This window comes from Cervus elaphus, chromosome X, assembly GCF_910594005.1.
Source record: "Cervus elaphus chromosome X, mCerEla1.1, whole genome shotgun sequence".
Taxonomy (NCBI): Eukaryota; Metazoa; Chordata; class Mammalia; order Artiodactyla; family Cervidae; genus Cervus; species Cervus elaphus.
This window is the reverse complement of record NC_057848.1, coordinates 81619697-81691785: the sequence shown is the minus strand read 5'-3', so window position 1 is coordinate 81691785 and position 72089 is coordinate 81619697. Positions and strand designations below refer to the sequence as shown.

General features: G+C 40.2%; 2 protein-coding genes and 1 pseudogene across 2 annotated transcripts in view; all 3 read right to left on the bottom strand.

Annotated features, from left to right (window-relative positions):
- Positions 1 to 19648: 19648 nt before the first annotated feature.
- LOC122690392 lies at positions 19649 to 39489 on the bottom strand (annotated as a pseudogene).
- Positions 39490 to 39696: 207 nt separating this feature from the next.
- ARL13A (ADP ribosylation factor like GTPase 13A) lies at positions 39697 to 50149 on the bottom strand. The gene is made up of 8 exons (XM_043897404.1): positions 50091 to 50149; positions 49650 to 49720; positions 45607 to 45862; positions 44648 to 44753; positions 43960 to 44147; positions 43264 to 43354; positions 42882 to 43170; positions 39697 to 39716 (listed from the first exon to the last, which is right to left on the bottom strand). Exons 1-8 carry the CDS (start codon positions 50147 to 50149, stop codon positions 39697 to 39699), a joined length of 1080 nt encoding a protein of 359 aa, XP_043753339.1.
- Positions 50150 to 70365: 20216 nt separating this feature from the next.
- LOC122690389 (serine/threonine-protein kinase 4-like) overlaps positions 70366 to 72089 on the bottom strand; it is a 5087-nt gene continuing 3363 nt past the window's right edge. The window contains exon 2 of the mRNA XM_043897403.1: positions 70366 to 72089. This exon is cut by the window's right edge and continues 3279 nt beyond it. The gene's annotated coding sequence lies outside the window, so the exon portion shown is untranslated.

Here is a 72089-nt window from a genome sequence, read left to right as displayed (position 1 = left end):
GAACAGGAAGTGAGGAATGGGAGGCAGTGAGTATAGACAATTCTTTTGAGAGTTTTGATACAAAGAGGAGCAGAGAGATGGAACAGTGGCTGGCGGGGAAAGTGGGGTCGAAAAGGTTACTTTTCTTTTTAAAGGTAGGAGAGTAAGAAAGGCATGCTTATATATTGATGGGAATGATCCAGTAGTGAGGGATGAAAATGATGCAGGAGAGAAAGAAGGGAGAATTGGTGGAGCAATGAGTTTAAATAAGTTTATGTTTTTTATTTTTCTATTTCATTTTAGTGGGATTTTTAAGAGGAATAGTCTGTTATTTTAACCAGAAGGCCCTTTCACTCTCAAAAAAATTATTGAGGTATAATTGACATGCAGCATTGCCTAAGTTTAGGGTGTACAGTGTGTTGATTTGATGCATTTATGCAGTTGATCCTTGAACAATACAGGGATTGGGCACTGACATTCTGCAGTTGAAAATCCACCTATAACTTTATAGTCAGCCCTCCATAGCCTTGGTTTTCCCATATCTGTGGTTCTATATCTCGAGTTCAACTAACCCCAGATTAAAATAACCACAGATAGTGTAGTACTTCTTTATTGAAAAAAATCTACATGTAAGTGGACTCACATAGTTCAAACCCATGTTGTTCAAGGGTCAGCTGTATATTGTAATATGAAACTTGGCATTCCCATGTAAGAATAGGAGTTTCAGCCTCTATTTTGTAAATAAATAAACCAAGGCCTTGGCTCATACAGTGGAGAAGCTGTATTTCATATTTACTTACCCATTATCTTCTAGGTCAGATTGAGTTTTTCAGTTTCCATCCTTCTAGGACCTCAGTGACATTTGAATTTTGCCTCCAGAAAACATTAATTTCCAACCAGCAAGTAAACAACAGTTGAACCAGTCTTTTAATTTTTTTAACAATTTAAAAAAATATTTTTTGACTGCATTGGATCTTAGTTGCAATTCGTGGGCTCTTCATTGCATCATGCAGGCTCAGTAGTTGTGGCGCTTGGGCTTAGTTGCCATGTGGCATGTGGGACACTAGTTCCCCGACCAGGGATCGAACCCATGTCCCCTTAATTGAAAGGTGCATGAGGCTACCAGGGAAGTCCCTGAACCAGTCTTTCTTTAAATCACCAACTTCAAAATTTGGGAAAATATGTTCAGTATAATTAAGCATCTTATGCTGCATTTATATGAAATTATAGCAAAAGTGATCAAGTGCACCCTTAATTGATTTTTACCCTTTCAGGCAGTACTGGCTTTTGGTATAACTCTCCCTTCCATGCACAATTTTGGGTTTGTTTGAAAATAGGGTGGACCCTGAACACATGTATTATGAAAACAAGAGGACCTAGTAAATCAGATAATGTGTCCTGTTGTCTTAGCAACTGGCTTTTGTTTGAAGGTTGGCTTTAAGGATTTTTGATATCTCAACAACTCAATCAGGATTGCTCTTGACCTGTGTTTACCAGGACAAGATGAAGGATCTGACTAAGCTATGGTATAGTTGGCACCTGGTTACATGAAGAAATATAGAAACAATGGGCTTACATTAGGAGGTTATAATAAAAATGGAATTATAGCAGCTTAGTATATTAGGAATTGCTGCCAGGAGGAATTCACAGAAATGGAATATTATTGTATGCCACATTATGCATACAATAAGCTGAGATTCTACATATAAATACCTTTCCTGTTCTTTCATACCTTCTCTCAATAATAATTATTGAGCACCCGTTGTATGCTAGACTCAGGGTACAATTCTGTGTCTTCATGGAGCATACAGTTTGAGCTACAATGGGTAGGATCCCTCTGTAAGGTCATAGGCAGGAATCATATTTCTTTTTTTTTTTTTTTTTTAGGAATCATATTTCTTATATCACTGCATTAGTTTGCTAGGGGTGCCATAACAAAATACTGCACAGACTGGGTGGCCTAAACAACATAAACTTGTTTTTTCAAAGTTCTGGAGGCTGGAAGTCCCAAGATCAGTGTGTCAGCAGGTTTGGTTTCTTTGGAGGCCTCTTTCCTTGGCTTTCAGATGGCTGCCTTTTGCTGTGTTATGTGGTCTTTCCTCTGTGCACATGTGCATCCCCAATGTCTCTGTGTATCCAAATTTCCTTGAGAGAACAGTCAGATTGGATTAGGGCCCACCCTAATTGCCTCATTTTAATTTAATTACGTCTTTAAAGGCCCTATTTCCAAACATAGTCACATTCTGATGTACTCGCCGTTAGGACTTCAATGTATGAATCCTAGGGAGACAGTTTAGCTCATAATACTCTATCCTCTGGACCCTCAAAATTCATGTTCTTCTCATATGCAAATACAATCATGCCCATCCCAGCAGCCCAAAATTCTTAACCCATTCCAGCATCAATTCTTAAGTCTTAAATCTTATCTAAATGAAGTATGGATGAGAGATACCAATCAAGGTATAAGTCATCCTGGGCTTCCCAGGTGGCTAGACAGAGTAGCCTGGCAGGCTATAGTATAGTCCATGGGGTCACAAAGAGTCAGACGCAACTGAGCAACTGAGCATGCATGTGCAGCCCAGGAAGCCCTCACTCACATTGGGCTTCCCAGCTGGCGTAGTGGTAAAGAATCTGCCTGCAATGCAGGAGATGGGGATTTGATCCCTGGGTCGGGAAGATCCCCTGGAGTAAGAAATAGCAACCCTGTCCAGTTTTCTTGCCTGGAAAATTCCATGGACAGAGGAGCCTGGCAGGCGGCAGTCCATGTGGTCGAAAAGAGTTAGACATGACTGAGTGAGTGCATACACACATAATTCATCCTAAGACAGAATTTCTCTTTAGCTGTGAACCTGTGAAATGGAACAAGTTAACTGCTTCCCAAGTATGGGAAACAGAGGATAGTCATTCCCATTCCAAAAGGAACAAATTGGAAATAAGAAAGGGGTCACAGGTCCCAAGCAAATTTGAAATCTAGAAGGAAAATTCCATTTGATTTTAAAGCTCAAGAATAATCCTCTTTGGGTTAATACTGTCCTCCAGGCCCACTGGTGTGGTGGGCCCACTCAGGTGGCAGCCTTGCCTACTGAAACCACCCTAATGGCCTCATTTTAACTTAATCACCTCTTTAAATACCTTATCTTCAAATCTAGTCACATTCTGAGGTATTGAGGGTTCAACATTTGAATTAAGGGTGGGGGGGAATGTATTTTAGCCCATAACAGTCACTCAGCATGAGTAATCAGCTGTCAAACTTTGTTAGTTTTGCCTGTGTTAATAATACTGTTTTCTTCCAGTACTATGAAGTATTCCTTTGACAGTCCCCATTGGAGCCCTGCCTTCTGTTTCATGAAGGTGGGTACTGGCATGAGCTCATAGTCCGCACCAACAGCCAAGGGCACACAATGGCCATCATCATTTTTCATTCCCAGGAATTAACGCAGAGACTCAAGGAATGACAAGGGGCAGCTTCTATAGTAATCCTTACTATCAGTATGCTGTAGTTGGTGTTGAGAGGTTTCAGAGTAAATAGCAGATACAAAGCATCCATGGGACGTTTGTATGTATTAGAAAGAAGGGTTAGGGATGATGAGGAGAACGAGATGGCCAGGATTCTCTTAACCATGCTGCTGGCATAATCAAACTAAAGGGACAGGCTCCATTACCAAGTTAGTTATCACAGAAGGACTCCCTAAGGTTTTTCACAAGAACTTTGCCCACGGAAGTTATTAGGTGCTCTACCAACTTCAAAAAGGCAATTTAATAGAGACTAGAATATAGAGCTTCTCCAGTGGCTCAGATGGTAAAGAAGCCACCTGCAATGCAGGAGACCTGGGTTTGATCCCTAAGTCTAGAAACCCCTGGAGAAGGAAATGGCAACGCACTCCAATATTCTTGCCTGGAGAATTCCATGGACAGAGGAGCCTGGAGGGCTACAGTCCATGGGGTCATAAAGAGTCAGATGTGACTGAGAGACTAATACTTTCACTTTCTTTTTTCAGAATGTGGTCAGAATTTCATAATCCACATAATACTTTTACATTTGTAATATACTTAGAACTTTCAAACATTCCAACATTAAAATATTCTTGTATTTACGTGATCATGTCAAGTAATTTGTGAAGTAGACTAGAGAAGGAGAGGGTGGCATAGAGGTACCCAAGGTTACAGGGCCAGTAAATAAATGCCAAGAGCCGACTCATTGGAAAAGACCCTGATGCTGGGAAAGATTGAGGGCAGGAAGAGAAGGGGGTGACAGAGGATGAGATGGTTGGATAGCATCATCAAATCAATGGACATGAGTTAGAGCAAGCTCTGGGAGATGGTGAAGAACAGGGAAGACTGGCATGCTGCAGACCATGGGGTTGCAAAGAGTCAGACACAACTTAAGAGATTAACAACAACAACAGAATAGCAAGGCTAAGGCTTGAACCTACATCATTGATTCCTGGCCTTTTAACTCTATAGCTCCAACATTGTTTATTGTTATATGTCCTTGTGTCAAGCTAATGGATAGGGCTGTCTGTAGTGATACAAGAATTTTAAAATATTTGGGACTCAAAGAAAGGATTTAGTTATTATGGTCATTCTCTTCCATGCCCTTTCTTTCCTTTCTCCTAGGATGCATGTCTTCTGAGGTGGTATTTGGATGGGTGGGTGGGATATTTGAAGCAGAGAAGTATGAAGCGAATTGAAAGGTCATTGTTGCTTTGTGATGGAACAAAAGCTTAGTTTAGCTCCTTGGTTACAACAAGAATAAGTGTCACAGTTTCTTTAGAGACTTATTAAAGATGATCAAACCAGAGAAAGTGCCATGTCTATGCCACTTTAGGATTTGTCAAAACCTAATAAGCAAAGCAATGCTTTGCTGAAATGTGAAAATAATATTTTTTTGGTTCTACAGATCATTGCTTTATGTTAAGTGTTATTTATAATAGGATTTGAGAAATGTACCTTCTTGTCTGACTGCTGCAGGGCTGATTACCATAGAGCTTGGAGAGAACATTGTGAGAGATGAGTTTTTGCTTGACTCCTGATTTTGTGCTCTGGGCATGAGGAGCTCTGTGTTCAGAAGGAAGCTGTAAAGGAGTTTTTCACCAAAGGGCCAGGAGCAGTCTGTGACTTAACATCACTTTACTTCCAGGATAGGTAAACCTGGGACAGCCCCACAGCAAGCCATAGGCTGATGGCTTGCTATATCCTGGGTTGTGGATTAGTGAGGCAGAACTACTGATGGCTGAGTGACTGCATGTACTCCATCCCCTGAGAGGGGAACACCAGCAGAGCTCACAGGGCCATGCCATGGAGGCTTTGTCTCCTAGCTGAGATGCTGGGGGCTTCTCCTCCAGCCAACCACAGAGATAGGTTGGCCTGCCATTCCAAAGGGCTGTCTTCTTTTATTCTTTTGTAGCACAATGACCCATTGCAGCCATCAGCAGTCCCCCTACCAGCTCCTCTTTGGGGACCCCTGCATCTTTGAAGATCTCCTAGGCTTGAAGATCTGCATGTCTCCGGATGTCTTTTTCCAGGTCAACACTGCTGGTGCAGAGATGCTGTACTGAACTGTGGGCGAGCTGAGTGGAGTGAACTCTAATACCATCCTCCTTGACATCTGCTGTGGAACCGACAAGTGGCAGCCCAGGGCAGAATCTGCATGCAGCTTATCTCCCTAACACCATCCACCCTGCACCCAGGGCCCTTGTAGACTGGGAGGTTGTGGTAGTGGTATTGGCATAACCTCATTTTAGGTAGGTAGTGGTATTGGCATAACCCTCATTTTAGGGTCTCATACCCTAAAATACCCTCCTCTTATTCTCTCCTACTTCTTCAGGTGTGATCAGCCTCTCTCTGGCCCAGTATACCTACTAGGTCCTTGGGATTGAGTTGGTGGAGCAGGCGGTAGAGGATGCCTGGTGGACAGCAGCCTTCAAAGGTACACTGCTTACCTTCTGGGGAGTTGTTGTTCCTCTGCCATGGGAAAGGTTGTGTGGGAAAGAGCATGCACTGTATCCACAACTGTGGGGAGGAAGGGAAAGTATTCTGGAGTGGTCAGAGTTGGATCCTGATGGTTTTCCAAAAGAGGTCCCCATAACTAATCTCCCCCCCCTTTTTTAAATTGAAGTATAGTTGATTTATGTCAGGTGAGTGAAAGTCGCTCAGTCGTGTCCGACTCTTTGCGACCCAATGGGCTGCAGCCTGCCAGGTTCCTCTGTCCATGGAATTCTCCAGGCAAGAATACTGGAGTGGGTTGCCATTTCCTTCCCTAATAGTTGATTTATAGTGTTGTGTTAATTTCAGGTGTACCATTTCCTTCCCTAATAGTTGATTTATAGTGTTGTGTTAATTTCAGGTGTACAGCAAAATTATTCATGTGTATATATATATACATATATATATATATATATATGTATATATATATAAAGATATATTCTTTTTCAGATTATTTTCCCTTATAAGTTGTTACAAAATATTAAGTGTAGTTCCCTGTCCTAAACAATAGGTCCTTGTTGGTTACCTATTTTACATATAGTAGTATGTATCTGTTAATTTATCCCACCTGAATTTATCCCAAACTCCTAATTATCCCGAATAATTCTTTTTTTCTATCCAGAAAAAGCCTAAAGAAAGGAATAAGCCTAGCTGATAGAAAGGGAACTTGGCAAAGCTTTAATATAAAAGAGCCTTCTTGACATTAGACTTAGGAGGCATCATAACATAATACATTCGGTTTCAAACTATTTTTAGCAATAGGATCTTTTCTTTGAACAAAATCTTCTGCCAAATGCAACATAGAAAAAAGATTTTCTCTCCCCCTCTACCTCAACCTCCAGACAGTTCCTGAGGCTCTGTGTGAAAGCCTCCAATATAGCAGAAGGAGCACTTGAGTTATAGTCAAGGTTCTCTTCTTGGTATAGGTCCTTAAGTACTGTGTGAGTTGCTGAGTTGTAAAATAATACATCTAGTCTCTCAAGGTGAAAGTCTCACTGAGATACTGCAAGGGAAGTACATTGGAAAAAATGAAGCAGGTCCAAAGCATTTCTTTCATTGTTAGGCAGAAATATGCTAGATCCAAAGGGAAGATCACTGGCTTCTGCACGTTTCCATAAAGCTGAAGCTCCCCACCCCCAACTGCTGGGCTTGTTCTTTTTTTTCATTTATTTATTTTTATTTGAAGGATAATTGCCTTACAGTATTGTGTTGGTTTCTACCAAACATCAGCATGAATCAGCCATAGGTTTGCCCATGTCCCTCCCCCACTTGAACATCCCTCTCACCTCCCTCCCTGTCCCACCCCTCTAGGTTGTTAACAAGCCCTGGTTATGGCACGCGGGCCTCTCTTTTGCAGGCACCACCAACTGTGAATTCCACCCTGGTCAAGCAGAGAAGATTTTGCCACAGCTACTAAAGTCAAAGGAAGATGGGCAGTTGATTGTTGCTGTGGTGAACCCAGCCCGGGTGGGACTGTGTAAGGATGACTAGCTTTCCTGCTACAGAGCAAGTTAGGTGTTTCCATGATGTCCACCAGCTTTGGTTCCTCATTTCTACACCTTGTTAAGGCTGCTCTCAGTGGGCTGGTTCTGAACCTGCTTCTCCTCTTTATTCCTAACCAGTCCTATGTGCTCACCAGTTGGGAGTTTGTGATAACCTGGACCATGATAGTTTGATTATATTAATAGCAACGTGTTTCCTCCTTCAGACTACTAGGTGGTTCAAGCCATTTGCAACTGTGGGGCCATCCACACTCTAGTTTTTGTTTCCTGCAAGCCCCATGGTGAAACCACAAGGAACATCATTGAGTGAGTCTTGACTTCATTTTCAGATTATCTTTTCCTGATGATCAAAGTAATCCTTATTGTTATGTTTATTGTGCAGAATTTGGAAAGCATAGAGAAGTGAAAAGAAATAAAAAAGTCATTATACTATCATCAAGCGTTAGTTATGGGGCTTGGATCTTGGATGAGGCAAGTAAAGCAACCCACATTGGGTATAAAATTTAAGAGGATACCCCAAAGCTTAGTAATCAAGACACATTTAAAAAATTATTTATGTATTTATTTATTTTTGGCTGCACTGGGTCTTTGTTGCTGTGGAGGGGCCTTCTCTTAACTCATAGCATGGGCTCTAGGTATGAGGGCTCAGCAATTGTGGCACATAGGCCCAGCTGCCTCGAGGTGTGTGGAATTTTCCCAGACAAGGGATCGAACTTTTGTCTCCCTCATTGGCAGACAGATTCTTAACCACTGGACCACCAGGAAATCCTCAAGAACATTTTTAATGCAATATTTTAAAAAATTAAAATTAGTCCAAAATATCTGTGAACAAAATACTAAGTTTTTTAACTAAGTACTTAGGAAGTACTAAGTACATTCCTGTACTTGCTAAACCATGCCTCACTCGTCTTACTCTAGTCCTGGCTGTACTTCCAATAAAACTTTATTTATAAAAGCAGGCAGCCAGTCTGCAGGTCATAGTTTTACAATTTGATTTTCCAGATTATTGCATGAAGATATCATATGTCTTGATTACTGAGTTTGGGGCACCCTTTTACATTTTGCACCCACAGTGAATGCCTCCTGCTTTATTCCCAGTTCTGACCCTGGTAAATTATTTTGATCTTTGAAATGTTCTTTTCTTGTAATCTATCTCTCTCTCTCTTTTTACATAAGTAACATAACTTCTTTGTAATATTCAAACAATATAGGTAGGCATAAAGTACAAATGAGGGAATTCCTTGGCAGTCCAGTGATTAGGACTGTGTGCTCTCACTGTCAAGGGCCCAGCTTCAGTCCCTGGTTGGGGAACTAAGATCCCATTTATGCCACACAAGTATGATGTGGCATAAATAGATAAGTGGACAGATAGATAAATTAAAGCTGATATACCTAGATGAAAGTGCGAATTAAAAGGAAATAAATTGCTTTCAAGTTAGTGAGCTAGAAAAAGAACAGTGATGCTAAAAATAACTAAAGGAAGAAATAAATAACGTTTTAAAATTCTAGAAATTAATGAACTACAAAACAAAAAACCTATAGACTTCAACAAATAAGCCAGAAGGTATTATTGGAAGAAGAAAATGAAATAGATAAGTAAACCTAATCAGGAATATAGTCTTAAATGAGAAAAAAAGAGTATAACTATAGGTATGAAGACATTTTTAAAAATTTAAAGAAGTACTTTGTATAACTCCCTCCTAATACTTTGAAAAACCTAGGTGAAATGGAAGATTTTCGAGAAGAATGCAAATGGCTAATATTAATTCTAGAAGCTATAGTAAACTTTAACATACCATCACCCACAAGAAAAAATTAAGAAAATAGTTAAAGAGCTTCTTCTACCCAAAATAAAGTCATGAAGCCATATATTTTCACACTCTTATTTCCTTCTCTTTTCTCGAATACTCTTCCACTTGTCCTTTATTTTCATTATACAGTTTAAAAATGTTTATCTATATGTTTATGAAGATGGGACCTCAAATCACTGAGGAACAAATGAACTACTTAATAGATTAGATGGTGGTTGACAACTGTGGAGCCAAGGCAAAAAAAAAATGATTAGATCCATATCCCATGCTGCAGACCAGGATAAATTATGGAAGAGTTAAAGATTTAAGTGTAAAAGGAGGAAATCATAAATATACCCTAGGAAATCAGGGAATTTTTAAAAATAATCTTGAAGTGTAGAAACTCTAACTATGAAAATTCAGAAGCCATGTAAAATAAAAAGTTGTTAAGTGTGGCTACATAAAACATAATTTCCTTTGTTACACAATACACAAAAATGATTTCAAAATGGATTTAAAGAACTAAATGTAAGAGCCTGAAACATGGGAGTACATCTCTTTGACCTTGGGTTAGGCAAAGCCTTCTTAGAAATAACATCAAAGACCCAAGGAACAGCTACAAGAATGTGTGTGTGTGTGTGTGTGTGTAATTGAACATCATCAAAGGTAAAAAAAAAAAAACACAACTTTTTGTGCTACAAATGGTACCATCAAGAAAGTGAAAAGAACCCACAGAATAACGGAATAGGAGAAAATATTTGAAAAATCATTTACCTGATAAGGGACTGGTATCCAGAAGCCAGGCACAGAAGGTCACATGGTATATGATTTCATTTATAGGAAATGTCCAGACTAGGCAGATCTCTAGAGACAGAAAGTAGATTTGTTGTTGCCTAGGCCTTAGAGTGGGGCTTCCCTGGTGGCTTAGCAGTAAAGAATCTGTCTGCTAATGCAGGAGACTTGGGTTCGATCCCTTGGTCAGGAAGATCCCCTAGAGAAGGAAATGGCAACCCACTCCAGTATTCTTGCCTGGGAAATCCCGTGGAGAGAGGAGCCTGGTAGGCTACAGTTCATGGGGTCACAAAGAGTCAGACACGACTTAGTGACTGAACAACAAAGGCAGAGGATCGGGGGTTTGAGGAGAAATGGGGAGTGACTGCTACGGAGTTAATGAAAATGTTTCAAAATTTATTTTTGTGATAGATGCATAACCCTGTGAATATACTAAAAACTGAACTGAGTAAAGGATTGTGCTTTATGGTATCTGAATTATATTGCAGTAAAACAGTTTAAAAAAATCAATAACTTGCTTGATAAAAAGCATCAAAAGCAAAGAGAGGAGAAAACATACAAACTGGAAAAAATTTGCAGTTCATATCACAAAGGCTTTTTTCCTTAATTTATGATGAACTCCTGGAAATAGATAAAAAACACAATAGCCTAAAAGGAAAATGAATGCATGATATAAAAAGAAAACAAATGTGTTTATGGCATTGCAAGTTAAAACTACCCTGAGATACCTTTTTTATATCTTAGATTGGCAATTTCATAAATTTGATAATGCACTGTTGGCAATATTGTGGGGAAACACAAATCCTAAAAATTTACCAATCAGAGTGTAAATTAGCACTATCTCTATGGAGGGAAATTTAGCAATATGGATTAAGATTATAAATGTATGTATACCCTTTGACACAGTAATTCCATTCCTGAGGCTTTGTCCTACAAATATACTGACATACATTGATTGATTGATTGCAATATTGTAATAACAAAGGATAAAATAGCCTAAAAGCCCCATCAGTGAGGAACTAAGTTAAATTAAATATGCTACATCCCATACAATGGAATACCATGCTGCTATAAAAAAGAATGAAGATGTTTTCTGTTTACTGATACGGAAAGATCTGTAAGGTATATTATTTTTTGTTAACAACTTTATTGACATATAATTCACATAGCACAAAATTCATCCTTAATTAAAACATACAATTCAAAGATGTTTGGTACATTATCAGACTTATACAATCATCACTACTGTCTAATTGCAAACATTTTCATCACTCCAAAAGAAATCTGCAGCTCTCACCTGTCACCCCATTTTTTCCTAACTTCCTGGCCCTAGGTAATCACTAATCTACTTTGTCTCTATGGATTTGCCTATCCTGCACAGTTCATACAAGTGAAGTTCTTTGCAAATGTAGTCCTTTGTATCTGACTTCTTTCTCTTAGTGTGATATTTGTAAGGTTCATCTGTGTTGTAGCATGTAGCAGTACTTCGTTCCTTTTTGTGGCTGAATAATATTCCATTCTATAGATATACCACATTTTATTTATTCACTCGTGAGTTGATGGGCACTTAGGTTGTTTCCTCATTTGGCTATTATGAGTAGTATTGCCATGACTATTCATGTGCAAATTTTTGTGAGGACATATGTTTTCATTTCTCTTGGGAAGATACCTAGTAGTAGAATTGCTGGGTCATATGATACCTATTTTAACCTTTTGTGGAACTGCCAGACTATTTCCAAAGCAGCTAGCCCATCTTATATTCCCACCAGCAGTATGTGAATGTTTCACTTTCTGTACATCCTTGTCAACTCTACTGTCTGTCTTTTTTATTATATACATCCCAGTGGATGAGAAGTGATATTTCCTTGTGGTTTTGGTTGCATTTCCCCATGGTTAATGATGTTAACCATGCATTTCCCTGTGGTTAATGGTGTTGAGCATTTTTTCCTGTTTGTTGGCCATTTGTATATATTCTTTGGAGATCTGTTTATTTAGATGCTCCGCCCATTTTTCAGTTGGGTCATCTTTTTATTATTGAGTTTTAATAATTATTTTAAAATTATAGATACAGGTTCCTTATCAGATACATGATTTGCAAAAATTCTCTACTATTGTGTGGGTTGTCTGTTCACTTTCTTGACATTATCCTTTGAAGCACACGATTATTTAATTATGATGATGTCCAGTCTGTTTTTTCTTTTGTGGCTTCTGATTTTGGTTATAAGATATGTTACTAAGTGGAAATAGCAAGGTATTCATAATATCTTTGTAAAAAAGGGCAAAAGATGAACAGAATATTGATTTGTATTTGCTGTATATGCATAGAGAAATTGATAAGTTTTATAAGAAACTGATAATTGAAAAAAAATTAAAATGAAAAGGACTTCCCTGGCATTCTAGTGGTTAAGAGGTCTGCCTTTCCACAGCAAGAGGCACAGTTTTGATCCCTGGTCCTGGTCAGAGGACTAAGATTCCAAATGTCATGTCACATGGCCGGAGTGGGGCAGCAAAAAGAAACTGATAATAGTAGTTACTTACTGTGGAGGAAAACTACAGGGATGGGAGTCAGAGGTGGGGAGAAACTTCACTATATATCTTTACATGTTGTTTTACTTTTGAATAGAATGAAAATATTTTGCAAAACATTTTAAAAATGCAATGATTTAGAGTAAGCTAGGATTCTGCTAATGGTCAGACTGCGTAAAACAAGCAACATGGTGTCAAAAAGGCAAAAAAAATTATTTTGAAAAGATGGTATATGCATGTGGTAGAAAAATTCAAATAATATAAAAAAATGCTTGTGCATGCAGTTAATGAGTCTTTTTTATTCCTGGCTTCTAGTGCTTCAGATGTCACTACTCTTACTAGTTTCTTGTGTAGCCTACCAGAGATATTCTGTGTATGTGTGTGTGTGTGTGTGTGTGTGTGTGTGTGTGTGTGTGTGTGTACACATCCTTCTTTATCTCTTTTTTAAACAAGTAGAAACAGACTATAAACACTGTTCTAAAGGACCTAGAGATTATCATATTAAGTGAAGTAAGTCATGCAGAGAAGGACAAATACCATATGATATCCCTTACTTCAGTCAGTTCAGCTGCTTAGTTGTGTCCAACTCTTTGCAACCCTATGGACTATAGCACACCAGGCTTTCCTGTCCATCATCAACTCCCGGAGCTTGCTGTAACTCATATCTATCGAGTTGGTGATGCCATCCAGCCATTTCATCCTCTGTTGTCCCCTTCTCCTTCTGCCTTCAGTCTTTCCCAGCATCAGGGTCTTTTCAAATGAGTCAGTTCTTCGCATCATGTGGCCAAAGTATTGGAATTTCAGCTTCAGCATCAGTCCTTCCAATGAATATTCAGGATTGATTTCCTTTAGGAGTGACTGGTTTGATCTCTTTGCAGTCCAAGGGACTCTCAAGAGTCTTCTCCATCACCACAGTTCAAAAGCATCTTCTTCATTGCTCAGCTTTCTTTATAGTCCAACTCTCACATCCATACATGACTACTGGAAAAACCATAGCTTTGACTAGTCAGACCTTTGTTGGCAAGGTAATGTCTCTGCTTTTTAATATGCTGTTTAGGTTGGTCATGGCTTTTCTTCCAAGGAGCAAATGTCTTTTAATTTCATGGCTGCAATCACCATCTGCAGTGATTTTGGAGCCCAAGAAAATAAAATCTGTCACTGTTTCCATTGTTTCTCCATCTATTTGCCATGAAATGATGGGACCAGATGCCATGATCTTAGTTTTCTGAATGTTGAGTTTTAAGCCAGCTTTTTCACTCTCCTCTTTCACTTTCATCAAGAGTCTCTTTAGTTCTTTGCTTTCTGCCATAAGGGTGGTGTCATCTGCATATCTGAGGTTGTTGGTATTTCTCCCAGCAATCCTGATTCCAGCTTGTGCTTCATCCAGCCCAGCATTTCACATGATGTACTCTGCATATAAGTTAAATAAGCAGGGTGACAATACACAGCCTTGACATACTCCCTTTTCCCAATTTGGAACCAGTTAATTGTTCCATGTCTGGTTTTAACTGTTGCTTCTTGACCTGCTTACAGGTTTCTCAGGAGGCAGGTCAGGTGGTCTGGTATTCTCATCTCTTGAAGAATTTTCATAGTTTGTTGTGATCTACACAGTCAAACTCGGGGGCTTTCCTTGTGGCTCAGCTTGTATAGAATCTGTCTGTAATGTGGAAGACCTGGGTTTGATCCCTGGGTTGGGAAGATCTGCTGGAAAAGGGAAAGGCTACCCACTCCAGTATTCTGGCTTAGAGAATTCCATGGACTGTTTAGTTCATGGGGTTGCAAAGAGTCAGGCACGACTGAGCGACTTTCACACTCACACAGTCAAAAGTTTTGGCATAAATCAATGAAGCAGAAGTAGATGTTTTTCTGGAATTCTCTTGCTTTTTCTATGATCCAACGAAATCACTTATATGCAGAATCTAAAAAGGTGATGTAAACAAACTTATTTGCAAAACAGAAATAGACTCACAGACATAGAAAACAAAATTATGGTTACCAAAAGGGTCAGCAGTGGTTCAGTTCAGTTCAGTTCAGTCTCTCAGTCATGTCCGACTCTTTGTGACCCCATGAATCGCAGCACGCCAGGCCTCCCTGTCCATCACCAACTCCTGGAGTTTACTCAAACTCATGTCCATGGAATCGGTGATGCCATCCAGCCATCTCATCCTCTGTTGTCCCTTTCTCCTCCTGCCCTCAATCTTTCCCAGCATCAGTGTCTTTTTTTTTTTTTTTCCAGTGGGTTTGTCATACATTGATATGAATCAGCCATGGATTTACATGTATTCCCAATCCCGATCCCCCCTCCCACCTCCCTCTCTACCCGATTCCTCTGGGTCTTCCCAGTGCACCAGGCCGGAGCACTTGTCTCATGCATCCCACCTGGGCTGGTGATCTGTTTCACCATAGATAGTATACATGCTGTTCTTTTGAAATATCCCACCCTCACCTTCTCCCACAGAGTTCAAAAGTCTGTTCTGTATTTCTGTGTCTCTTTTTCTGTTTTGCATATAGGGTTATCGTTATCACCTTTCTAAATTCCATATATATGTGTTAGTATGCTGTAATGTTCTTTATCTTTCTGGCTTACTTCACTCTGTATAATGGGCTCCAGCTTCATCCATCTCATTAGGACTGGTTCAAATGAATTCTTACATATACACCATGGAATATTACTCAGCCATATATATATATATATTTTTTTTTTTAAACAACTGTTTAGTCATACATGCCTTAGGGCCTTAAAAACATACAGACTCTTCAACTGAGCAGTTCTACTACATAACTAAAAATGTATGCAAAAATTTTACTGTCAGAGTGTTGATGAAGAGACTTTTTGAAATAGCAAAAGGTTAGAAACAATTTATATTTTCAGTGGCAAGGAATTAGATAAATAAGCTACATTACATTTATTTAATGAAATACCATATAGCCAATAAATATATATCTCTAATATATATATATTAGAGATAAATTCCTGATGTGGAATTTCTGGGTTAAAGGATATATACTGTTAACATTTTCATGTATTTTCTAACAGAGCTCTAGAATCAACTTATCAAAAATATTCTTGGGCTTGTGATTGGAAGTACACTGAAGTGATTAATTCATTTAAGGAGAATTGAAATTTTTACAGTGTTTTTTCTGTTCAGATATGTGACCTGTCTCTTAAATTACTGTAGGCTTATGTGATTTTTGAAATTTTTTCCAATTTAGGTCTTTTTTCTTAAGATTAATATACTGTAAAGTTTTTCTTGCTGTTATGAAAGGGACCTTTTTCATGATATTTGCTGACTGGTTATTGGAGATTTTGGGTCAAGCTACCTATTCTTTTCTTTGCTTTATACATTTTCCAGTTGATTCTCTTGCATATTCTTGGTAGCTGGTCATATGATCACCTTATAAAAACAGTTTTGTCTCTTTCCTTCAAATACTTTTTTCCCCCTTATTATATTGGATAGAAGATGTTCCTGTGTAGGAATGATAGTGCATATCTTGTCTTTTTCCTTATTTTGATAGGGCAGTGCTTGAAACTACTGAGTGTTAGGGAAACGAGAACTCTTCTTCTTTGTTGGTTCGAGTGTAAATTAGTACAACATTTACAATTTTTATTTATTGATTGATTTTGGCTGTGCTGTCTTCATTGCTGTGCAGGCTTTCTCTAGTTGCAGCGAGCAGGGGCTACTCTCTAGTTGTGGTGTGTGGGCTTCTCATTGTGATGGCTTCTCTTGTTGCAGAGCACAAGGCTCTAGGGTGCAGGCTTCTGTAGTTGCATTGTGCAGGCTCAGTAGTTGTGGCACGTGGGCTTAGTTGCTTCAGAGCCTGTGAAATTTTCCCAGACCAGGGATAGAATCCATGTCTCCTGCATTGACAGGCAGATTCTTAACCACTGGACCACCAGGGAAGTCTAATACAACATTTTTAAACAACTGTTTAGTCATACATGTCTTAGGGCCTTAAAAACATACAGACTCTTCAACTGAGCAGTTCTACTACATAACTAAAAATGTATGCAAAAATTTTACTGTCAGAGTGTTGATGAAGAGACTTTTTGAAATAGCAAAAGGTTAGAAACAACTTATATTTCCAGTGGCAAAGAATTAGATAAATAAGCTACATTACATTTATTTAATGAAATACCATATAGCCAATAAATAAGAGGTAACTACATATAATATAGTGGAGATATGCTCATGATACATTATTACTTGAAGAAATTGTGGTAAAGCAATATGTATAATATGTACAGTGTGACTCCACTTTAAGACACCAATTTAAATGTACATACTTGGGAAGATATATCCTAAAAAGTTAGCAGCAGTTATTCTTCACTGAATGATGAGCTTATAGGTGAATTTTTGTTCTAAATTTTCAATAGAGTAAGTCAGTAATATATATTAATTACCTAGTGTTTGCAGATTATACAAAAATATGTGATGCTCCATTTACCATTGAACCCCTACTTTGTGTCACACACCAAGAACACAGAGATGAATAATAAGCAGTTTTGGCCTCATTTCTACCCTTAAAAAGATTATATACTCCCGTGAGGAAGATGGTTTAAAAAAAACAAACAAACAGGTAGTTACATTAAATATGATAAGTGCTATTATACAGAGAAACACGGGGCTGTGGGAACACAGAGAAAGGGCTTAAATTATAAGGAATTAGATTCCTGTAGTTTCTCCTTGGTTTATTAAACTGATACTAGGATTGTTTTCTACAGGTTGTGCTGTCCTCCAAACTCCACTAAGAAGCTCCTCGGCAAGACTTTCATCCTGAGACAAGCTGTGCCTGTGGATCTGTTCCCCCACACCCTGCACTGTGAACTGGAGCTTCTCTTCACTCCATAAGCAGCCTCTTACAAGCCTGTCGGCTCTTTGTTAAGGCTGAAGTGTCAGTAACTTCCAGGTTTGCCATATTGTGACATCACAGACCCTGAAAATATTACTGAGGAAACCAATCTTTGGATCTTGAGCAGGAAGAATAAGTGGGCCTCCTTCCCAAGGCAGATTTATAACCTTAGTTTTCAGGTTCACTGGCTGTCATGCATATTTGCCTGGTTGTGACCATTCTTTGGCTGTGGATCTGAACTATTCCTTCCTTTTGCTATCAGCTTGTCACGGCTCCCTTGATCCTAGTTTATAGCCTGTCTCCTCCATCTGGTTCTGGGGTGACAATTGAGCTTTTCTCTGTATGTGGTCATAATTTCACATTGACTTGGGTATTTGTATTTGCCCAGAGATTTTACTAAATGTGTTCTGCATTCATGAGGTAGCCGTGGATTAAAATTAGAAACAAGTCTGCTGCTGCTGCTAAGTCGCGTCAGTCGTGTCCGACGCTGTGCAACCCCAGAGATGGCAGCCCACCAGGCTCCTCTGTCCCTGGGATTCTCCAGGCAAGAACACTGGAGTGGGTTGCCATTTCCTTCTCCAATGCATGAAAGTGAAAAGTGAAAGTGAAGTTGCTCAGTCGTGTCTGACTCTTCTCGACCCCATGGACTGCAGCCTACCAGGCTCCTCCGTCCATGGGATTTTCCAGGCAAGAGTACTGGAGTAGGGTGCCATTGCCTTCTCCAGAAACAAGTCTAGCTTTTTCAAAAAGCAGAGTAAGCTATGAAGTGATTGCAGAGTGGCTGTGTGATCTCAGTAGAGCTTCATTCCTTTGGGTTTTCTAGGCTAGAACAGCCTTTAAAAGTGTGGTTACCCTTAAGAGCAGTACCCCCAATTACCTCTCACCTGTGGAAGGAGAGGTGATTGTAGTAAAGACCCTATGGGAAAGGAGAACTTCAAAGAAGAAACTGAATACCTATAATTGTGCTGTGTAATATGGAGGCAGAAAGTTCCAGAACCCCCTAATGATCCAGTATATAGTATAACAAACTGGATATTTCTCTAACATTCTCTAGTCATGATTTCTTCAACTCTGGAGTTGTTCTTGGATGTGTGCCCAACAATTTTTTTAAATTTTTAATTGAAGTGTAATTGCTTTACAGAATTTTGTGGTTTTCTGTCATACATCAACAAGAATCAGCCATAGGTACACCCATGTTCCCTCCCTCCAAGGCCTCCCTCCCATCTCCCTCCCTATCCTACCCTTCAGCCTGTTAAAGCCCCTATTTGAGTTCCCTGAGTCATACAGCAAATTCCCATTGGCTATCTATTTTACATAATATTAGTATTAAGTGTTCTTGCCTTAAGTATTAAGTACTTAAGTATTAAGTGTTTTTGCGACCCCATGGACTGTAGCCCACCAGGCTCCTCTGTCCATGGGATTCTCTAGGCAAAAATACTGGAGTGGGTTGCTGTTTCCTCCTCCAGGGGACCTTCCCAACTGTACAGAAAGGAGACTTCATTGATGTGCACTAGAGGATACCCCAGCTTAACCTGTTATAGAAATCTGTCTCTTGAGTCTTTAAATTCTATACCAATTCTACGCCTCTGGTTGGCCGATTGCTTGTTTCTTTATTTAGGTTTAAAGGTGAATGACCTGGGGCTGTTTGTTTCCATCAACCTGATTGTGAATCTAAAGGCACAGTTGAAATGTCTGTTTTTCTTGCTATCCTTAGAAGAGATTGCTGCAAAGCTACTCTATGATTCTCATTCTTTTCAGCTTACAATACAAATAGCTTATTATTTTTTGCAACCTGTGCTTATAATAAAGCAGTGCTGAAAAATTAAATAGAAGAAAGTTCAGTTGCCATATAGGCTATGAAAATGATTTGCTGGTGGTGATTTTTAAGCTTGATTCTAAATAGATTTATGAAGAATGGCACTTGGAAGATGTGGTTCAAATTTTGCTATTTAAGGTATCTTGAAATTATAGGCTCACTCTTCCTAAAATTTCAAGAAGCATAGAGCTTAGGCTCTTAAGGGTATAGCAGTGATAAAAGCTTTCATAGTCATTTCTAGAAAGCAACACTTCATAGTTTTCTCTCTCCAGTGGTTCTCTAATATATCTGTAGAAGGAAGGCAACAGAAAACCAAGAATAAAAATAGCGGAGCTCTCCACAGTTGGGCTTCCTGCTTACTTTCCCTGTTCAAAGAAAAGAGGAGACACCATCTTGCGATAGAGGCTTCATAGACAACTGGGCTTCTCCAGTGACAGTTGTCATTTGATGCCCCATATCTCTTGGTTCTTCTTGTTGCCAATCGTCGGCCTGGCGATGGTGGTGAAATGGGAGCAATTAATCTGTAGATGAGGGAGGGCTTCCTTTAACAGTTGAAGGGTACAGTCTGGCACCATTCCAAAGACTTGTAGTGTTTTTGATGTGGTAATTTCTCCAAGTTCAAGTAAAGTTTCAGGTATTACATCATAGCACCAACTGAGTGATAGGTGTTGGAGGTAGTTGAGTTGGTAAAATTCTGGAAAGCAGTCATTTTTCAGCATGACACTATCACTTAAGTCTAGGTGGACAAGATTGGGACATCTTCCAGCTAAGGTAGAGACATCTGATTTCTGCAGATTCTTTTGGTACCCACTGAGATTTAGCTGGGTGATGGTCTCTGACACATGTGCAACAGCCACCTGTACATGCTTTTCAGTGAAATCATAGCACCAAGAAAGGTTCAGTTCATCCAATCTGGAACAGCTGCTCAGCAAAGTCTTCAGGGCAGATTCAGAGAATCCAGAACACCCAGAAAGGTTTAGTCGCAGTAAATTTGTGTTCAGAGCAAGATTATCGACAATGGGATCTGAAAGTTGGAGGCCTTCCAGGCTGAGATTCTGCAACTTGGAGCAGTGAGACAGAAGACTGTGCAGGGTAGACACAGCGATCACAGAGTTCGACAGGTTCAGGTGCTGTAGATGAAAAGGGCTGAAATGTTCAATTAACGGTTGGTCCATAAATGACCATAAATGACAGCAGAAGGCAACCACCCCTCGGGACAAGAGCTGACCAGCCACGTCTGGGTAGAGGTTTCTGCCTGCGAGGTCTACAGTCTGCCAGAGAGACTCATCAAATGCTGGATGATACCATCTCTTACAAACACTGGAAACTTTCAGGAGTTCAGGGAGGCACAGACAGGAAAAGATTCCTAAGAGCAGCTCGTCTGGAAGGGAGTCCCAAGAAACACCTGAAGAAACATTTTACACCCCAAGAAGCATTTTACATATGGTACTGTAAATTTCTATGTTACTTTCTCCATACATCTCCCCTTCTTCCTCCTCTCTTCCCCCCATGTCCATAGATTTGTTCTCTATGTCTGTTCCTCCATTGCTGCCCTGAGAATAAATTCACTAGTGCTATTGCTTTAGATTCCATATATATGTGTCAGTATACAGTATTTATATTTCTCTTTCTGACTTACTTCACTCTGTATAAAAGGCTCTAGGTTCCTCCACCTCATTGGAACTGGTTCAAATGCATTCCTTTTTATGGCTGAGTATTATTCCATTGTATATATGTACCACTGCTTCTTTATCCATTCATCTGTTGATGGACATCTAGGTTGTTTCCATGTTCTAGCTATTGTAAATAGTGCTGTAGTGAACATTGGGATACATGTGTCTTTTTCAATTTTGGTTTCCTCAGGTTATATGCCTCAGAGTGGGATTGCTGGGTCATATGGTGGTTTTATTCCTAACTTTTTAAGGAATCTCCATACTGTCTTCCATAGTGGCTGTATCAATTTACATTCCTACCAGCAATGCAAGAGTGTTCCCTTTTCTCCACACCCTCTCCAGCATTTATTGTTTGTAGACTTTTTGATGGTGGCCATTCTGACTGATGTGAGGTGGTATCTCATGGTAGTTTTGATTTGCATTTCTCTAATAATGAGTGATGTTGAGCATCTTTTCATGTGCTTGTTAGCCATCTGTCTGTCTTCTTGGGAGAAATGTCTTTTCATGTTCCTTTCCCACTTTTTGATTGGGTTGCTTGCTTTTCTGGCATTGAGTTGTATGAGCTGCTTGTATATTTTGGAAATGAATCCTTTGTCAGTTGTTTCATTTGCTATTATTTTCTCCCATTCTAAGGGTTGTCTTTTCACCTTGTTTGTAGTTTCCTTTGCTATGCAAAAGCTTTTAAGTTTAATTAGGTCCCACTTGTTTATTTTTGTTTTTATTCCCATTACTCTAGGAGGCAGGTCATAGAAGATCTTGCTTTGATTTCTGTCATCGAGTGTTCTGCCTATATTCTCCTGTAAGAGTTTTAATAGTTTCTGGTCTTACATTTAGGTCTTTAATCCATTTTGAATTTATCTTTGTGTATGGTGTTAGGTAGTGATCTAATTTCATTCTTTTGCACGTGGCTGTACAGTTTTCCCAGTACCACTTATTGAAGAGGCTGTCTTTGCCACATTGTATATTCTTACCTCCTTTGTCAAAAATCAGGTACCCATAGGTGTGTGGGTTTATCTCTGGGTTCTCTATCTTGTTCCATTGGTATGTATTTCTGTTTTTGTGCCAGTACCATACTGTCTTGATGACTGTAGCCTTGTGGTATAACCTGAAGTCCAGCTCCATTCTTCTTTCTCAAGACTGCTTTGGCTATTCAGCGTCTTTTGTGTTTCCATATGAATTGTGAAATTTTTTGTTCTAGTTCTGTTAAAAATGCCATTGGTAATTTGATAGGATTCACATTGAATTTGCAGATTGCATTTGGTAGTTTAGTCATTTTCACAATATTGTTTCTTCCTACCCAGGAACATGGAGTATCTCTCCATCTGTTTATGTCGTTTTTTATTTCTTTGATTGGTGTCTTATAGTTTTCCATATACAGGTCTTTTATCTCCTTAGGTAGATTTATTCCTAGATATTTAATTCTTTTTGTTGCAATGGTGAATGGGATTGATTCCTTAATTTCTCTGAGTTTTCATTGTTAGTATATAGGAGTGCAAGTGATTTCTGTGTATTAACCTTGTATCCCATGACTTTGCTATATTCACTGATTAGCTCTAGTAATTTTCTGATAGTCTCTTTTGTGTTTTCTATGTATAGTATCATGTCATCTGCAAACGGTGAGTTTTACTTCTTCTTTTCCAATCTGGATTCCCTTTATTTCTTTTTCTTCTCTAACTGCCATAGCTAGAACTTCCAAAACTATGTTGACTAATAGTGGTGAGAGTGGACACCCTGGTCTTGTCCTTGGTCTTAGAGGGAATGCTTTTAGTTTTTCACCATTGAGAATAATATTTGTGGGCTTTTCGTGTATGACCTTTACTGTGTTGAGGTAGGTTCATTTTATGCCCATTTTTTGAAGCATTTTTATCATAATGGATGCTGAATTTTGTCAAAGTCTCTTTCTGCATCTATTGAGATGATCATATGGTTTTTATCTTTCTGTTTGTTAATATGGTGTATCACATTGATTGATTTGTGTATATTGAAGAATCCTTGCATCCCTGGAGTAAACCCGACTTGATCATGATGTATGAGCTTTTTAATGTGCTGTTGAATTCTGTTTGCTAGAATTTTGTTGAGGAGTTTTGCGTCTATGTTCATCAGTGATATTGGCCTGTAATTTTCTTTTTTCATGTTGTCTTTGCCTGGTTTTGGTATCAGGGTGTTTGTGGCCTCGTAGAATGAGTTTGGAAGTGTTCCTTTCTCTGCAATTTTTTGGAAGAGTTTCAGAAAAACAGGCAAATTATGTTTTGAATCTTAGTAGCCTAATTTAATTAAATTTAATAATTTAAAAATAGTTAAATTATGTTTTGAATCTTAACAGCCTAAGGACTTGTAACTTAGCAAGCACTGTCTGATTTACAAAGTGATATCAGGTCACCTAGTGTTTCTAATTCTTGTCAAGCATAAATACCTCTAGAGAAGCCTCTTTGTCAGAAAAATACGGCTTTTAAAGCTACTGTATGAAAAGAAAAAGCGAAAGTCATTCAGTTGTGTCCAACTCTTTGCGACCCCATGGACTATACAGTCCATGGAATTCTCCAGGCCAGAATACTGGAGTGGGTAGCCTTTCCCTTCTCCAGGGGATCTTCCCAACCCAGGGATCAAACCCAGGTCTCCTGCATTGCAGGCGGGTTCTTTAACAGTTGAGCCACAAGGGAAGCCCCATTGTATGAATATCCATATAAAAATATTAGAAGGAAATAGTCTCAAATGATAAAGAGTGTTGATTAATGGTAGTCAAATAAGTGTTATTTCCATTTCCCTATTTTTCATTTTATGAAAATAATATATGTTTATATATTATAGACATATGTTTCCATTTCTGCATTTTTATTTTATGTAAATAATATTAGTATATTATTTTTATAATGGAAAAATTTTAATATAAAGCATAAATGTAAAATGACTTATTTTCTCCTCCTTTGTTCCCTATCTACTAAATGTAAACTGGAAGTCAGAGTTATCTTTCTCATTCTCATATTCAACTGCCTACAAGGTAGATTCTTCCTGGATATCTTTTAGGTACTCTGAACTCAAAGCATCTAATTTATGTACTTTACATCTTTCCTCCAAACCTGTTCTTGCTTCTGTATTTTCAATCTTGATGAATATAACAATCTACTCAGTCACTCAAGCTAGAAGCCTGGGAATTACATCTGAGTCCTTTTCCTATACCCTCTGCCCACATGCAGCAGATCACCAAGTCTCCATCCTGCAGGTTACATCATCTTGCACCAGGTTATTATTGAAACGGCCATCTTCCCAACTTGTGCAGCTGTATTCATGCTTGCCCCCATCCATTCCATTCTCTGTAGCCAGAGTGAGTTTTCTAAAGTGCCATTCTCATTGTTTCTCCAGTGCTTGAAATCTGTCTGTCATGGGCTTCTTGTTTTTAAAATAAAGTCCTAAATAAAATAAAGACCCTTCTTCATAGAGCCTCACAGCCCTTTCATCATCTGGGTAGCCTCATTTTTCTATATACATTGAGTTCCTTTCCTTGAAAAAGTTAAATTTCTTCCATTCTGGTCCTTTCTACATTCTGTTTCCTCAGCATGGAATGTGTTTTTTTCTTTTGGCTAACTCATTTTTCTATTTTTAATTTAGCTATTCCCTGAGGAATATCTAATGAATAAATATAGGATTAGTTGTAGATAATCAGCTTTGTGGTAACTGTTGTTAGTGTACATTGTGTAAGTAATATGATTTTAGATTTTGTGCTTTCATCATTTTCATAATGGAAACTTTTAAACATACAGGAAAGTTGAAAGAATAAGTATTGGGTTGGCCAAAAAGTTTGTTTGGGTTTTTCTGGAATATCTTATGAAAACACCTGGATGAACTTTTTGGCCAAGCCTGGTGTGCTGTAGTCCATGGGGTCGCAAAGAGACACGACTGAGTGACTGAACTGATCTGAATACAATGAATGGCAGTATACCCACCTCCAGGATTCAACAAATATTAGCATTTTCCTAAGATAAGGAGCTTGCACCAGAGTGTGTATCAGTGCACTACATCCTTCATTGAGGAAGTTTCATTTCCAGAAATATGTCAGGCAGATTAAATCCTGTACTTTATGACATGGTTCATTTACATCTCTGGGCTGCCTGAGTAGTACTGCTCTATATTCAGATTTCCCCAGCTGTCCCCCGAATGTCTTTTATGGTCGGTTCACATGTTGCATTTGAGTATGGTCTCTCTTTAGTGTCTTTTAATGTAAAACAGTTTGCTCACTTTTTGTTAATGGCATGGACTTTTAGAGACCAGGTCTACCCCACTTATGAATCTGTCTGATTGTAGTGTATGTGCCTAACTGTCCTGGTTTGCCTAGGATTCTCCTGGTTTAACACTGACCCTAACATCCTGGAGAGTCCTCAGTCCTGGGCAAACCAGGATGGTTTGTTTTCTTAAGATTGTGTTTAGCTTTCCCTTCCAGCCCCCGAGTTTCCTATAAACTGGAAATTGTTGGGTTTAGAGGCTTGATTAGATCCAGTTTTTTTTTTAATTTATTTTTAAATGGAGGATAATTGCTTTACAATGTTGTGTTTACAATGTTTCTGCTGTGCAACAACGTAAATCAGCCATAATTATATATATATCCCCTCCCTAATGAATCTCCCTCCCCCTTCCCATTCCACTCCTCAAGGTTGTGACAGAGTGCCAGGCTGGGCTCTCTGTGTTATATAGTAGCTTCCCATTAACTATTTTACACCTGATAGTGTGTATATGTCAATTCTAGCTTCTCAATTCATCCTACCCTCTCCTTCCCCTACTGTGTTCACAAGTCTGTTTTCTACATTTGCGTTGCTATTCCTTCCCTGCAAATAGATTCATCAGTATCATTTTCCTAGATTCCATATATATGCATTAATATCTCAGCTGGTAAAGAATCTGCCTACAATGCAGGACATCCCGGTTCAGTTCCTGGGTTGGGAAGATCCCCTGAGAAGGGATAGGCTACCAACTCTAGTATTCTTGGGCTTCCCTGGTGGCTCAAACAGTAAAGAATCTGATTGCAGTGCAAGAGATCTGGATTTGATTCCTGGGTCGGGAAGATCCCCTGGAGGAGGGCATGACAACCCACTCCAGTATTCTTGCCTGGAGAGAATCCCCATGGACAGAGGAGACAGAGGAGACTGTGGGCTACAGTCCATGGTGTCACAAAGAGTCGGACACAACTGAGTGACTAAGCGCAGCACATGATATTTGTTTTTCCCTTTCTGACTTAGTTCACTCCGTATAACAGGATCTAGGTTTATCTACCTCACTAGATTCAATTTTGATAAGAATGCTTCATAAATATTCTGCATACTTCATGTAGCATCCCATTAAGAGGTACACACTGGCAATTGTCCACTCATAGTAAAGATGGTGGTTAAGGTCGTGGCCCTCAGAACTCTCCATGTAATTTTAATTTTCTCTTCCTAATTAACAATAAATCTGGCCTTACTTTGGTACCTTGTGACTGTCCTGTTCCTCAGTTACCTCTTACCTTAAAATTCAGCATCCATCAGTTACTGTTTCCTGACTCAGTAATTTTTTCTTCTAATTTTTAAAATGTATTTCCTGATTTTGTGATTTAATTGGGGTTGCAGAATGGTGATTTTCTAATTCTGTCATCCGGTCTACATTTGTTAGCTGGCATTCTTCTGTAAAGATGAGCTTTTTCTTATCCATAGGATATGACCCAAAAGGGCCAGGTAAAAGCCAGATTCTTTCCCCTCAAATACCAATTTTCAGAGCAAGTTGATATAATAGTTACTTTCAATAGTGGAGAGGTAGATTTATTTATTTTTTTGGATATCACTTAATTCAGTGTTACTTAAATTTAATGTTTTCCATCCAGTTCCATTATTTTCTTTGTAATGCTCAAATTTTCTCCAGTTTTGCCAATAGGAGTCCCTTTAGTCCTTTAGACATGCTTCCATGAGTCTTTGATCACTAACTTAGATTCTGACAGAAGATTCCTGGGTTCGTCATACATTTCTCTGCTTTAGTTCTGAAATCAGCCATTTCCAAGGAGCCCTGATCCCTTTTATTAGAGAATGGTATTTAGAAACCAAGATCTGGATGCTGGATGTTAGAAGCAAAATCTAATAGTACTGTATTCCAGTCTGTGAGCTGCAAAACATAACTGTAATGACCAACTATCCTGATTTACTTTGAATCTGGGACTTTCAGTGCTAAAATCAGGAGCATCCTAGGCAAACCAGGACAAGTTGGTCACCCTAAATTGGTCACGTTGATTTTTATTATTTTTTCTTGAAGTATAGTTGATTTACAGTTCACATAGTTAATACCTAGTGATGATTACGGGAGAATAGTAGAAATTGGGGTTTGTGGACCAGTAGTAGCTAACGTACCTCTAAATTCTCAGGAAATTCAAGGGTTTATACTAAATGATCTTTTGCAACTGTAAAATATCTAGGTCTAGGATAACAAACTTCAGCGCACATTAGTATCACCTTTAAAAATACTGATCACTGGACCTCAGGTATTCCAGTTTAATTAGTTTAGGGAAGAGCTCAGGCATCTGTATTTTTAAAATGCAACCCCCTCCCCCTGGTAATTCTTATGTGCAGCAAAGGCTGAGAACCAGTGGTCCATGTGGGGCTCTGCCTTTCAAGGTGTGGTCCCTAGACCAACAGCATTGGCATCATCTAGGAGCTTGTTTGAAATGCAGACTTCCAGGTTCCACCCTAACTGGATTAGAACCTCTGAGAGTGAGACCCAGCTTTTTGTGTTTTACTGAATGTGTGTGATTGTAATGTACACTCAAGTTTGAGAACCACTGCTTTAGAATGACAGTTCGCAACCTTGGTTGTGTCAACGGAAATAAAAACATACAATCTGCGAGCTGTGAGTTCAGTTTTATTTGGGGACTTACTGAGGGTTGTAGCCCAGGAGATAGCCTCTCAGATAGCTCTGAGGAACTGCTCTGATGAGGTAGCCGGGGAGAAGTCAGCATGTATGTGATTACGGAGGAGGTGGTATGAGCGATCAAGCACACGTCCCAGTAGAAGGTTGCTGCTTGTCACGAGGAACAGGTATCTCAGTTAGTGATTTTAGTGCTTTTCTGGGTATGGGAAGATGCAAAAACCTGAGTACATAAAATTTTTTCCTGAAAATATCTAACTATAGGCCTTTTTTTCCAAGAGCATAGAATGCCTCGTTCCTGACCTTTGCCCTGAATTCCTTTCGGGGTACTTTAGGTAGGAGTGGATGGTGGGCAACATTCTTTGTTTTATGGTTGCAACATTAGAATCATCTGGGGACCTTTTTTTTTTTAAGCACTTTAAAGCAATTTTTACTCTTAAAAGTATTTTTAATCAAACTATGTGTTTTAATTTTTATTTTTATTAGAGTGTAGTTGTATTACAATGTTGGGTTAGTTTCAGGTATAAAGCAAAGTGATTAAGTTACACACATACACACACACACACACACACACACATATATATATATATATATATATATATACATATGTGAAAGTGAAAGTCGCTCAGTTGTGTCCGACTCTGCGACCTCATGTACAATACAGTCCGTGGAATTCTTCAGGCCAGAATACTGGAGAGGCTTGCCTTTTCCTTCTCCAGGGGATCTTTCCAACCCAGGGATCGAACCCAGGTCTCCTGCATTGCAGGTGGATTCTTTACCAGCTGAGCCACAAGGGAAGCCCATATATACATATACATATATATATATATATATATATGTCTATTCTTTTTCAGAATCTTTTCCCATATAGGTTTTTACAGAGTATGGAGTTCCCTCTGCTATACAGTAGGTTTTTGTCGATTATCTATTTTACATATAGTATTAATATATAGTGTGTATATGTTAATCCCAACCTCCTAATTTATCCCTCTCCCTCACCTTTCCACCCGGAGACATTTTAAAACAGATTTCTGGGTGTCATGCCCTCAGAGATTCTGATTTAATTCACTTTGGGTGTGGCCCTAGCATCATTATTTTAAAACCTCCTCAGATGGCTCTAATGTGTAATAAGGATGAGAATCTTGTGCTAGGGCTTTTTTTTCCCCTCCAAACCCAGCATTTGGCTTGATGAGTAAAAATGCACATCAAGTTGCAGATAAAAACTAACTAGTTGAGGTATATGTATAACAGATTCACTTTTTTGTGCAGCAGAAACTAACACAACATTGTAAATCAACTATACTCCAATAAAAGAAATTTGAAAACCTAACTGGTTGGGTAATGTGTAGGCTAAATAACTTGCTTTTGTGGTTTCTCCTTGTCTATATCCATGCAGGGTCTCTGAGCACTGGTTTGCAGTCCTTTGCAAAGGTTTGCATCCCCTTAAAGCACTTTCTTTCCCATTCTCTCTGCAGTTATTTTGGTAGGTGTGGTAGGGAGTCAGGCATAGAACCATCAGTTGCTAGTGGTCCTAAATAAGCCTTAAAGTGGCTCACATACATGGCAAGAAAAGGTGAGCTCATTTTATTGATATTAAAGTAGGACAGTTATTCTAAGGGTTTGTTCTCAGCCTGCTTCCTACCTGGTGTCTAGAACTGGCTTCTCATTAGGCTCATCTTAAGAGTTGCTGAACCTCTGAGTGCAAATTCTACCATCGCCTTTATTACAGGTGTGAAGTTGCACGCACAACCATGCTTCCCAGTCTTGGCTGAACATTGAACTACCTCTGGGAGCTTTTCAGAAAATCCTGGTTTCTGGGACTTGGGCCCTACCCCTAGATCTTCTAATTTAATTGGTCTGGGATGTGGCCCAAGCATCAGGATTTTTAAAATATTCCCTGAACGTGATTCTAACATGAAGTCAGTGTTGCTTGCTTGCTTTCTAAGTTACTTCAGTCATGTCCAACTCTTTGTGACCCTACGGACTGTAGCCTACCAGGATCCTCTGTCCATGGGATTCTCCAGGCAAGAATACTGGTATAGGTTGCCATGCTTTCCTCCAGGAGATCTTCTTGACCCAGGGATCAGACCTGCATCTCTTACATCTCCCACACTGTGGATGGATTCTTTACTGCTGAGCCACAGAGGAAGCCCACAGCCAGGATTGCATGTGTGTGCTAAGTTGCATCAGTCATGTCTGACTATGCGACCCAATGGACTGCAGCCTGTCAGGCTCCTCTGTCCGTGGGATTCTCCAGGCATGAATACTGGAGTGGGTTGCTGTGTCCTCCTCCAGGGGATCTTCCTGACCTAGGAATCGAACCTGTGTCTCTTCTGTCTACCTGCATTGGTATGTGGGTTCTTTACCACTAGCGCCACCTGGGAAGTCCACTGCCAGGGTTATGATCCTCCAATAAGGGCCATAGTTCCCAAATTTGTCTGCACATTAAAATTCCCTGGGTATCTTTTAAAACTTCCAAAACCCAAGCCACACCTCAGATAATTAAATCATTACAATCTCTGGGGATGGGCACAGGCATTAGTAATTTTGAAGTTTCCCCAGTGATTCCCATATGCAGCCAGCATTGAAAACCACTGGGTTAGGGTATTTGATGTTTGGAAGTTGGGAAAGAGGAGAGAATGATTGTCATTTGCTGAGATTTAAGACTTTCATTGATTGATTTGCAGATATTAAAGAATCCTTGCATTCCTGGGATAAAGCCCACTTGGTCATGATGTATGATCTTTTAAATATGTTATTGGATTCTGTTTGCTAGAATTTTGTTAAGGATTTTTGCATCTATGTTCATCAGTGATATTGGCCTGTAGTTTTCTTTTTTTGTGGCATCCTTGTCTGGATTTGGTATTAGGGTGATGGTGGCCTAATAGAATGAGTTTGGAAGTTTGCCTTCTTCTGCAATTTTCTGGAAGAGTTTGAGTAAGATAGGTGTTAGCTCTTCTCTAAATTTTTGGTAGAATTCAGCTGTGAAGCCATCTGGTCCTGGGCTTTTGTTTGCTGGAAGATTTCTGATTACAGTTTCGATTTCTGTGCTTGTGATGGGTCTGTTAAGATCTTCTATTTCTTCCTGTTTCAGTTTTGGAAAGTTAATATTAACAAATTGAAAGATAAAAACCATATGATTATCTCAATAGATGCAGAAAAAGCCTTTGATAAAATTCAACATCTATTTATGATTAAAACTCTCCAGAAAGCAGGCATAGAAGGAACATACCTCAACATAATAAAAGCTATATATGACAAACCCACAGCAAACATTATCCTCAATGGTGAGAAATTGAAAGCATTTCCCTTAAAGTCAGGAACAAGACAAGGGTGTCCACTCTCACCACTACTATTCAACATAGTTTTGGAAGTGTTGGCCACAGCAATCAGAGCAGAAAAAGAAATAAAAAGAAACCAGATAGGAAAAGAAGTAAAGCTCTCACTGTTTGCAGACGACATGATCCTCTACATAGAAAACCCTAAAGACTCTACCAGAAAATTACTGCAGCTAATCAATGAACACAGTAATGTTGCAGGATATAAAATTAACACACAGAAATCCCTTGCATTCCTATATGCTAACAATGAGAAAACAGAAAGAGAAATTAAGGAAACAATACCATTCACCATTGCAACAAAAAGAATAAAATACTTAGGAGTATATCTACCTAAAGAAATGAAAGACCTATATATAGAAAACTATAAACCACTGATGAAAGAAATCAAAGAGGATACAAATAGATGGAGAAATATACCGTGTTCATGGATTGAAAGAATCAATATTGTGAAAATGACTATACTACCCAAAGCAATCTATAGATTCAATGCAATCCCTATCAAGCTACCAATGGTATTTTTCACAGAACTAGAACAAATAATTTCACAATTTGTGTGGAAATACAAAAAAACCTCGAATAGCCAAAGCAATCTTGAGAAAGAAGAATGGAACTGGAGGACTCAACCTGCCTGACTTCAGACTCTACTACAAAGCCACAGTCATCAAGACAGTATGGTACTGGCACAAAGACAGAAATATAGATCAATGGAACAGAATTGAAAGCCCAGAGATAAATCCACGAACCTATGGACACCTTATCTTTGACAAAGGAGGCAAGGATATACAATGGAAAAAAGACAACCTCTTTAACAAGTGGTGCTGGGAAAACTGGTCAACCACTTGTAAAAGAATGAAACTAAAACACTTTCTAGCACCATACACAAAAATAAACTCAAAATGGATTAAAGATCTAAGTGTAAGACCAGAAACTATAAAACTCTTAAGAGGAGAACATAGGCAAAACACTTTCCGACATAAATCACAGCAGGATCCTCTATGACCCACCTCCCAGAATATTGGAAATAAAAGCAAAAATACACAAATGGGACCTAATTAAACTTAAAAGCTTTTGCACAACAAAGGAAACTATAAGCAAGGTGAAAAGACAGCCCTCAGAATGGGAGAAAATAATAGCAAACGAAGCAACAGACAAAGGGTTAATCTCAAAAATACACAAGCAGCTCCTGCAGCTCAATTCCAGAAAAATAAATGACCCAATCAAAAAATGGGCCAAAGAACTAAACAGACATTTCTCCAAAGAAGACTAACAATGGCTAACAAACACATGAAAAGATGCTCAACATCACTCATTATCAGAGAAATGCAAATCAAAACCACAGTGAGGTACTGTTACATGCCAGTCAGGATGGCTGCTATCCAAAAGTCTCCAAGCAATAAATGCTGGAGAGGGTGTGGAGAAAAGGGAACCCTCTTACACTGTTGGTGGGAATGCAAACTAGTACAGCCACTATGGAGAACAGTGTGGAGATTCCTTAAAAAACTGGAAATAGAACTGCCATATGACCCAGCAATCCCACTCCTGGGCAGACACACTGACGAAACCAGATCTGAAAGAGAGATGTGTACCCCAATGTTCATCGTGGCACTGTTTATAATAGCCAGGACATGGAAGCAACCTAGATGCCCATCAGCAGACGAATGGATAAGGAAGCTATGGTACATATACACAATGGAATATTACCCAGCCATTAAAAAGAATTCATTTGAATCAGTTCTAATGAGATGGATGAAACTGGAGCCCATTATACAGAGTGAAGTAAGCCAGAAAGATAAAAGACCAGTACAGCATAGTAATGCATATATATGGAATTTAAAAAGATGGTAACGATAACCCTATATGCAAAACAGAAAAAGAGACACAGATGTACAGAACAGACTTTTGGACTCTGTGGAAGAAGGCGAGGGTGGGATGTTTCGAGAGATCAGCATCGAAACATGTATATTATCTAGGGTGAAACAGACCACCAGCCCCGGCTGGATGCATGAGACAAGTGCTCAGGGCTGGTGCACTGGGAAGACCCAGAGGGATGGGATGGGGAGGGAGGCGGGAGGGGGGATCGGGATGGGGAATACATGTAAATCCATGGCTGATTCATGTCAATGTATGGCAAAAACCACTACAAAATTGTAAAGTAATTAGCCTCCAACTAATAAAAATAAATTTAAAAAAATGACTTTCAGTCCTTCACTTTTCAAATCACATTTCCAGTTTATAATTTACAGGGTCATCATTGTCATTTTTCTGAGAAATATATTTCAAAATGGCATGCCATAAAGTATAGTCATGAACCAATTGAAGCTCCCTTAGAGCTCACCAATTAATGCAAGTTCAAGGACAGCTGAATTGGAGCATAATTATTATGTACCAGACTTAAAAATTTCCATCAGCTGATTTGATTTCATTGTTATATGCATTTTCATATATATTTTTCATCAAAGGAGACTAAGTGGGTGGGGAGGGATGCTGACACCTTGCCCAGAGCCACAAAATGAAAGAATATGTCAATATCCTCTAGTCCATTTCTGTCAGAGATCTTCAGGGTACACGGAGGGAATTTAAATATATAAAGGTGTTGGGATTCACTGTTTGTATTTACTGCTCACCTTGTAACCAATCCAAGGAATACCTAAGGAGAAGAGAGGGCTGTTATTTACCTATTTAAGGGTCTCTGTCCTTCAACTAGAATAAGATTTGAGGGAATAAGGACTGTTCACTATTGTATTTCTGTCCAGCACCCAAGCCAGTGTATGAAATGTAGCAGGTGCTCAGAGCAACAATATAGCATACTGGCCAAGATGACAAGCTGTGGAATCAGGCTGACCTAGTCTTGAATTCTGGCTCCATCACTTTTACATGCCGTGTGAATTTGGGTGAGTTACTTATCCTCTGTTCCCTGCCCCTCTGTCTGTAAAAGAATGGTAATGGTACTTACTTCATGAGATTGTTGTGATTTATTCAGTGAAACAATATTTGTGAAGCACTTTGCAAATTGCCTGGCACCTAGTTTGCTTGGATTAAGGGGGGAATTATTCTTAATAATCCAATTATTTGTTGAAGGAATAAATGGATATCATAGCCTCATTTCCCTTTCCTGTCTTGAGATTCACAAAGAGTCAAAATAACTTATTCAGTTTGGTTTCTGTAAGATTTCAATACTTCATTTCGGGCAAACAAAACAAAATACACGTTGGAGAGAGTCCCTGTGCTGGTGTGGGTGTTCTCAGCATTTATGTTACAGTCAAATATTACAGCTTCTTGTTAGACGTTTAAATACAGTTTGAAGAAAAATGACACATAGGAAACAGATAAGGCCATCCTGCTCATTTTGTCACCCCCATAATATTGGTTGCTAAAATAACCCACTTGTCAAATCCCTTTGTACTACTGTGAGAAGTGCTGATGTAAGACATGTTTTCTGAAAATAACCATGATGAGAGGTGTCACAAATTCAGAGCTTTGGTACAGAAGTGATAGAGTTCCCTCATGAGTAGAATAGCTCAGGATCATAAATTGGCCAGTCACTTACTGGCTTACCTGTTTCACCTCCTAAAAGGAGAATTGTTTCTAGGTTTGTTTGTTTGTTTGTTTTAACTAAACTACTATAGTCACTGCATAGGATCCTGGATTAGACCCTGCACAGAAGAAGGACATTATTGGGAAAACTGGTGAAATCTGAATTAAGTCTATAGTTTAATAAATAGTATTGTGCTAATGTTAATATCATAGTTTTGATCAACCTACCAGAGTTATATGTGTCTTAATGTTAGGGGAAGTTGGGTGAGTGGTATATGGGACCTCTTCGTACTATATTTACAAATCTTCCATAAATCTAAAATTTCAGAATACAAAGTTTTCTATTTTAATAAAGAAAAGACTACACATAGTCTTACTAGATGTACTGATTGAAAGCTAATTCTAAAAAAAAAACCAAGTCTGGGCAGGGCTTGAGGCCAGGGCTCCAGAAAGAGAATAGTGCTTACCCAGACACCCATATATGTGCTAGATGTTTGGCTAAGTGTAATAAGCACTACCAGAGACAAGGGTAGGGCTGGGGGAAAGCATTTAGCAATTCTTCTTCAATAAGGGATTTCTGGAAGCCTATCCAAAAATAGTTCCTTTCTCTCCTTATAAGCTAGCTTAGTTCAAAACACAGCAATCCCACTTAAAAGAGGTCCAAACACATGTTTCCTTAAACTCCCATATTGGAGCTTGGTGGACTAGATGTTTTGAAGGAATTTTTCATTGGAGTGCTAAACCTGAAATGGTGTATATGTGCTCAGTCACGTCTGACTGTTTGCAACTTCATGGACTGTAGCCCACCAGGCTCCTCTGTGGAATTTCCCAGCCAAGAATACTGGAGTGGGTTGCCATTTCCTACTCCAGGGGATCTTCTGAACCCAGGGATCAAACCCATGTCTCTTTTCGTCTCCTGCATTGGCAGGCAGGTTGTTTACCACTGTGCCACCTGGGAAGCCCATTTTAAAGCATCAGCCCCCTTAGCATTCAATTCTTATTTATTCCGTGAATCAAATAATCTGCAGAGTTAACTCTTGTGTCATTTAAAAAGGCAGATGCCTTAGTAACCTAGCATGACCAGCACAACAATTTTAAAAAGTGTATTATAATACAAGGTGTTGTTGGGGGTAGGGGTGGAAACTCAAAGGACTGTGGTGCTCTTCATTCTCTTTGGTACTTTAGGGATGAATTCTTCAACGTGTTTTTTCCATAGTTCTGATCAGCATGTGTACCTATTTCCTATTGTGCTGTTTTCGTGTAACATTATTTCACATTCTGGTTCCCAACTGCACAGTGCACATAATTGGTATCTTTAATGGCTGTGTAATATTCCATTGTATCAAATAGCAGGATAGTCCTTAAGGCTGGGCTCATTTTTTTGAGCAGATAGAAAAGGCCTGCTGTCTCTTAGCACCAGAGGTCTATTTTAATTCCTGGAAGTGGTGACTAGCAGGAGCGTGGGATTGTGTGGGATTCTTGAGTCATCATCACCCAGCACAGTTAACAGAGCGCTTTGTTAACATTGCTTTGCTCACCACCCGACCGCAGAGCCTCCTGGGTTCCTGGGACCTGAGCCAGGCATTCCAGGAGCACTAGAGTGGAAGTACAAGCCCCCTGACTCCCACAACCCTCAGCTGATACTGTCTCCTTCCCAACAGCAGGAAGTTTCTGCTGCTTTCTCTCTCGCCTGGGATATTAACTCCACCTGTGTTTCCCATAGGGCTTGATAAAAGAGAAAAAGCCAGGGGAGTGGGAGGATGGATTATTATAGTTAAAGGAATAGGCATGGGTCAGACGTGCCATGGCTGTATTTCTTTTAGGTGCACCTGTGAAAATGAAGTGGGATGTTGGGATGGTGGGCGATAGAACACCTGTTTTCTGCACCCTTTCCTGTCAGAAATCCCAAGTTTGGGCTATCCAATGAAGAGTTTATAGGGGTGAATGACAAAGCAGTGAATCCCGACTTGAGCCCTATCCCACCCATAGCCAATGGTGTTTTATAGTTAAAAATGCTAGTTGGCAAAATTCTCCTGAGTGGTGTATTTAAGTCTTGCCAGTTGCAACTGCCTTGAAGATGAGTGGTTTTAATAGGATACTGGGAGGAAAGAGTGATATTTGAAACACAACTGGGATGGTTCAAGCACCAAAAGCTCAAATTTCCCAGGGATTTGTGACTAGGTTACCTGTTCTTGGTTTCCATATCCAATCCTAAATCACCGCAGTTCTTCCTTAACTCTTAACAGTGTACTGAATCTCTGACCCATGTTCTGCAGATCCTACTGGATACCAACCCTACTGATTGCACACTAGGATGGGTAGTAACAGTGTATGAAGAGTGGTGACAAGATTTCAGGAGTAAAAACCATTCAGAACACAGCATCTCTACCTATACACATGGAATTCTCTAATCCAAAAGCCCAGGCCTGTCTTGCAAGACGAAATGGACAAGTACCCAGAGCCACATAGGGCTCGTTGAATGATGAGCCAGGGTCATATATTTGAAGTGTCTCTGACAGGAGCTAGACTTTACAAGTCCTGGAGGAGGCAGGCCAAGACCTTGACAATGAAAGGAGAGAAACTCCAAGGCAACCATTTGCCTGAAAGAAAATTTGCCCCCAAGGCTCAAGAAGCTCTCATTAATCTTCGTCCTTGGGCTGACACACTGAGACAGGTTTGTAAGACTTTTTTTTTTTTTTTGCAGATTTTAGGATTCTCAAAGACGAGGCTCTGGGAAGTGGTGGTTATAATCACCCTGTGCTGTCACTCAGTCATGTCTGACTCTTTGTGACCCCATGGACTGTTGCCCATCAGGCTCCTCTGTTCATGGGGATTCTCCAGGCAAGAATGCTGGAGTGACTTGCCATGCCCTTCTCCAGGAGTTCTTCCCAACCCAGGGATCAAACCCAGGTCTTGCAGGTGGATTCTTTACTGTCTGAGCCACCAGGGAAGCCCATGAATATTGGAGTGGATAGCCTATCCTTTCTCCAGGGGGTCTTCCCAACTCAGGAATCAAACCGGGGTCTCCTGCATTGCAGGTGGATTCTTTATCAGCTGTGCCACCAGGGGAGCCCTATAATTACCCTAGATTCTTTCTCTATACTGTTTGTACTTTAGAATCTAAGACACCTCTCCTTGGGTTATTCTTTGCAGAAAGAAGGATACTTCTTCCAGTATGGAAGTATAGCTATCTGATGATCTAAGATCCTCCCCTAATCATAATAATAGTAGGTAACATTTCATGAGCTACTTATTATGTGCCAGGCACCCTGCCTAGCATTTTGGCCCTGGCTTGTCCTCTTTGATCCTCAAAACAAGCCTGTGAGGTATGTGCTCTTCTTCTTGTCTTCACTGGGGGTTATTGCCAGGTCATCCAGCTTGATAAAGGGTTTGGAAAGTATGGTAACACCCTGCAGCAACCAAATTATTCACTCAAAATAAATAAGGTTTTCCTGGCTGTATTGAGGGGATATTCTTTAAATATTTTTGATTAATAGACTTTCTGTAGGAAAATTTGGTTGACACCCAGGAACACGTATATTGTAGAAAGGAAAGTATGCCAATATACTAAAATTCACTTTTGTCAGAGGTTGTTTCAACCTAAATTCTTCACCCTGCTCATATTCATAGATAGCACTCCTAATCCCTTTTAGCCATACTTTCTTCCCCTCTTGGCTGAAAAAGTATGCCTGCCTAAGACATAATGCTGTAAAGAGCAGCGTGAGTGAAGAACCTTGGTTTGTTGAATTATAGTCTCCTGTCTGATAAACTCCTCTTCAGTTGAGACTTTTGCTATATCCCTGGGTTGAAATGATTGTCAGCAGAATTCTCCAGTGATATTTATTGGACAAGTTGGAGGAATGTAGGTGGGGTCAAGAGGGGCTTACCAGGTGGTGCTAGTGGTAAAGAACCCACCTCCCAATTCAGGAGATGGAAGAGTTGTGGGTTCAATACCTGGGTTGGGAAGATCCCCTGGAAGATGGCATGACAACCAACTCCAGTAGTCTTCCCCAGAGAATCCCATGGACAGAGGAGCCTGGTGGGCTATAGTCCATAGTGTCGCACAGAGTTGGACATGACTGAAGCAACTTAGCAACTATGCAAGCACAAGTACAGGTGGGTCAAGAGTGCCCAGAGAAGACCCAGAGAGGGTGTAGTATATTGGAGCAGGGAAGATAGCACACTGGCTCAGGCATATAGGAGATCTGGATTTTAGGAGTATGTCTGTCAGTGATCAGCTCTACAGTCTTCAGCAAGTCATTTAACCTCTCTGTACCAAATACCTAATCTGTATAACAATTAGGATTGGACTAGAGGTTCTTTAAGATTGCTTCCAGTGCCATGACTAATAAGCCGAACCTTAGAATCCTGTCAAAGACCCACAAAGTGCCTGAGGTGGTCCCCTTGGACATAAGGCCATATGCAATGCATAACAGCAAATGATGCAGCCTTAGACAGTGTCTGGTGCTCCAGATGGGGTTGTGAGACTGATGCTTATTATGTGCCAGGTTTCTCTCTCTCAGAAACAATTATAGGCTAGTTGGTTTATACTTCCTGGTGAGACCATATAGGGTAGGAGTTAAGACCGTGAGTTATGGAGTTGGAACTTGGTTTAGTCTGAAGAGCAGTTCTGTCATTTCCTAATGGGTGCCTTGGGACAAATTATTTGACCTCTTTAAACATCAGTTTCTGCCTCTGTAAGATGATGGTAGTAGAACTGACCTCATAGGCTTGTGAAGATGAAAGGCAGTAATGTACGTAAACCACTTAGCCTAGTGTCTGGCAGAATGGAAGTGCTCACTCACCTGGGTTTGCCACTACCATCAGTATGCTTACTGCAGTCAACCTAATTCTTCTAACATGGGCATGATGAAGCTTTAGCATTTTCCCTGGATGTAGCTTTCTCTTCTGGGTAAAGTTTGAGAAAAGCATAAGATCTTTCTGGCCTAAAGTAGCTTTAGAGTCAGATCTGGATTTGGTTCCTTGTTCTGCATCTTACAGCCTCTGGGACCTTGGATAAGTTATTTTTCTCTACCCCTTAATTTCTTCATCTGTAAAACAAAAACAAATATGCTGCCACAACCATGGGTTTTTGTGAATAAAATAATGAACATGAAGAGCTTCGTGCTATGTCTGACAACCAGAAGGCACTCAGGAAATGGGGGCTGTGGTACTGATGGTGAAAGTAGCAGCTGCAATCATAATGAATTCCCACCACTAACACTGCCCTCTCTAGGATGGACAGTTGAATGTTTTTAATCTCGTGCAGTTTTTGCACACCTAACCTAAATGTTAGGAGAGACATCAGTTGCTATTCCTGAAGGGACAGCAAAAGAATTGTTGCCAGGCTTCACAGACAGTGGCTGGGAATTTAAAACCGAGTTGTTTTCGGAGGCGTGACTGAAAATGATTCCGTAGAGCATAATTCTCAGCAGAATAATTTATTTATGCCAGTCCCCTTCCACCCAAGAACACAAGGGGAGAAAATATAGTTCTAAACTGACCCTGTACTTCTAAGACTCAATTGCAGTTGGTTGCCCTTGATATGTTGCTCACAGACTTCATCAGGAGCATCTGGGTACAAAGATCTAATCTTTGCCAAGGTCGTCTTCATTCTTAAACTATTTCAAACTATTCTCAAACTATTCATTCCCCTTAACTATTTTTGAGCCTCTTGGTGGGGATAAGATTCATTTGATGGCTCAAAGGTTGATGTACAGGCACAACGGGAGTTCTAAGGGATATGTTAGAGTAGGTGGAATTATAGGGGGACTGTAGAGGTATTAACAGACAAATTTGAAAACTGAAAAATCTTAATGGTTCTGCAGATGAACCCATTTACTAAAGGAGGGATATGAGATGTTTCTTTTGATGTTCCTTCATTTTTCTCTTTAGCTCTCTGTTAAAAGTCTGCTAAAAAGAGAAAGAAAATAGGCAGTTACTGCAAGCGAAGCTAGGCACCAGGCTTCCTGTCCTTCCAGGTGAGGAGGGTGTTGCCTACTTTCCAAGGGGTGTAGATTGCATCCCACCAGGTGTCCCCCTCTGCCCTGACCTCATACTTGCTCTCCCTCTTGCTCTCTTCCCTTCACCTAAGGAATACTAACCACAGGCTCCAAAGGCTTCATCAGGGATTGTCCAGTAACATCTCCTCTGAGTCCCAGGTGTCCATTCTCCTTTTGGCCCTTGGCTCTGAGGTTATAGAAGTGAAAAATGGGTTTCAATTTTGGACAGAGACTTAGGAGTAGAATCAGACATCTAGAAAGACACTTCTTCCACTCTTCTGCAGGATTCCTGCCACTCAACTTTCATCCTCTTTACCAGAGCAGCGCCTCTGTCCTCAGTGTTCCTGTCCAGGCCCCTCTGTGTAGGTGTAACAACCCAAGGCTCTGAGGTAGCCTGAAGGGCCAGATTCTTTGGAGAGCAAAGGTGACATTATAAAATCGACAGTTTACCGTCATGGAAACTGGGGCCAAGGAACATTTGAGATGGAGTAGCCATTAACAACAATGGGCCTTTAAATCCTCAGAGCTTTCTTTTTTTAGTGCCTTTAGTGTATTGGGAGAAATCATATATGATTATTAAAAAATTTCTGATAATACAAAAATCCTAAGAAAGGTACCTCGGCTCTTCTAAAAATCACCTAGAATCTTACCCTTAGAGAAAACCACTGCTCATGTTTGGTGATTTCCCTCCAGATAGTCTATGCACATTTATACATCATGCTGTACATGCTGTGCTCTGACTTTCTATTTTCTCCAACAAAACATTGGGTTGTGGAAAACTTTCCATGCCAGTCAATTTATTGACATTAGCCCTTTTAAGGTCTGCATAGTATTCCATTGTATTGCTGCACCATAATTTATTTAGCTACTCACCATTGTTAGACCTTTAGCTTGTTTCCAGCTTTTAGCTGTTAGGCACAATGCTGTGATTGAACAACTATGAGCATTCTTTTTTGTGTACTTGTATAATTATCTTTGGCTACAATTCAAGACATAAAATGATTGGCTCATATGGGTTCCACTATATATATATATATATCTCTCTCCCTCTCCCTCTCCCTCCCCCTCTCTCCCTCCCCCTCCCCCTCTCCCGCTCTCCCCCTCCCCCCCCCCCCCCCCCCCCCCCCCCCCTCCCCCCTCCCCCCTCTCCCTCTCTCCCTCTCCCTCTCTCTCTCTCCCTCTCCCCCTCTCCCCCTCTCCCTCCCTCTCCCTCTCCCTCTCCCTCTCTCTCTCTCTCCCTCCCTCTCCCTCCCTCTCTCTCTCCCTCCCTCTCCCTCTCCCTCTCTCTCTCCCTCCCTCCCTCTCCCTCCCTCTCTCTCTCCCTCCCTCTCCCTCTCCCTCTCTCTCTCTCTCCCTCTCCCTCTCTCTCTCTCCCTCTCCCTCTCTCTCTCTCTCCCTCTCTCCCTCTCTCCCTCTCTCTCTCCCTCTCCCCCCCTCTCCCTCTCCCTCTTTCCCTCTCTCTCATATATACACACACACACAAGCTGTTCTTGTTGTTCAGTTGCTAAGTTATGTCCCACTCTTTTGTGATCCCATGGACTGTAGCCCGCCAGGCTCCTTTGTCCATGGAATTTCCCAGGCACGGATACTAGAGTGGGTTGCCATTTCCTTCTCCAAGATATATATATATATATATCAAACTATATATAACTATATATATATATATATATACATACACACATATATATGTGTGTGTCTGTGTGTATGGCACAAGAGACACAGGTTCAATCCTTGGGTCGGGAAAATCCCCTGGAGTAGGAAATGGCTACCCATGCCAGTATTCTTGCCTGGGAAATCCCGTAGACAGAGGAGCCTTGCAGGTTACAGTCCATGGGGTTGCAAAGAGTTGGACATAACTGAGCATGTGCACGTGTACACACACGCGCACACACACACACACACACACACATGTACAGAGAGAGATGGAGAGTAGGAGGGAGACAGACAACCAAACTACTCTAAAGATTGTACCAATTTGTACTTCTATCACTGGAAATCATAACCTTTAAGATAACCCTACAGCCATCCAAACAAAGATCTTGGAGCATCGTACTGGGCTGCCAGATGGTACTCTCCAAGCACTTCATCTGCTTCTCTCCTGATCACCAACCATAGCATGAAAAAAGAGTTTTGGGCTCAAAACTCCCCACTTTAAATTGTGAGGAAAGGCCTTTATATCTTTCCTACCCTAACTAATCAATGATCCAGCCTTACCTTCCAAAAGATCGTCCTCAGTGTATGGGGCTGGGGGCTGAAAGTCATCACTTGGAGCATAGCGAAGCTCGGGCGTGTTACGAGCTCCAGCGGTGATATGAGCCCCAGCGGTGTGACGAGCTCCAGCAGTGTTACCAGCTCCAGCAGTGTTATGAGTTCCAGTGGTGTTATGCATTCCAGCGGTGATATGAGATCCATTTCCCCCAGAATATTCACCTTCCTCCATGGGTTCATCTAAAGCAAAGGTTACTGATACGTTCTTCTTGGGTCTTATTCTGACACCTTCTTTCTGTATAACAGGAAGATGGAAGAGAAAGTCAATTGGTGCTCAAAGAGTTCAGAGATTGGTCCCTGAGGCAATAACATTTAATGAGCCACTTACTAGCAGGATTGACTTCAGAGGCTTAGGTTCCATTGAGTGTTGTCCTACATGCTGTCTATTTTCTTTGGACATTCCCATCTGGGTAGCAAAGCTGGAGAAGATAGAGAGGATAAAGCCATAGTGAAAACAGATGCAGGCTCCTTAATCAAATTCAACTATCCCGCCCCCCATCCCTGCCATGTGTCTTCGGACAATTAGAGGAACAAAAGAGGAATAGGACATTTAGTCTATTTATTCGTCAAAACTTTGATCACCTCCTGTTTCTTTTTCTTTTTCTTTTCTATATTCCTGTTCTCTCCCACCTTGCTATATTATTGAAATGATCAGAGAATGGGAAGTGGAGAATGTGGAGCAGCTCCAGATAGTTATCTATAGAATATTGCCAATAAGCTCCTTAAGGGGCTTATGTTCCTTTTCTCCTCTGTGTAACAAACCAGAGAATAGAAACCCTGTTTTGGAGAAATTCTACTACTGAGGATTTAACTCATCCCACTCAAATTGTGCCTAGGGGAGGATGTACCTAACAGTGTTGGGATGTTTGTGGTCACTGCCTTCACTCCATTTGGGCCAACTGATCTTGAGAGACTTGCTCAGCACCTCACGGAATTCATGCTCCTCCCAGAACTCCCTGCTTATGTTGAAGATTAACTCCTGCATCTATTCTTATCAGTACACCTAACAGAGGCAACTCGGCACCTGTCTGCTAGGGATCTTTCCTCAAATCCTCTAGTGCCTCTGGAGGCTGCAATGGTTGGTGGCAGTGGCTGTTGGTGAGTACACAGCTCTTCATATTTCTCTCGAATGGCAGATAACAGCCAGTGCAGGCCATCAACTATAGGTTGATGGCTCCTTCTTTGGAGGTCTTTGATGACTGAACAAGGTTCCTGTGACAAAAAGAGAAGACTTCAGCCCAGGAACTTGGGACTTCTTGGGTCCATAGTCTCAGTCACCCTTAGCACGCAGGTACACAGAAGCTCTGCTGTACCTAGAGAGGCTCTTAAGACTTCCTAAAAGATACTCGACATTTACTCCTGAGAAGGTAAATGAAAGGTACAAAAGCTAGGTCCTTTAATGAAGTGTCAAGTCTTGGATGTATAACCTCGGACAAGACACACAGAGTCTCTGAGCCTTGGCTTTCTTAACCATAAAATGTGGCTACTGAAACTTCCAGCTTTAAAGAGCTACTTTGCAGGCCTAATGAGAAAACAGATGCAAAAGTGTTGTAAGTGAGTGGCACTTACTATCACCATTGAGTCAGAAATCATTACCATACTTGTGTCAGGGAGAGGCTTTGCCTGAGATCTGGCATAGGAAACTGATTATGGGCTGTGGAAGGCATCAGCCTTGGTTGAGAGGACAAGGGAAGGGAGGGCTGGACACTTACCACTTGGCACGGAGACTTGTTCTCATTCATTAGTCTCTCCAGCAGCAGATAGTCAGTGATATCACCAGGCGGCAGGGCACCCGTCTTATCCTGCTTATTGGCCAGGCTAAAACCAGGCATTGGGAGATTTTGAGGGAAGAAGAGAGGATGAGTGAAACTGAGATAGAAACCAAGGACAAGAAAAGAAAGGAAAGAGGGGGACATCCAATTCTGGTACAGCTACTCCATATCCAGGGACTAGCTTTTAAGCCATACCCAGTAAGGTGAGCCAGACATTTAGCCAGCTCTCAATGGAGGAAAGAATAGCACAAGTAATTTGAATCAGAGATAATCCCCAAGCCTCATTTCTCACTTCTACACTACACCATCAAACTTTAATTAGAATTTCTAACCGGGATAGAAACAAATTTGGAGCTTTTATACCCTCCCCTAAACTGTTCATGCTTGAGCTGGGGGTGCTAACAAGGAATAAAAAAGGCTAAAAGGGGGCAGGGAGGATTGACAGGCCACCTGAACTATCAACCTGGAATAAGAGGTAGTGGCATAAGTCTCGGGCAGTCTGCCAAGGGAGCAGGCCACTTGCATTGAATATACAACACAGGAGTTTTCTGCCTTCATCTCAGGGTCAGAGACTGAATCCAGAAAAGGGAAGCAAATGTAGGGAGGCAGTCTTCAGGATGAGTCGACGGATGGGTGAGGAGGGTGTGTGCATTTCCATTTGATGCTTGCCTTCAAAATTACCTTTGCACAATTAGCTAACAGGTTTCCTCATGGCAGTGTCTGGTAGAAAGTGGCTCTTGAAAACAGCCCATAGAGGACTGGGCCACTACCCCTTGGCCAAAGAGGAGAGGCGGTCTAATTGGATGTGACAAAGGGACCACCTAGCCCTTCCTCTGTCTACTTCTCTTCTAAAGGCTCAGAATGGGAAGGGGAAATTGGACACAAAGGTAGAGTCTTACAGTAGGATGGGTTTCCCAGCCACTCTTTCATCAGACAGCAGGTTGGGTAAGAGGACCTTCACTTCCTGCATGCGCTCCCAGTCGCTGGAATCCAGGACAAAAACAAGCCCATGTGCCTGAGCATAGTAGTTTGGCCAGATTTCGCGGCCCTGCATGTCTCCTTTCAGGTCATAGACGGAAACTTCATAATTATCCACCAGGAGTATGGTTAGTTCAGAGTTTGAACAACTGTCCATCTTACTCCTACTAGGCAGTTCTATGCATAGGGGAAGAGAGGATGAAAGAATTTGTTAAATGATTACCTGGACCTTGATTAGAGCCTGCCCTCAGGAATCCTATGGAGGTGTCCTGCCATCCTGCTCATGCTCACTGATTCATCTTCCTAAACCAGCACTTTGCCCACACTACCCTAACCTGGCTCAGTAACCTTCCTTGAGTGCCTGCTGCTCTGAAGACAGAATACAAACTCTTTTACCTCCTAACCTTCCAGATCCATTTCTTCCCTAACTGATATCCAGGGTCTCTGGTATCCAGCCTCTTCCTCCCTCTGCTTCTTGACTCATGTGCCTCCCTATCCCCCATTCTACATGAGTGTCAGGCTCTCCCTTGCCCTGGGCCTCCACAAGATACTATTCCTACTGGTTAGAACACTTCTCCACTACTCTGCTTGGTTAACACCTATTTTGTTTTTAAAATGTCAATTCAGATCTTGTTTCTTCTAGAAAATTTTCTCTTAACTCACACTACCATCCCCAAGTCCAGATAAGGTGCCTTTCTTCTGGGCTTACCACTACCATAGCACATGTATGCTTAGTCGCTCAGTCATGTCTGACTCTTTGTGACCCCATGGACTGTAGCCTGCTAGGTTCTTCTTTCCATAGGGATTCCCCAGGGAAGAATACTGGTGTGGGTTGCCATGCCGTCCTCCAGGGGATCTTCCCAACTCAGGGACTGAACCCAGGTCTCCCGCATTGCAGGTGGATTCTTTACCGTCTGAGCCACCAGGGAAGCCCATGTTACAGAGTTATAAATTCTGTGATTTATTTATCTGGGTTATAAACTGCAACAGGATAGAAACCCCTTCAGTATTTACTATTATATATTCACAATGTCAAGCACAGTAACTGGCAGACAGGTGTTCAATAAATATTTGTTGAATGCATCTGATGAAGCTCTTCTCTCCCATCCTTTCTTTAAGGCCCAGCTCAAGTACCACTTTCTTTAGGAATCCTTGCTGACTGGCCCAGCTCTCACTTCGATCTCTAGTTAAGCACATGATGTGTTAAACTGGTCCTTCACCTCATTCTGTGCATATCCTGCCTCCCCAGTGAAAATATAAGCTCTGTGAGGGAGGGGCTCTGCATTCCCTTACACATAGTAGGTGTTCAGTAAATGTTTATGGGGCCTGTTACTGTGGAGGAGAGTATGAAGTCCTCTTCCTCTCATTTCTCCTAGAAACCATGCCAAACTCAGACACCTTTGCCTTTTCAAGGCTATGGCCAGACCATACAGTCCCACAGGGCATTCCACCTTTCACTCAGCCCCCAGAGAAATGCAGTTCAGCATTTCTGTAGACACATTCCAGTCTATTAAACTGACAGCCTGGCCTAGCTCTCTGCCCATGTTAGTAGCAAGATGATTTTACAGATTCTCTATACTCATACCTGAGAGTTCTAAGAATCAGTAGCTTCTTATTTCAAATTTACATGGGACATTTTCTAAAGGATTGCCAGAATAAGTTGCTTAGCTGAGAAGTTAACAGGATGCTTTCAGATCTTTGGAAATGTATGACTATACACACATTTATGTGTGTACATAATATGCCTCTATATGTGTATATATGTACATATTTTTACATTTTACTATCATCTCATAATGTCCTCTTCTATTTTTATGTTAGTCAATGATTTAATTATAGCTTTCACAGAACATATAATTTTCATTCACAATTTTGTGTTATGTGTTATGTCTATATTAGACTATTTAAAAATAATAAGTGAATAGGTTAAAACTCTAAAGGTAATTTTTAAATCATGTTTTCTATATCAAAGCAAGCTTTATGTTTTTTCCCTGTTATTTCTTTTTATTTGCAGCCTTACCCATTCTTCAATAATTCAATCTATTGTTGGCAAACCCTAGAAACCATCAGAAGTTGCTCTCTGACGATTTACCTTTCTCTTATTTTCTCTATTAATTTATAAACACTCTGAGGACAGGTACTGAGTCAAATCCATCTCTATATCCCTAGGAGAATGCTACATAAAGCGTAGTTTGAGGATCACCTGCTTTAGAGTTACATGAGGGTGATGTTTAAGTCCTACCCTGTGCCAAATGAATAACAATCTATACACTTGGGACCCAAGCATCTGTATGTTTAGCAAAATCCCAGGTGATTCTTCTCACCTTACATTTTGAGACTCACTGCCTTAAAGAGCAGTAGAATTTATGCCTGTTGTGTCTCAGCATTATCTGGTGCACTTGTCAAGATTTTTGATTCCCTGGGCCTTCTCCAGGCCCAAATATCTGAACCTTCAGGTCCCCTGTGAGTTGGTGTGATTCTGATTTTTGGCTGTCAGTACCCACTATGCACCAGGATCACCTGTGGAGCACTTAAAACCTATGACAGTAGGCCTCATTCTTTGAGAGAGATCTGGGGTGGGGCTCAGACAGCATTTTCTTTTAAAGTTTGAAATATATAGCTGGGTTTGAAACTGCTTTAACTGCCCTTATATAGAGCACTGCTGGTGCTCATACTTGGATCCCTTGCCCCATATGACCATGCCAGACAAAATAGTTGTAGTGAATGATGTTGATAATAATGGCTTATGTCCCAAAATATTTTATAGCCAGTGTCTTCAAATGTTTACACAAGTTACTGCTTGTAGATTGGAACTTCCTCCCTAGGCTATTATCTGTTTTCAGCAATTATAAACATTTGCAGGAGCTTATAGGGGGCAAGCTATTGCATTTTGGGTACAAAGGAGTCTACTAGTCTCTGGAAGTCCTACATGGACAGAGGTGGCCTGAGATAATTCTTCAGAATGTGACATCAGTGGAAATTTGCTTTTTAGCCACAAAAACGTCTTTGTGAATGAAGTTTATGAATCAGCCCCAAGTTATTCATCAAGCACAAGGCACGTTAAACAGTAACAAATTAGACTGCAAGCTCTATCTTCTAGGAATTAGGATGGAAAGCACATGTTATTCTCATAGGCAAAATAGCATAAGGCTAATTACAGTTGAGTGCGTCCCAAAGGTGGCTATTAGGAAGTCCTGGGGTGTTCTTAAAATATATATTCCCAGGCCCCACTCAGACTGGATGGGAATCTAGGGGTGGCGCTGAGTTGGGCTCTAAAAATTATTTCCTTTATCAGTAGCCTTGTGATTTATCTTGGCTCCTTGATTTTCTTGCTGCTGCTTACCTTTTTTTTTTAAATCATCATTCTGCCAATCAGAGAACTGGGAGAGGCAGAATCAAGTTTGCTGCCTGTAAGGTGGAATACCAGGCTGAACCACTGGCTGAAATGTCAAGGTATTAAAATGGAGATTTGGTATTAAACTTGGATGTCTCTGAACTGACACCATTTCTCAAGCTCCAACCCTCTATATGAACTGTCACAAAGAGTTTCACGTTACTAAACTTCATCATCCCACACTTGTCTCTCTTATCTAAACCACATTCCACTTTAATTGAGCTCTGAAACTAGACATTGTTTCAAACTTGCTATCCTTCCTTATCAACTGCAGTGCTTTGCATAGTCTCAGTTCATTCATACTGACACTATGAAAAGACCTTCAATTAGCATATCTTGTAAAGGGAGCAGGTAACAGACATTACATAAACAGGCTGGTAACACCTGAGGAGAGGAGTGTATGTGTGTCTTTGTGTGTGTGTGTGTCTTGTTTGTGTGTGTTGGGAAGTGTTTGCCTTCATATGAGGTAACTTGAGGGCCATGAAGTAAGGGTAGGAAGGAATGATATTTCATTGGTCACTGGGACCCAGGGGAGACCTAAACTAGTATCTAATGCTCTCAGTTCCTTACCTCTCTGGAATGCCTCCACAAGAACAGTTTTGCCTGAGTTGTCCAGTCCAATGATGATGATGGCTACATGTCTAGAAATGGAAAAGAAAAATGAGTCAAAGCCTTAAAAGTACTGTTAGTTCTTAGGCTAAAGAAAGAATTATACTCTTGGTGTTTGGGGCTCTGCCTGCAGTAGTCCCAATGCAGTCATAAAGGCACAGCCAGGTGGTAGAAGGTGGAGTGGGAACTACTCCCCAAAGCCTCCAAGGACACTTTGCTTCCCTGATTCACTTGCCTTGTAGAACTGGCCATCCTCCCCCAACCCTGCCCCTAATCTTGTAGACGCTACTTAGTCATGCCCCCTAATAATATATATCATAAGGATTTGTCCTGTGAGGGACTATGGGCAGGTACATTGGAGGAAATGGTGGAACAGGTCTAAGGAAATAATTACAGTATTACCTTTGGGTCTCTTCAGTTGTCTTTAGACGAGACCAGCAGGAGGTCAGAAGCCGGAACATGATTCAGCTTAGTTCTTTAATATTAAGGGAAACAAGAAATCAGCCCCATGGTTAACTCTGAACCTAAATTAGCTTATGAATATGCAGAAACTGATAAACAGACTGGGATTGTCAAAAGTCCATTATTTCATTCTGTCCAACCTTGTTTATGTCATGGGTGGGGTGCGGGGGAACCGATTATCATCAACTCTAGTGGCAAAACAGTGATTTCTTATTAAAGCAACCTACACAGGCATGATGGCATCAGGTGTGGCCTATCCCTTCAGCCATAGTTCATCCCTGTTAGGAATATCTTTATTCAACCTTGGAATTGGGGATGGAGGTGGAGAAATGCGTTGCCTAAGTAAAAAGGGTAATTTAGACAATTGCTTCACGGTTAATCCATGTTGTAGCATGTATTAATATTTCATTTCCTTCTATGGCTAAATAACATTCCATTGTATGGATATACCATATTTTGTTTATCCATTCATCAAAAGATAAGATGTTTGGTTTCTACTTTTTGACTCTTATGAATAATCCTGCTATATATATATATATATATATATATATATATATATATGTATAGGATTATATAAGTTTTATATGGACATATGGTTTCAGTTCTCTTGAGTATATACCTAGGAGTGTAATTGCTGGGTCATATGATAACTTTGTGTTTAACCTTTCCAGGAAGTGGCAGATTGTTTCTATATTTTATATTCCTACCAGCAGTTGAGGATGGTTCCAGTTTCTCCACATCCTCATCAACTCTCATTGTCTTTTTGTTTATAGCCATATTAGTGGGTATGAAGTGTTGTCTATTGGGCTGGTCAAAAAGTCCATGAGATCATGAGAAAAACCCAAATAAACCTTTTGACCAACCTAATGATTGTGGTTTTGATTTATATTTTCTTAATGACTATGTATGGGGCCCAGAGCTGGGGGAAGCTCTGGTTGGGTTACCAAAGTACTTAGGCTGATACTCAGATGGGCTTTGGTTAGTTCTCTGATGATTATGTGGTGAGTATGTGTCTGCTTATCAATGGATAACTTAGCAGGATTCTGCAGAATCACCCACTGTTTTAGAGAACTGCTATCCCCAAATAGAGACTCACATTTCATAGCATTTCTTAGAGCATTGTTCATTCCCTAGGAAATCATTCCCATAAGGACCTCCTGGAAAATAGGTCTGGCTTATGCCCTTCCAAAGGGAACCTGATATGTGGCCTGTGATCAAAACCAGCCTTATACCAGCTTTGCTCATGAAGCTGATAAGACCAGGAGCCTGAAACGCCAGTGATTGTCTGGGTTCCATGGTAGCCATCTCCCTTTAATACAGGAAGTAGCAGCTTCATGTCTATTTCCTGATAATTGCAGAGCTTCCTAGCTTGATCTCAGACAGTCTGTATTTGTTAGAACCACTAAGAAAGGTCCAACTGGCATCACACAAATTCTTCCTTAAGAACATATCTTAAAGAAGGATAAGTAGGATAACCAAGAAGGAAAATAATTGGACTAGGGATTATCAGGTCCTTTCACTTCCAGCACCTCTCCTGGGTACTTTAGGATGAAATCACCTAAATTAAACCTACCATTTTCAGAATTCTTATCTACAGAATGAAGATAATGATATGTTTTGCTTACCTTGAGGTGGTTAATTATGTATCTGATTATAAGTTGGTTCTTTTGAGAGAAAGACTTAAAATGGGTAGAATAATAGGAAGGTGTGTTGCCCCTTCTAGCCTTCTTGCCAGAGTAACAAAGCTCAGTTGCCCCCTTACAAAAGGTAATGCAATGTCCTAACAATGGCTGTCAAGGTTCTGACATATCCATGGTAACCACTGCTTGGTTTATAGCAGCCAAACTCATATCTCCCTACCTTGTCTGATTATATAGCTAATTGCTAAATGAATTTTTAGTCATCACGTTTTTAAGTTTACAAAGTATCTACATAGAACTTACAGTGTGACGGCACTCATTTAAGCAATCTATACATACTAAACTCATTTAATACTAATAACATGGCAAAAAGTAGGGGCCATCATTCACAAAAAGGTTAAGTAATTTGCCCAAATTTACCCATTTAGTAAGTGGTTATGCCCAGAATTCAAACCCAGGTGGTCTAGTTTCAGAGTCTGTGTATTAAGGGTCTCACCAGCTGTGTGAGTGAGATTTTCAGGGGCCAGAGAAACTACCACAGCTCCGGGCCTATTCCATCTTTTCTGGACAAACTGTATTGTACTCCTTTTTAAGTCAACTTTAAAATAAACTTTTTTAAGAACAGTTTTAGATATACAGAAAAGTTACAAAGATAGTACATAGAGTTCACATTATACCCTGCACCTGTTTTCCCCCGTTATTAATAGTATTAATCTAACACATATAGACTGCCAGTTATTTTTCCAGCAAAAATAGGTTTATTCGGGATCAACAAAGAATTACATTTGGGGTCTGCAATCATGGCAAGTCACACACAAGTACCCCTCACAGCAAGGAGGGGGAAAGGTAGTTGGGTGGGCTATACTAAACAAAAGACTCTCTTGGGGGAATTTAGAGCTTGAAGTATAGTGGCTTTTCATTGGCTGAGTTGTGGCAATCTCTCATTTTTGAGTTGTAGCAATCTCTCACTGACTGTGCTCTTACCAGGCAAGAAATGGAAGTCTTCCTGTTGGGCTCTGCTGTTGTCATAGGGTGTGAGAGCTCCTCTTTCTGACCTCCTATTCTAATTGTGATTTTTATTTATTAATTTTTACATTTCCTCCTTTTGATCTTGATCTTTCGATGAAAGGGCTTCCCTGATGGCTCAGCAAGTGAAGAATCTGCCTGCAGTGCAGGAGATACAGGAGACATGGGTTCGATCCCTGGGTTGGGAAGATCCCCTGGAGAAGGAAATTGCAACCCACTCCAGTATTCTTGCCTGGGAAATCCAGACAGAGTAGCCTGGTGGGCTATAGTCCATGGGGTCGCAGAGTCAGACACGACTGAGCACGTTCTCCAGATGATCTTTCTCTGAAAGTAGTGTGGGTTAAGACTCGGGTTTTCTGGTTTCAGTGACTTTTTGTCCCTCAGTGCCAGAAAGGACCTTTCCTGGGTGTGGTATTCCATGATGGAAGGAAAGCATACACACTGGAAACCTATTGAGGTCACATTTGAGTAACAAGGAAGGGTAGAAGGGACAACTCTCAGGCCACTTTTTATTAGTATCTAAAGTCCATATATCATCAAGATCACAAACATTGGAGATCATATGAAATATTTGGCAGACAAACTTCTGATAAGCCTGATCTAATTATCTTGGGAAAGCTGTCCATCAGATGTTGTCTGCTTCAATTTTGGGAGCTATCTACTGTCAGGTCACCAGATGATGTGCAGGTCCACTCGGTGTGGTGCTTTCTCTCCGTGTGTGATATGAATCCAAGAGTCTGTTGCCTGGAGTTTCATGGCACAAGGGTTGGTTAGCAGTACCTGATAGGGGTCTTTCCAGTGAGGTTAAAGAGAATCCTTCTGGAGGTGTCTTTTTCAGTATATGAAATCTCTGGGTTGCAAGGGTGCTTAAGGTCTTCGTCTCTGGAGAGCGCACTGTGAAAACATTGCTCTAGCAAAACATGGTTATTTTTAATAGAAGCAATTAGGCCTTTGCAACATTAGAATATTTCTCATTTTATCAGCTGCAGGTTAAACAGTGCAGGAGCCAAGTGCATTGAGTGTCCTGTGACTATCTCAAAGGGTGAGAGTTTGAATTCCACAAGGGATGGATATAAGATTTAGAAGGAGCAGTGGCAGTGCTTTTGGCCAACATATATGGAGGGCCCATGCAAATTTTGCCAATTGAATTTTAATAATTCCATTAATGCATTTGACTAGACCAGAGGATTGAGGATGCTAAATGCAGTGAAAGTGTAAAACTGGCCAAACAGCACAGATATCAAAATATCTGACCAGTAAAATGGGTCCCTTGATTGTTATGAATTGTGGGAGGATTTCCCCAGGTAGGGATAATATTTTCCAGAAAGACCAGCCACAGAAGAAGCAGTAGCCTGTCTGCAAGGGGAGGCTTAAGTCCAGTGTGAAAACATTCACACCATGACCAAAGCATATTTATATCCCTGAGATGGAGAAAGTTGTATTAAATCCAATTGCCAGACCTTGCATGGTCCGTTAGTCTAAAATGCTTGGAAGCAGTAAGAACAGGCTTCCCTGGGTTGTCCTTTGGATTAGTGGGGCAAGTGAGGTAGGCACTTTTTGCAACTTTGTAAATGTTTCCCCACCAATATTGATTCATGAAAGCTGGAATTTTGTCAGTAGACCAATGATCTAATGTATGTACAGTGGTTAGAAGTATAAATTTTGGAATCTCTAGTAGGACTGAGTTGTTATTTGATCTGAATCAGAGCTTTCTCTTTTTATCAAACAAGGAGTTTAATTTCCAGTCTTTTTTCTTTTCTGAGACCAATTGTTGGGCTTCTCCAGCCAGTTTCTCTAAGTTATCATTTGGGGAAAAACTCCTTTGTATCATGACAGAAGTTTGACTGCTTTTGATTCCTTTAAGGGCAGCGTTCCTTGTGGAACTGTCAGCAAGTTAATTTCCTTTAGCTTCCAGGGAGTCAAGTTACGAATGCCCTGGAATTTTAATAATAAGTGGCAGGTAAAAGTACTTCATTCACTAATGTCTGGACATAGGAGCCATTTTAAATTTTATCTCTACTGAAAGTTAGCAAGCCATGTTGCTTCCACAACATTGCAAAATCATGAGCTTCTCCAAAACTGTATCTACTATCAGTATGAATTTTGTCGGTTTTGTACTTGGGTAAAGTACGAGCTTGTGTAAGATCATATAATTCAGACTTTGGAGCTGAAGCAGCCATTGGTAAAGATGCTGCCTCAAAAACATCGAAAAGAGTTGCAATAGCATACCCAGCACAGTATTTACCATGATCACCTTTTAAATAAGAACCATCAGTGAACTTTGAGAAGTCAGCATTACCCAAATTATTTTCTTGCAGGTCATCACAAGGCATCAGGATATGATCCATCAGTGTTAAGTAGTGGTGAGAGACTTCACTGGTGATGGAGGGCAGAAGAGCAGCAGGGTTAAGCTTATTACAACCTAAAAGAGTTATGTGAGGAACTTAACAAAAGGACTTCTTAGGAGGTGAGGCGGCTGACTGAGAAATATTGAGTGTGATGAGAATTCAGAAGGGCTTCTACTGCATGAGGTAAAAAAATGGTTGAAGGGAATCCCACCTCAATCTTTTTTTTTTTTTTTTCATTTATTTTTATTAGTTGGAGGCTAATTACTTTACAATATTGTAGTGGGTTTTGTCATACATTGACATGAATCAGCCATGGATTTACATGTAAATCCACCTCAATCTTTTTGATGACCTTAACCAAAAAGGCAGTGGCAGTATGGCTCTAATGCAAGTTGGAAAGACAACTTAGAAGGCTGCAGGCACCCAAGGTGCTTAATTGGTAACAATCTTTTTGTCTAATCTCCTGGCTCATTGCAATAATAGCAGGGTAGAACTGTGCCACAGAGTACAGTTGCTGGCTTTAATACCCTGTGGATAGATGGTGGTCCTAATGTTTTTGGGTGAGTACCGCAAAGGCATTATCTTCCTTTTCATATATAAAAACGGAAAAGAGAATCTGATCATTGGATGCCCAAGAGTGTGTGGGTTCATCAAACTCTCCTTTAAGGCCTTAAAGACTATTTTGTCTGGTTCTTCCCATAAAATTGGGTTAAGTTGCTCTTTAGTAAAATATACAGAGATTTGGCTGTAAGAGAGAAATTTGGAACCCAGTTTGAGTAATATCCAACTAGCCCGAGAGAACCTCACAGTTGGCACTTCATTTTGGATTTTTGGAAGCTTGGGACATCATGAAGCCTTCAGGGTTCAGCTATAGCCCTTTTTCTGGTATCAGATGTCCTAAATATCAAAGCAGGTTTGGGAAAACTGCAATTTTCCCTTGGCAACCTTATGTCCCTTTAAGGCTAATAACTTTAGCAAGTGGATGCTGCTTTCCTGTGAGAAGGCTTGAGAAGGAGAACAAAGAAGCAAATCATCCACACATTGCACCAAAGTAGAACTCCTAAGGAACTCTGTATTATCCAGATCAGCCTTCAGGGTTTCTGAGAAATAAAGGCTCTCAGTAAAACCCCAAGGCATTACTGTACAGATGCATTGTTTTGTTTTCCAAATGAAGGCAAAAAGGTATTGGTTAGAATGCACTGCATACATCAATTATAATAAAGAATTTGCTTCTGTTGGAAATGGATGTTAGTAGTGTATGACAGTTAGGAATAACAGGGTATCGACGGATAAGAGTCTTGTTTATTGCTCAGAGATCCTGGACAAACTTCCACCCTCAGCCCTTAGGTTTCTCGATGGTAAAATCAGGGGCTTATAGGGATTAGCACAAGGGATAATGATGACTTGTTATCTTCTATTATAGGCTTTTTACCTCGAAGGCCTTCTTTCCTTACAGGAAAGGTTAATTCTGGAGAGAAGTTTGGAGGGGGGGTTTATTTGGATCTTGTGATCCACACAGTCGAAGGCTTTGGCATAGTCAATAAAGCAGAAGTAGATGTTTTTCTGGAACTCTCTTGCTTTTTCAATGATCCAGAGGATGGTGGCAATTTGATCTCTGGTTCCTCTGCCTTTTCTAAAACCAGCTTGAACATCTGGAAGTTCACGGTTCACGTATTGCTGAAGCCTGGCTTGGAGAATTTTGAGCATTGCTTTACTAGCGTGTGAGATGAGTGCAGTTGTGCGGTAGTTTGAGCATTCTTTGGCATCGCGTTTCTTAGGGATTGGAATGAAAACTGACCTTTTCCAGACATGTGGCCAGTGCTGAGTTTTCCAAATTTGCTGACATATTGAGTGTAGCACTTTCACAGCATCATCTTTCAGGACTTGAAATAGCTCACCTGGAATTCCATCACCTCCACTAGCTTTATCCATAGTGATGCTTTCTAAGGCCCACTTGACTTCACATTCCAGGATGTCTGGCTCTAGGTGAGTGATCACACCATCATGATTATCTGGGTCATGAAGATCTTTTTTGTACAGTTCTGTGTATTCTTGCCACCTCTTCTTATCTTCTGCTTCTGTTAGGTCCATACAATTTCTGTCCTTTATCGATCCCATCTTTGCATGAAGTGTTCCCTTGGTGTCTCTAATTTTCTTGAAGAGATCCCTAGTCTTTCCCATTCTGTTGTTTTCCTCTATTTCTTTGCATTGATTGCTGAGGAAGGCTTTCTTATCTCTCCTTGCTACTCTTTGGAAGTCTGCATTCAAATGGGAATATCTTTCCTTTTCTCCTTTGCTTTTTGCTTCTCTTCTTTTCACAGCTATTTGTAGGGCCTCCTCAGACAACCATTTTGCTTTTTTGCATTTCTTTTCTATGGGGATGGTCTTGATCCCTGTCTCCTGTACAATGTCATGAACTTCCGTCCATAGTTCATCAGGCACTCTGTCTACCAGATCTAGTCCCTTAAATCTATTTCTCACTTCCACTGTATAATCATAAGAGATTTCATTTAGGTCATACCTGAATGGTCTACTGGTTTTCTCCACTTTCTTCAATTTCAGTTGGAATTTGGCAATAAGGAGTTCATGATCTGAGGCACAGTCAGCTCCTGGTCTTGTTTTTGCTGACTGTATAGAGCTTCTCCATCTTTGGCTGCAAAGAATATAATCAATCTGATTTTGGTGTTGACCATCTGGTGATGTCCATGTGTAGAGTCTTCTCTTGTGTTGTTGGAAGAGGGTGTTTGCTATGACCAGTGCCTTCTCTTGGCAAAACTCTATTAGCGTTTGCCCTGCTTCATTCTGTGCTCTAAGGCCAAATTTGCCTGTTACTCCAGGTGTTTCTTGACTTCCTACTTTTGCATTCCAGTCCCCTATAAGGAAAAGGACAAAAAAAAAAAAAAAAGAAAGAAAGAAAGAAAAGGACATCTTTTTTGGGTGTTAGTTCTAAAAGGTCTTGTAGGTCTTCTTAGAACCATTCAACTTCAGCTTTCTCAGAATTACTGGTTGGGGCATAGGCTTGGATTACCATGATATTGAATGGTTTGCCTTGGAAACGAACAGAGATCATTCTGTCATTTTTGAGATTGCATCCAAGTACTGCATTTCGGACTCTTTTGTTGACCATGATGGCTACTCCATTTCTGCTAAGGGATTCCTGCCCACAGTAGTAGATATAATGGTCATCTGAGTTAAATTCACCCATTCCAGTCCATTTTAGTTCGCTGATTCCTAGAATGTCAACATTCACTCTTGCCATCTCCTGTTTGACCACTTCCAATTTGCCTTGATTCATGGACCTAACATTCCAGGTTCCTATGCAATATTGCTCTTTACAGCATCGGACCTTGCTTCTATCACCAGTCCCATCCACAACTGGGTATTGTTTTTGCTTTGGCTCCATCCCTTCATTCTTTCTGGAGTTATTTCTCCACTGATCTCATATCTATTTCTGCTTTATTGACTATGCCAAAGCCTGTGACTGTGTGGATCACAATAAACTATGGAAAATTCTGAAAGAGATGGGAGTACCAGACCACCTGACCTGCCTCTTGAGAAACCTATATGCAGGTCAGGAAGCATCAGTTAGAACTGGACATAGAACAACAGACTGGTTCCAAATAGGAAAAGGAGTATGTCAAGGCTGTATATTGTCACCCTGCTTATTTAACTTATATACAGAGTACATCCTGAGAAACGCTGGGCTGGAGGAAGCACAAGCTGGAATCAAGACTGCCAGGAGAAATATCAACAACCTCAGATATGCAGATGACACCACCCTTATGGCAGAAAGTGAAGAGGAACTAAGGAGCCTGTGGATGAAAGTGAAAGAGGAGAGTGAAAAAGTTGGCTTAAAGCTCAACATTCAGAAAACTAAGATCATGGCATCTTGTCCCATCACTTCATGGGAAATGGATGGGGAAACAGTGGAAACAGTGCCAGACTTTATTTTTCTGGTCTCCAAAATCACTGCAGATGGTGATTGCAGTCATGAAATTAAAAGACGCTTACTCCTTGGAAGGAAAGTTATGACCACCTAGATAGCATGTTAAAAAGCAGAGACATTACTTTGCCAACAGTGGTCCATCTGGTCAAGGCTATGGTTTTTCCAGTGGCCATTTATGGATATGAGAGTTGGACTGTGAAGAAAGCTGAGTGCCGAAAAATTGATGCTTTTGAACTGTGGTGTTAGAGAAGACTCTTGAGAGTCCCTTGGACTGCAAGGAGATCCAATCAGTCCATCGTAAAGGAGATCAGTCCTGGGTGTTCATTGGAAGGACTGATGCTGAAGCTGAAACTCCAATACTTTGGCCACCTCATGCGAAGAGTTGACTCATTGGGAAAGACCCTGATGCTGGGAGGGATTGGGGGCAGGAGGAGAAGGGGACAAAAGAGGATGAGATGGCTCGATGTCATCACCGACTCAATGGACATGAGTTTGAGTAAACTCTGGGAGTTGGTGATGGACAGGGAGGCCTGGCATGCTGCGATTCATAGGGTCACAAAGAGTCGGACACGACTGAGCGACTGCAGTGAACTGAACTGATTTGGATCTTGATGGGACGTGAACTGTGAATTTTATCAATATCAGTTGGAGATTTTGCTCATAAGGAGGGTGGTATCTGATCCAGTAGGAACAAATGATCAGTGTTTCCAGAATCAGCTGTAGTATCATCAAAGACAGAACAACTAAAATATGTCAAAGGGTCATTTAATTTATCTGATTGACTGCTTTGATGACTACTGTCAAGTTGTAGAATTATTTCCTCCTTGTGGGAGAGAAAAATTCTGGCATAATACTTCCCTAAGAAGCCTTGGCCAAATAAATAAGTAGGGGTGAAGGAACTGAGGAGAAAATGGTGTGTGTTTCTCAAAAGGCCTAAAGAAAAGAATGGCTTCAGAGATAGGAACCTTTTGAAGTTCAACAGACAGCCCTACTGTTTGAACTATCTTAGTACTCAAAGGCTGGAGAAGGCAATGGCACCCCACTCCAGTACTCTTGCCTGGAAAATCCCATGGACGGAGGAGCCTGGTAGGCTGCAGTCCATGGGGTGGCAAAAGAGTCGGACATGACTGAGTGACTTCACTTTCACTTTTCACTTTTATGCATTGGAGAAATAAATGGCAACCCACTCCAGTGTTCTTGCCTGGAGAATCCCAGGGATGGGGTCGCACAGAGTCGGACACAACTGAAGTGACTTAGCAGCAGTAGCAGCAGTACTCGAAGGCAGAGACTGTTTATTGTAGTGGGATTGAACACCAAAGAATGTGGCTCTGGTTTCACTTTGGACTGGAAAAAATTTATCCTTAACATGGGGAAATGTTATTCAAGAAAATCAAAAGGGAGGGATTGGAAATAGCTCTTATAGTTCCTTTGACTCTTGTTATTGAGAATTAGGGGGATGTTGGAAAGACAACTTAGAAGGCTGCAGGCACCCAATGTGCTTAAATTGGTAACAATCTCTTTTCTAATATTCTGGCTCTTTGCAATCATAGCAGAAACTAGGAGGGTTTTGTTTTTGTTTAGGGGCCTCCATTTGCTTGAATTGAAGATTAAGAATTTTAGCAGTTTTCCTTTTACATGACTAATCTAGAGTGTGACAGACCTGGTTTGCCAGATTAACTAAATCTGGAGTGGACAAAGTTTCCCATTCAATCCTGGTCCTTTTTACTAGAGGAGAAATATCCTGGTTCAGCCCACTAATAAAAATAGAGTTGAAAGCTACCCAAGTAGAATCAGCATCTGAAGGATGGTAAGAATTTTCTTTAAATACATTCTGAAGTTGATCATAATAGTCTTGAATAGGTTCATCAGATTTTTGTGTGCAAGCCTTAATTTTGTTCCAATTAGCAGGCTTTTGGAAAGCACTATGAATTGCTCTTGGAAATCACTTAGTGATTGCCTGAGCTTGATCCTATATGTTAATGGGCTGGTCTCCCAGTTATAATTCTAGAGAGCTTTCAGGATTTCCCCAGCTGTGAATTTTCATCCAAAGTTGGGCCTGGTCTTCATTGACAGGCATATGAACTAACTAATCTAAGTCAGAGTTGATAAGTTTGAATAACTATATAATATTCTTCAGCAAATCTGTAAGGATTTCAGTTACTTTGGGAAAATCTTTGACTATGGCTTTGCAGTTCCACTTTAGTCCAGGAGATATAAAATAATTAAGAATTTAGCCTCTGGATCCTCTGAAGGCTTAATTTTAAAGAGACAGGTTCTGATAAGTACAGAGGAAATGGCACAGGGGAGTTTCAAAGAAAAGGGAAAGTTTGGCAAGAGAATTAGTATGGGGGAACTGAGGGTTACAGATGAGGTATGAGTGGTATAAAAGGGCAGAAGGAGGATGATGCTGGAGGCAGAGTCAGGGGAAAGGAACAAGATGACACTGGAGACAGTATTCGAGATACAGAAGCCAGGGACAAGGAACGTGAGGCTTTGGCAGCCATTTTGTCTTTGGTTGCCTCAGCTGATCTTAAAATCTTACTTTGCAGAGATGAAATTTTAGGCTCCCGATAATGCATTATCAGGAAATAATGAAATATAATATAGAAATAGGCATTCCATTCAGTTTTGGAAATTTTACAGATGTGGTGGTCCAATTTGGTTTTAAGAAAAGTAAGTTTGGGATTTCAGTATTTCTCCATAATGCCCATTCATGTTCTCAACTGCCTTTGGTTAGGTTGGTCCATTTACTTAGAAATGTGCATAAGGAAGGACTACAGATTTTTAAACATAAAATCAGTCAGGATTCTTGTAAGGGCACCCTCAAAGTATTTAGGTAATTTCTCAGAGGTTTTTCTTTAGAGTAAAATAGTAATTTTCAAACAGCCTAAAACAGCTTGCTGCTGCTGCTGCTAAGTCACTTCAGTCGTGTCTGACTCTGTGTGATCCCATAGACAGCAGCCCACCAGGCTCCCCCGTCCCTGGGATTCTCCAGGCAAGAACACTGGAGTGGGTTGCCATTTCCTTCTCCAATGTGTGAAAGTGAAAAGTGAAAGTGAAGTCACTCAGTCATGTCCGACTCTTTTGCGACCCAATGGACTGCAGCCTACCAGGCTCCTCCATCCATGGGAATTTCCATGGGCTCAAACACCCTGCAGGCCTATACCAGCCAGTCCTAAGTGAACAGTCTAGTTTTAAAGGAACCAGGCCAAAGGCTGCTCAGCACAGCCTAATCCTGAATGAGGCAGACTGAAGACTGAACAGCACAGTTTCAATGAAACAGCTCCTTTTCCAAAAGAAATTCAGCTGAAGGCTAGCATAGTTTCACTTGGAATAGCCTGGTTTGAAACAAAACAAAACAAAAAAACAGGCCGAAGTGCTTAACAAGGTACTCACAGACAGAATAAGGATTTAATCAGAATAAACCCCTAGGAGAAAAACTTACCCTTAGGCCTCAGGGCTGGTGATTAAAAAAAATCTCAATGGACTTTTTAGTTAACTTACCTATCTGCTTACCAGCCTCAGAGTCGTTGTTGGGGGGGGGGGTCTTCTCTGTATCCCTGCATTGGATACCAAAATGTTCACCTTAAACAGATTGCCAGTTACTTCTCCAGTAAAAACCGATTTACTCAGAATCAGCAAACAATTATACCCTGGGGTCTGCAACTATGGCTGTCACAAACAAAACCCTCTGCCTCAGATGAAAAAGACTGTTAGGGAAAGGAAGTTGGGAGGTCTAATAAGCAGGCAGTGCATCGGACGAATTGAGAGTTCCAAGTATAATGGCTTTTCATTGGCTGAGTTGTTGCAATCTCTCATTGGCTAAACTCTTGCCAGGCGACAAAAGGAAGTCTTTCTTTTTTCTTCTTGATCCGGGCTGCTACTGTCCTAAGTTGTGAGAGCTCCTCCTCTGATTTGTTGACTCTGTTTTATTTGAGGTTTCTGTTATTCATTTCTGTAACACCTTACACTAGTATGGTACATTTGTTAAAATTAAAGAACCAGAAGTGATACATTGTTGTTGCTGTTGTTGTACAGCTGCTAAGTCGTGTCTGACTCTTTGCGACCCCATGGAGTGCAGCACGCCAAGCTTCTGCGTGATTTAGTATCTCCAGGAGTTTGCTCAAATTGATGAGTCCATTTGGAGTCATTGATACTATCTAACCATCTCATCCTCTGCAGCCCCATCTCCTTTTGCCTTCTGTCTTTTGCAGCATCAGTCTTTTCTAATGAATTGATACATTATTAATAACTAAAGAACATACCTCAGTCACATTTCCTTAGTGCAGTTGCTTTTGCTTTTAGTGTCCCAGATTCCACTTCCAAAGTTAGTTGGGTCAACACTCTTTACCCTGCCTAATTCAATGAAGTTGTTTTGTACATTTGTAGTAAACATTCTATAATAAGTTAATTTTGTGTGTCAACTTGACTGGACCACAGTGTGCCCAGATATTTGGCCAAACATTATTTTGGGTGTTTCTGTGAGTGTTTTTAGGTGAGATTAACTTTTAAATAGACTCAGGAAAGCAAATTGCCCTCCCTAATTTGACCTCATCCTTAGTGGCTCATATGATAAAGAATCTGTTTGCAATGAAGGAGACCTGGGTTAGATCCCTGGGTAGGGAAGAGCTCCTGGAGAAGGGAATGGCTACCCACTCCAGTATTCTTGCCTGGAGAATTCCATGGACACAGGAGCCTGGTGGGCTATAGTCCACTGGGATGCAAAGAGTTGGACATGATTGAGTGACTAAAAATCAGTTGGAGGCATGAATAAAATAAAAAAAGCTGACCCTTACCCAAGTAAGAGAGGAAAAAGTCAGGCAGAAGTCTGCCTTTGAACTGGATCATTGACTTCTTTCCTGCCTACAGACTCAAAGTGAAACAGTGGCTCTTCCTGGATCGTGAGCCTGCTGGTCTTTGAACTGGAACTACACCATCTGCTCTTCTGGTTCTCAGGCCTTAGGACTCCTACTGGAACTAAACAGTTGACTCTCCTGGATCTCTAGCTTGCCAATTCACCCTGCTGATCTTGGGGCTTGCCAGACTGTATAAATGTATGAGCCAATACCTTGTAATAAATCTACACACACAGACACGCACACACACACACATGCAGATATCCTATTGCTGGGATACGAACAGCTACCTGTTCTTGCATCAGGACCTCCTTCTATATTACCTCTTATCTCTTGCCTCCAGTTCTCTGCCTCAAATACTCTCCTCCCATTCTTCACTTTCATGCTTTATTGTCATCTCTCAATTCTCTCGTCTTCTTGTTACCTCCTCAGAAGAAGCCTTCCCTGACCCAGTTTGTTCCCCTTTCATCCCTTTTATTTTAAACATTTAATTAAAATAAAGATACAGAAAACTACACAAAACTTCGCTTGAAGAGTTACTATAAAGCAAACACCCTAGTAACCATTATCTTATTTAATCTACATGTTTATGCTCTATTCCTTCCTTTTTTCTTCTTTTTAAAGTTTATCACATATTAGCATAGACTTTAAACACCTGCATCTATACAGTTTTAAGACACATAGATTGATGTATCCACCACCACCATCTATATACAGAATAGTTCTGTCACCCCCAAAATACTCTCTGTTGCTATCCCTTTATCATTTCATGTCTACCTCAACCTCCCCCCTACCACTAACCTCTGGCAACTAATAATCTGTTCTCTGTCATTATAGTTTTGTCATTTATTTGGAGAATGTTATATTTATGGAATCATACATTTGTGATTAAAATTGACTTTTTAAATATCAACCTAATGCCATTGAAATTCATCCAAATAGTTGTGTTTATAAATACTTGGTTTCTCTTTATTGCTAAATAGTGTTCCATTGTGTGGATGTACCACAGTGTATTTATTGTATCTTTTGAGTAACATTTGGATTATTTCCAGTTTTTGGCAGTTGTGAATGATGCTTCCCTGGTGGTTCAGATGGTAAAGACTCTGGCTGCAATGCAGGAGACCCAGGTTTGATCCTTGGGTTGGGAAGATACCCTGGAGAAGGAAATGACAACCCACTCCAGTATTCTTGCCTGGAAAATCCCATGGACAGAGGAGCCTGACAGGCTACAGTCCATGGGGTCACAAAGAATTGGATACGATGTATAATATTATATTAATTCCAGTTGTACAAAATGGTGATTCAAAATTTTTCTAGATTATATTACATTTATAGTTATTATAAAATATTGACTATTTTCCCTGTACTGTACAATATATCCTTGTACCTTATTTTATGCATAGTACTTTGTACCTCTTAATTCCCTACCCGTCTCTTGCTCCTCCCCCCTTCCCTCTCCTAACTGGAAACACTAGTTTGTTTTCTATATCTGTCAGTCTATTTCTTTTTTGTTATATTACTATTTTTTTTAGATTCTACGTGTAAGTGATACAATACAGTATTTGTCTTTCTCTGTCTGATTTATTTCACTAACCATAATACTCTCCAGGTCCATCTGTGTGTGCATGCTCAGTTTCTCAGCCGTGTCTAACTCTTTAGGACTCTTTGGACTGTAGCCTGCAAGGCTCCTCTGTCCATGGGATTTTTCAGGCAAGAAAACTGGAGTGGGTTGCCATTCCCTTCTCCAGAGGATCTTCCTGACCCAGGGATTGAATCTGTGTCTTCTGCATCTCCTGCATTGCAGGTGGATTCTTTATCTGCTGAGCCATCAAGTCCAGGGACATCCATGTTATTGCAAATATCAAATGTTCATATTTATGGATGAGTAATATTCCATTGTGTGTGTGTGTGTGCGTGTGTGCGTGCACACATATATAAACCCATCTGGTCTAATGTGTTGTTTAAGGCCATTGTTTTCCTATTGATTTTTGGTCTGGATGATATAGCCATTGGTAAAACTGGGTTATTAAAGTCCCCTAAAATTGTTGTATTGTTGTTTATTTCTCACTTTCAGTTCAGTTCAGTCACTCAGTCATGTCCAACCCTTTGCGACTCCATGGACTGCAGCACACCAGGTCTCCTTGTCCATCAACAACTTCCAGAGTTTACACAAACTCATGTCCATTGAGTCAGTGATGCCATCCAACCATCTCATCCTCTGTCGTCCCCTTCTCCTCCCACCTTCAACCGTTCCTAGCATCAGGGTCTTTTCAGATGAGTCAGTTCTTCGCATCAGGTGGCCAAAGTATTGGAGTTTCAGCTTCAGCATCAGTCCTTCCAATGAATATTCAGGACTGATTTCCTTTAGGATGGACTGGTTGGATCTCCTTGCTGTCCAAGGGACTCTCAAGAATCTTCTCTAACACCACAGTTCAAAAGCATCAATTCTTCGGCACTCAGCTTTCTTTATAGTCCATCTCTCACATCCATACATGGCTACTGGAAAAACCATAGTCGTGAATAGGTGGACCTTTGTTGGCAAAGTGATGCCTCTGCTTTTTAATATGCTGTCTAGGTTGCTCATAACTTTTCTTCCAAGGAGCAAGCATCTTTTAATTTCATGGCTGCAGTCACCATCTGCAGTGATTTTGGAGCCCCCCAAAATAAAGTCTGTCACTGTTTCCACTGTTTCCCCATCTATTTGCCATGAAGTGATGGGACCAGATGCCATGATCTTAGTTTTCTGAGTGTTGAGTTTTAAGCCAACTTTTCCCCTCTCCTATTTCACTTTCATCAAGAGGCTCTTTAGTTCTTCACATTCTGCATAAGGGTGGTGTCATTTGCATATCTGAGATTATTGATATTTCTCCTGGCAATCTTGATTCCAGCTTGTGCTTCCTCCAGCCCAGCCTTTCTCATGATGTACTCTGCATATAAGTTAAATAAGCAGGTTGACAATATACAGCCTTGACATACTCCTTTCCCTAATTGAAACCAGTCTGTTGTTCTATGTTCAGTTCTAACTGTTACTTCCTGCCCTGCATACAAATTTCTCAGGAGGCAGGTAAGGTGCTCTGGTATTCCCATCTCTTTCAGAATTATCCACAGTTTATTGTGATCCACACAAAGTCTTTGGCATAGTCATTAAAACTGAAGTAGATGTTTTCTGGAACTCTCTTGCTTTTTCAATGATCCAGCGGATGTTGGCAATTTGATCTCTGGTTCCTCTCCCTTTTCCAAATCCAGCTTGAACATCTGGAAGTTCATGGTTCACGTATTGTTGAAGCCTGGCTTGGAGAATTTTGAGCATTACATTACTAGCGTGTGAGATGAGTGCAATTGTGCAGTAGTTTGAGCACTCTTGGCATTGCTTTTCTTTGGGATTGGAATGAAAACTGACCTTTTCCAGTCCTGTGGCCACTGCTGCGTTTTCCAAATTTGCTGGTCTATTGAGTGCAGCACTTTCACAGCATCATCTTTTAGGATTTGAAATAGCTCAACTGGAATTCCATCACCTCCACTAGCTTTGTTTGTAGTGATGAAGGCCCGCTTGACTTCACATTCCAGGATGTCTGGCTCTAGGTGAGTGATCACACCATCATGATTATCTGGGTCATGAAGATCTTTTTTGTACAGTTCTTCTGTGTATTCTTGCCACCTCTTCTTAATATCTTCTGCTTCTGTTAGGTCCATACCATTTCTGTCCTTTATTGTGCCCATCTTTGCATGAAATGTTACCTTGGTATCTCTAATTTTCTTGAAGAGATCTCTAGTCTTTCCCATTCTATTGTTTCCTCTATTTCTTTGCATTGATCACTGAAGAAGGCTTTCTTATCTCTCCCTGCTATTCTTTGGGACTCTGCATTCTAATTGGTATTTCTTTCCTTTTCTCCTTTGCCTTTTGCTTCTCTTCTTTTCACAGCTCCTCAGACAACCGTTTTGCCTTTTTGCATTTCTTTTTCTTGAGGATGGTCTGATCCCTGTCTCCTGAACAGTGTCATTAACCTCTGTCCATAGTTCTTCAGGCGCTGTGTCTGTCAGATCTAATCCCTTGAGTCTATTTCTCACTTCCACTGTATAATAATATGGGTTTTGATTTAGGTGATACCTGAATGGTCTGGTGGTTTCCCTACTTTTTTCAATTTAAGTCTGAATTTGGCAATAAGGAGTTCATGATCTGAGGCACAGTCAGCTCCTGGTCTTGTTTCTGCTGACTGTATAGAGCTTCTCCATCTTTGACTGCAAAGAATATAATCAGTCTGATTTTGGTGTTGACCATCTGGTGATGTCCATTTGTAGAGTCTTCTCTTGTGTTGTTGTTGTTTCTCACTTTAGGTCTGTTAATATTTGCTTTATTTATTTAGATGCTCTTATGTTAGGTGCATAAGTATTTACAAATGTTATATCCCCTTCATGTGTTGACCCTTTTATCATGATGTAATGACTTTTTCTCTTTTTACAGTCTTTGTCTTAAAGTCTATATTGTCTGATATAAGTATAGCTATTCTAGCTTTCTTTTGGTTTTCATTTGCATGGAATATATTTCCCCATCTTTCATTTTCAGTATTTCGTATGTAGCATATATATGGGTCTTTTTTTTGGTATATATACATTCAAGCTACTTTATGTCTTTTGACTGGAGAATTTAGTGCATGTACATTTAAAGTAATTTTTGATAGGTGTGTACTTATTGCAAGTTTGTTCATTGTTTTCCTTGGCTGATTGTAGTTCCTCTTCTCTTGCTCTCTTCCTTTGTGGTTTGATGATTTTCTGTCACCCTTTCTCTGTATGTTTTGTGTATAAGTTTCTGCTTTGTGGTTACCATGAGGCTTACATATAATAACTTATAACTGTTTTTTTAATTTATTTTTATTTTTTTAATTTTTTAAAATTTTTTATTTTTTTAAATTTTTTTAAAATTTATTTTTAATTGAAGAATAATTGCTTTACAGTATTGTGTTTGTTTCTTCCAAACATCAACATGAATCAGCTTTAGGTCTACATATGTCCCCTTCCTCTTAAATCTCCCTCCCCCTCCCCATTCCATCCCTCTGGGTTGTTACAGAGCCTTGGTTTGAGTTCCCTGAGTCCTATAGCAAAGTGTCTATTTTAATGTGATAAGAACTTAAGTATGAATGTATTCCAGAACTCTATATTTTTACTTCCCTCCCCATGATTTATGTTCTTGATGTCACAATTTCCATCTTTTTATCTTGTGTATCCATTGACAAATTATAATGGTTGTAGTTATTTTTTACTACTTTTGTCTTTTAACCTTCATACTAGCTTTATAAGTGATTAATCCAGCCCCTTTTTAGATTTTATGAATTTTACTGTATATTTACCTTTACCAATGAAATTTTTCTTTCATATGTTTTCCTGTTACTAATTGGTGTCCTTTTGTTTTGGTTTAAAGAAGTCTCTTAAACATTTTTTATCAGGCTGATCTAGTGCTGATGAACTCCTTTACCTTTTGCTTGTCTAGAGAATTTTGAATCTCTCCTTCAATTCTAATCTAAAGTTTGCTGTGTAGAGTATTCTTTGTTGGAAGTCACTCATCTTTCCTTCCCACCCCTAGTCTTAGGTGACCACTAATTTACTTTCTGTCTATTGATTGCCTATTCTGTACATTTCATGTAAATGGAATAATACAATATATAGTCTTTTATGAAAGGCTTCTTACACTTAGCATAATATTTGGAAGATTCATCCATGTTGTAGCATGTATTAGTATTTCATTTATTTTTATTGCTAAATAATATTCAATTGCATTGGATATGCAGCATTTTGTTTATCCATTCATCAGTTGATGCAGATTTTGGATTGTTTTTATTTTTTTTGGCTCTTAGGAATATTGCTGTGATGACATCATGTTCAAAATTTTGTACGGGCCTATCTTTTTATTTCTCTTGATCATACACCTAGGCATGGAATTGCTGAGTCATATGGGAAACAAATTGTTAAGGAACTGCCAGATTGTTTTTCAAAGCAGTTATACCATTTACAATTCCATCATCAGTGTATGACGGTTCCAGCTTTGCCACTCTTTGATAGTATTTTTATTATCTATCGTTCTGATTATAGCCATCCTGCGGTGTGCAATGAGGTATCTCATTGTGTTTTTTTTTTTTTCATTTATTTTCTTTTTTTTTTTTTTTTTTTCTGGTCCAAAGAACAGTTTATTTAAAACAAAGGTGACAAAGTGGAGGAAGGAGGGAGAACAATTCTAACATAAAAGCACATAGGAAGCATCTCAATTTTTTTTTTAAAAAAAGGGCAGTGGAGGAAGCTATGTCTCATACATATACAAACTGCTGACCTCAATTGATTATTTACATCCAAACTTTATAAAATAGCATTTCAAGTCAGCACTTAAGCCAGTGTTATTAGTTTTTGTTACAAAAAGTTAAAGCTACAAACTTCACATTTTTAAGTTGTACGTCTGCAACAGCATTTAAGCTTTTTTTTTTTTCCCCAAGTTGGTCCGAGTGCAAGCTGGTGGAAGAGATTTTCTCCCCCCTCCCAAACACAAAAAAAGTACATCAATTCCAAATACAACGACTATAATCCTGATGAAATCCTGATGAAAACACAGACACAGTGCTTAAGAAAGGATGGGGTGATAGGATGTGCACTGGGCAGGAACAATTTTCAGGTAAAAAAAAAGGAGCTGCAGTCTTTAGAGGCAACATGGTATGCTAGAAAGGGCACTGGAAGAAAAGACCTGGATATGAACTCTGGCTCTGCTGTATTCTAGTTACCTGACTTTGAGCAACAGACTTTACCTCTCAGAGCCTCAGTTTCCTTTCCCGTAAAATGAGGACAAAGATACCTGTATCTCTCAGAGATATTAAGTTTTAGTAGATGTTGGGCTGTTCAGATTATCTCCTTCTTCGTGAGTGAGATTTGGTACTTTGTATCTTTCAGGGAATTTGTCTGTTTTATTTAAGTTGTTATTAGCCTTTTAATATCTGTAGGGTCTATACTGATGTCACCTCTCATTCCTGATACCAGTAAGTGCTATTGAGTTTGAAATGGTATAATAAATTTCTGGCAGTAGGTGCTAAATAAATGTTTCTTGGATCAGAACCTACAGCCTCAAGGAATCAAGGCCATAGTTCTTAAGTTGCTTCAGAGTACTGGTTCTGTCTGTCTATATCTATCTATTTATCCATCACACTAAACATTTATCCACCGGTCCATCTGTCTATCAATCAGCTGGTGGCTGGGAGAAGAGACAAGGAAAAATAAAAAATAGAAACTTGCTGCAAAATTACTGATGAGGAAGCAATAAAGATATTCCTGGAGGATCTGAGATTTTTAAAAGACACAGTTAGGTCTGGGTCATTGTTTATTAGGGGAGAACAAGTGAGAGGCCCAGCGTCCCATGGAAGCTGGAATCACAAATGATTGAAGCTCAGGGCTCTACAGGAAGCCAGCTGACCTATCGTGAATTTAGTATCCAAGGAGAAAAATGACTAGGATTGACTTCTCTGCCTTCCTGGCATAAGAAAACAAACACACCTTGTCAGAAAATCTATCTCATCCAAAATAAATTGACTTCTGGCCAAAGGGCTTTGTCTAGCTCAACTGGAGAGCAATGTACTTTGTTGGACCAGCATGTTGGATACACACAAGGAGCTGAAACAAAATAAACTTCAGATCAAGACTCATCACCCAAGAATATTTATGGGGAAAAACTGAACCTTCTTTTACTTGGATCTAGCTTAGGAAGGGAGAAAATGGGCATTCCCCTCCTGTCTGGCCAAGTGCAAAATCCTTTTAAAAAAAAAAAAGAGAGGGAGGGAGGGAAACTGGGGCAGGACGGTTAATCAGCACAGCAGATAGGGATAGGGAAATTCATGTTTCACACTTTTTTAACTCACTTGACTGTCAGACTTGACTGATTCAGTGGTTTCCCAACCTAAGAATGCCAGCTAGGATTTTTCAGTCTGTGCAAGAAAAGTGGTCACTTCATTTTTAAGAAGGCTTGTTGGATAAACAACAAGGTCTCACTGTATAGCACAGGGAACTATATTCAATATCCTGTGACAAAATATAATAGGAAAGAATACGAAAAAGGATGTATAACTGAGTCACTTTACTATACAGCAGAAGCTAAC

Coding starts and splice junctions, on each gene's coding strand:
- ARL13A (XM_043897404.1), bottom strand. CDS start 50,149: ATGTTCCGGCTTCTGACCTCCTGCTGGTCTCGTCTAAAGACAACTGAA. Junction 44,148..44,647: donor ACAAGTCTCCGTGCCAAGTG/GTAAGTGTCCAG, acceptor TTTTTGTCACAG/GAACCTTGTTCAGTCATCAA. Junction 43,355..43,959: donor GAAAGATCCCTAGCAGACAG/GTGCCGAGTTGC, acceptor TATCTTCTCCAG/CTTTGCTACCCAGATGGGAA.